This window comes from Balearica regulorum, chromosome 3 (genome assembly GCF_011004875.1).
Source record: "Balearica regulorum gibbericeps isolate bBalReg1 chromosome 3, bBalReg1.pri, whole genome shotgun sequence".
Taxonomy (NCBI): domain Eukaryota; kingdom Metazoa; phylum Chordata; class Aves; order Gruiformes; family Gruidae; genus Balearica; species Balearica regulorum.
The window spans coordinates 56,939,791-57,011,879 of NC_046186.1; the positions used below are offsets into that span (position 1 = coordinate 56,939,791).

At 39.5% G+C, this 72,089-nt stretch overlaps 2 long non-coding RNA genes across 2 annotated transcripts; both read left to right on the forward strand.

The window, feature by feature from the left end:
• The first annotated feature begins 7,668 nt into the window (after positions 1–7,668).
• LOC142601273 (uncharacterized) lies at positions 7,669–13,398 on the forward strand. The gene is made up of 3 exons (XR_012834875.1): positions 7,669–7,761; positions 9,315–9,418; positions 11,231–13,398. It is a non-coding gene; the product is annotated as an uncharacterized LOC142601273 (long non-coding RNA).
• Positions 13,399–16,071: 2,673 nt separating this feature from the next.
• Positions 16,072–32,171, forward strand: LOC142601274 (uncharacterized). The gene is made up of 3 exons (XR_012834876.1): positions 16,072–16,112; positions 25,580–25,862; positions 30,389–32,171. It is a non-coding gene; the product is annotated as an uncharacterized LOC142601274 (long non-coding RNA).
• Positions 32,172–72,089: the final 39,918 nt, after the last annotated feature.

Here is a 72,089-nt window from a genome sequence, read left to right on the forward strand (position 1 = left end):
AGGTAACCAATTGGCACTCTTTGTGCAATCGGATACAAGCTGCAAAAGCAAGACATAACAAACTTCACATTCAACCTTCAAAATTCAGAGCTAATTTTCCCAAGTTGCAACTCGCACCTGCAGATCATCTTCAGTTGCCAGAACATGCCACTGCTTTCATGTTCCTGTATTCTTTATACATATAATTTTCAAATTATGGATATCACTAATCCACAAATACTGCCTCAGACAAAACAGATAGGTGCAGTAACTAACTCAACAGTGGTTGCTCACATACAAAGCAAAGGGATTTTTAAAAAATCCAGATGATTTAACATCCATTAGGAAATGCAGTAAGGGGAATGGCAAAATGGGACTTAACTGCAGAGCAAGATTTCAGGATGAGAAAGGTTCATCATTTGTCTGGCATCTGCAGGGGAACAGCTGTCTGCAAAAGCCCTCTTGTCTCTATGACCAGGAAGGAAGTGCTCCTCAGGGATCTTGGCCAGATGTAGAAAAACAAGGAAGACAAGGGAAGGCAGCTGCTCACCATTCAGCAGCTGAGGTGAGAAACACATGAGCTAAAAATGAGGGTTCTGCTGGGAGAAGGCAGTCAAGTGTCCAGCCAGGACACTCCTGCCTCTCTGCCAGCACACTTACGTCCATGATGCAGGGAAGGAAATGGTGTAACAGGGAGACCCCAGATAGACAAATCTTCATGGAAATAGATCACTAGCTGCTCAGCATGTTTTGCAGGTATGAATTGTGTCAGGAGAGTACTTTTACTCAAGGCTGTAAGTACAGAGGATACCCAGCAGTGCCTGTGTGTGACTGGAGCACCCCAGTTGGGATATATTCCCCTTTGCTGCTCAGTAAATATGCACCTGGCTATACTACCCCGACATCAAAAGTCACTGTAGGAGTATAGCTGTAAGCCTGACAAGACTATTTTGGTGCTTATGTTGGGATGATACTATTGGCATAAAATTGGCCAAAGTAACCTTTTCAGAAAATACTTACCTATAACGTGATATCTCTTACCAGGGACTGTGTTAAAGCTGTTTTTTCATGAGTCTGCAAAGAAACTTCCTTGATAGCTACATGGATTCCAGATTGTTTTTATAAATTGCTGGTGTTATTTGGATATGACAGCCTTTCAAAATATTTACAATGCAACAGGAGGTCTGCTGGATACACACCTGTGGGAACATACTTGGAGGAACCCAGCTGCAAATGGAAATGGAGTTGCAGGAGGCTGTAACTTAGCACAGGTTAAGGTCACAGCTAAGCACACGGTCTCCTGGGGCTGACAGAATGGCTCCCAGTAACCCAGCAAGGTACTGGGAGTACTGTAAAGGTAACTCAAGTACGTCTGCATGTGATGCAATCATAGCTCTGCCTGCAACGTAGACATGCCTTTGTAGTGACTGCTTCCTACTCTTAACGCTAAAAAGCTGAAGAGTGGCGTCTACAAGTCTGTCTGTGGGAAGGAGAGAGAGAGAGACACTCATTAAGTGTTATTATCTTGTGAATAGACTTGGTCAGACAAAACAATAGGATAGCTGAAGCTTAGGGGAAAGCTCCTCAGTGACGCATTGGGGTCTACATCATTAGTATTTCTTCAGAGACAGAGACAAAGAAAAAAGTTCTGGTAGAGCATTTTGAAAACAGAAAGGCCAAAGAGGTGAATGCAAGTATATATGGATACAGGAAATATGGACATGAGGTAGGAAAGGGAAGTGCCACTCTTCCAGCAGGGAAATGCTTCTGTCAAATTATTTGTGACTGAAGAACCAGAGGAGGAATCAGGTATTCGGACATCTGCAATAAAGACAGAAAAGGAGCAATGTGGAAGATGAAGGATGTCCCCAGCTGCTCAAAAATGTAAGAAAGTCAGGATAGATAGAGAAATACGTATAATTTCACTTTCACCAGTGCATTTCCCATGCTAACTAAAATAAAAGAATCCTTAGGAATTCCCTCTGCCTGCATGTCTTCAAATACTCAGTGGACTGACAAAGTGAATGGAAAATGTAAGATGCAGAAAAAAATGGAGTTGTGGGGTGAGTTGCAGCCAAGAGTCAAGACATGTGGGCCTATGGGTGGTACTCAGCTGAGGTTAACCTCTGCTTTAATTTGCAGGATGAGTGAGAGAGAGGGAAAACTGTCTGATAAAGAGCTCAACGATAACATTTGCTGCTTAGACCACAGGGTGCTGAAGATCATCACACTGATACATGGAGTTCTTTGGGATACAAAATATGCTGTTTTGTCAGAGTGTAGTCATGGGAACTTGATGAAAGTACATTAAAAATTGAATAATAATACTATTGAAGCCTGCTCATACATGCAACAAAACCAAAACACTATTTACAACAAATTGAAAAAAAAAAAAATTCCACTCCCTGAAACAACAATATTCACAACAAATTTCAAAATAAGAAACTAGAATATAGGAAATAACCTATTGTTATCAGTTAATCTGTATTTGTTGTTTTTGACACACTAAGAGTTTCTGAAGGACGAAATAGGAAAGATATTAAAATGCACTGCCTAATTTCAGAAGTAAAGGCATGTTAAGAAGACAAAGGCCACTGACAGTGTATTAGTTTATCGCATTCAGGTTGTCCTCTTGCGTCTCATTTATGTCACTGTCTTGTGACAGCTGAGAGACTGAGGCTATCTGGAGACAAAATCTTCACTGCTGTCATCCTCCTCATCAGATCTTCCAATTCTCAAGGTATCTCCCTACAAGTACTGCTGGAGGACATTGCACCACCACAGGCAAAAATAAAGGCTTTGTAATGAAATGGCAGAAGACTGGGAAAATCAGATGGCCATCTAGCATAATAAAGAGGAAGGAGGAAGGGAAAACAGAAAGCAAGCTGGTGAAGAGGACAGTTGAGGGACATGGCTCTTCAGTTCCAGGTGGGGAGAGGTCTCCTATGCTGCCAGCAAACTGTCCGTGCAGCCTTTGGAGAACAGGACTCTGCCTTCAGCCAAATGAAGTGGGCAGAGGGACCCTATTCACTTCATTGCTGTTGAGGATGACGTGTGCAATGCATTACAGCAGAGCAGGGAAAATGGCACGTATTAAGTATTTGGGTTGGTTATCAGCAAGACTGTAGTGCCATGGTTCAACAGGTGATTTTACTACATGAAGCAGTGGAATAGCTCTAGCTCTTCTACTTTGACAATAGAGCAAGGCCTCCTAAAATAGCAATAGTTTCAGGCACTTTGTACAAACATGCCATTTGTCAAAACCCTGTTTCCTTCACAGAGATGATTGATGAGTGTGCTATTTTGTGCTAAATATGACAACTTTCTGGAACATTCCTTGTTGGTGACCTTGAACTTCACTCCTTGCAGGGCCAGCTGAGGCTGCAGAAGTGTAAAGAGCATGTTCTTAGGCTGTCTTCAACACCTGCTTCTAGATAAACTTCTGCTTCTAGATAAACACTTGCTTTTTGCAAATGGGCAAAAAGGCCATCAATGTGCTTAGACCAGTTTGGAAAATCAATTGTCTGAAAGCCAACTCTTGTTTCAGTTAATTCTAGTTTACATGCAGGAGATCTTTAGCTGTGTCTGAGCCATTTGGTTATACATTTTGAAGGATAGGAAGAGTCACCTGAATACTTGTTGCTGTATCACAGATCCTTTATCAGTATCCTGAAATACTAATACAATGTTTGAAAGAAAAGCTTTTCGCCTGCTGCTGTATCCACAGCTTGGCTGGGAATGTCTGACAACAGCAGCGTGTACAAACCCAGAGGACCTTCTGTTAGATATATTTGGTGGACTAAGGAAAGTATTTTGGGTGGAGAGAGAGAAAGAGAGAGAAGGAGAAAAATATTTCTAACCTCTTTTGGCACCTCTTTTTTTTTTCCACTCTACAATGCTCTACAGCATGGTGTGTTGTAACAGCAAAGTACCAGTGAAGCGACACCGGTCCTTGGTTATTCCCAGTGGGAGAAGCAGGAGAAGGTCCATGAAGCAGAACGAATGCACTCATTTTGCTGGCTCCGGTTCTTGCTTGTTTAACATATTTTCATATAAATAATTTATCATCTGCCATTTCCTCACAAGCCTTCGCAGGCTTAAAACCTTTGAATGGGCTGAAACATTACATGTCCCATTGGTACCAAGCACACAGTTCACAAGGCCTCCTGTGTCTGTTTTTCAACACAACTGCAAGGATACACTTAGGTCTTTATTATGGGTTGCGATATAATTAGAATGATGCAGTGACTTTAATGTCAATGGAAAATAAATGAGATGGGTGCTGTTTGTAATATCATTACTGGTAATCTTAAGGCTTCTTGGTACGAAGATCATTAAAATTAAAAAAAAAAAAAATTTACAAAACAGATGGAAAGTCAACACACCTCACAAGGTCAGCTTCTCTAGTTGACATTAATGGCATGTACTGTGGCAATCTACATTATTGTGCTATTCAGAATGGATTAAATTATCAGTTTCTGCTATAGCAAGAGTGTTATGTCTAATTTGCTACACATAGCACTGAAAAATGACCCACATGTGCCATGACTTTGAATCTTTGATTAAGTCAGATTCTGCTTGTTTCTAATGAACAAATGAAACCAAAATAGAATCACAGGAAATAATGCTTCAGTTAGTCCAATTTTCATTCAGGCCTGAAAATCTCTTCAGACATTGAATGAAGCTCTTGTAACCATGTCCTTTTTATCTGCTATCCTGAAATATATACAGTTTTCTCATTCCTTCTAAAGGAGCATGTGGTTAAACCTGACTCTTGCATACTTTTAAGAGGCAATTGTCTGGGCAAATATTTCCTAAAATGAAGGAAGTAAGCAAAAAACCATCTCCTCTCAAGACTTTACTTATGGATCACAAAGAGAAAATCTGCTTCACCACAAGTAGAAAAAACATTCAATGCTAAATTTTCAGCCTAAACAAAGTAATGTTCCAAACATAGAACTGGACAGTAATGTGAGAGAAACTGAACCATTCCAACAACAGAACGATTGGCCAGGTACCATCTGCCTGTTGTATATCCGTCCAACATTATGTTACACCTGGGCTATTAAAAAATGACCACACCAACACGAGAGATTTAGCAGTGACTACTCTGGCTGTGTTCCCACATTTCTTTATAGTCTCTCTGGATCATATTTTTCTTCCTAGAATGGAAATGATGGAGAAGAAAATGTTGCAGTGACTTAGTTTGCGTAGAGCCTGGATTTACTCCCATGCACCACAGCTCAAGGGATCAGAGAACCTTTCTGCCCATTGTTGGCCAACAGAAGTTGTTAGTGATTTGCTCAAAGTAAGCTTTGTGCTCTTATTTGGCCGTGTCTAGAGAGCCGAATACTTTGCTGCTATCCAAGGAATGTGCAGCTAATGTCAGTGATGTATTCACAGGAAAGCATTGGTTCTGGAGCATAGAATTAACACAACCAGTGCAAAGTGTAGAAGAAATGAGGCAGGGGATCTTCCCTGAGCAGGATATTTACTATGGAGCCTACTTCATTTCCACCAAGAGAATAAAAAAAAGGAGCAAAGTTATTTAAAATCTCACTAATTAAAAAGATAGCCAATATTCATTTTGAAAGCCACAGGAGAGGTGCATTTTAGGCATATAAACACATATGAAACTTTTGTACAATCCAACAATTACAAGCAGAAGAACCAGAGGTCCCTCCTGTTCTCCACTAGCAAATGGAACTGTTTTCAGATAGATTTATGAATTGTCTGGAGTAACTGTATTAGCAGTGGACAGGTGTTTAGAATAAGCAAAAATGGCAAACCAAGAGGTCAATATGAAAAAAATGAAAATCGCATTAGTATATTTTGGAAAGGAAAAGATTATCCGGACAAAAGTTCAGTTGCTGTGTATCCCAATGGAGTTATGTTTACTTACAGCAATGACCCGTCATTTAGTGACACATCTTTGATGGCATCTGAGGGAGAAAACTCAGTTATTAGTATTGTAAACCACAACCAATCATGTGAAAGACCAGGCAACTTTCTCACAAAGAAATGAACAGATGCAAATAACTTGAGCCAGATAATGAACATTGCTCCTATTTATCAGTTGTGCAAGCAAAAACACAGAAAAGATAATTGAGTTGCCCACAGTCATGCGAGGAGGGTTAAATATGGCAGTTCTTTTCTAGGTGAAGGGTGGAAGCAACAGACCAGAAAGTGAGGTACTTGATGTTAGATGCAATCCTAAAGTTGCAGTAGCTTTGCTTTTAACTCAGCAATGCATTTGGCATATTGTCTCTCCTATACATCAAGTGCAGGAAGACAATATGAACAGTTTCTAACTCTACCTCATAAACTTCCCTGAACAGGCGCTGGAGTTACAATAACATCTTTGTTGGCAAACATTTCCAGGCACTGTAAATCTGTCTGACTCTACAGGAGAGATGGCTGATGTGCAAATCTCTAAGTCACTGTTGTTAAAAAACAGAGCCCCTGTTCATCCATCTTGGGCCTTATTTTATAGCACACCATATAAATGAGAACTTAAAATAGTTTTTTATCCTTCCAAAGTGCACAGTCACTGGAAAGGATAACACAACAAGTTTAGCCTTGGGAACCTGAATCAGCTGAGAAAAGAGCAACTGAGGGACACATCTATGTTTGCCTTCCCCCGTCCAGAGGTAGCCTCTGCAGTCCGTGCCTGTGTCAGTGTGCTTTCGCTTACTTTAGAAATTGAATCTGCTCACACAAACGTTCACCAGACTGAGTCAAGGAGTTACAATCCTTATCACTTAGCACCGGGGAAGCAGTGCAGTATTCTGCAGGAATGTTCCCGAGGAATGCAATAACATGAGCTGGAATGATCTGGCTTCTTACCGCATGAGGCCGTGGGGAGAAAAATAGCTATCCTTCCCTGCCTATAAGCATGCAGGAGGGCATGCGTTCATCCTTTGTTGGCCGTGCTGTAAGTACACATTTATTAGTAATAGTACAAAGACTTTTTTATTCATGGTTTTGACAGCATCTTTGACACCAGGGCTAGATTGAGAAGACTTCCACTTTATGAAGAGGTTTAAGGTTTTAAAAGATCTTGCTGAATACAAACAAGCACAGTTTGTTTTAACTAGTGACCTGGAAATGGAAAGAAAACTATCACAGAGTTAGGGCCATCAGCTACTATAAAGCCTTTTGACTCCCCGCTCTCCAGTAACATTGTGGCCCTGAAAAACTTTCCAGGTGAGACATTCATCACAATCTAGGTATTTCCATAAAGCTGGATGGATTGAAAAAAAATGCCATTTTTTCAGGCAAAGAAAAATTTTCATCTTCTTTTTTTTTTTTTCCTGCTCCAGCAGCTCTACTGCAGAGCCATATTTAGAAATGCTTGATCGTAAGGTGTTTGGATTTGGCAGGGAATGGCTATGATGCACTTTCCCCAGGGCCTGGGAAAGAGAAGCAGGCTGCAAAGACAGCTTTCTCAAGTTGCTTTGAAAGGCGGCGTATAATTATAGAGGCTGGCAATGAAAGGCAGAGCAGCCTCCAGGGATACCCCTTTCCCACTCTGCCGCTTACAGGGATTCTTGTCTTTACAGTCAAGTTCTGTCGTGTCCCAAGTAAGAAGCTCGGTCAGCAGTGGGTGAAACAGCTTGCATCATCTTTCTCCAACTTCAGCTAAACTATTAAAAGGAGGCAGGTCTAAGCTTTTCTTTTCTTGACAGACCTGTGACTCATGAATATCACAGAAAGGAGAAACCAATAAAAAGCTATTTCTACACTTCAGCTTTTGAGCTTCCCTTTCAAGGATCACGTAAGGTAGAGCATTCACAGCTTTTGTTAATAGTGCTATTATAATTTATTGTTATTATTATTATTATTATGACAACCTTGTATTTAGGGCACCTTATTCCATCCTAAGAACAGGCTTAAGTATACAACAGATCTGTGTGATGATGCCTAAAAGCTTTCTGCTTTTAAAAGCTCAGCGCTAGGGCCACCTGCAGAGCTTCCTGAGAAACGTAGGCTGCTTCCAAAGATTGTTTTCAAAACCAGTATTGGCTTCCCACAGCCAGGGCCTGTTCTGCTGAATGCAAGAAGCTGCTTGTACCAGCGACTCGTGTCCCCTTGTGCTGCGCACCCCTGCAGTACTTCTGGTTGCAGAGCAGGGAGGGAAGAGCTATGGAACTTTCATAAACTGCATTTTTGCTTGTCAGCAACACCCTCCTCCCTAAAGTTTATATCAAATCCAGTGTCAGGTCTGTGGCTTAATCCCATCACTGCACTAAACTTGCAAAAACACTACCAAAAAAATTTCATCATCCCCAACTTCCCTCTGTTCCATGCTAACTATTTCAGAGACGTATAATATATATTACATGCTCTTTAAAACAATTTCTAAAATGGCATATCTATCGAATGGAAGTAGCATGAGGAATGAAGAAAGAAATGGGCCAGGAAATGGCAAAGCAAAGGAGAATGCACTGCAGTTTAAAAAGACTTTTCTATTTGTTATTTTTATTGCCATTTCCAAATTAAACTTGAAACTGTTCAGCTGAAATGTATGTCGATATGTGGCCATCAATTTTGTATATGTTATTAGTTCTGATCTCTGTAAGGGCCATTTACATTAGTGGTATAATAGCACTAGCTGGAAATACAGAGTCCTCCCAAATCCAGTCCTCCCAGTTCTTCTTTCTGGAGCGCAGGATGCTGCAACAGACCCTTCAGAATTTAACTGTGCTGCACATGGAAATAAATACAGCTGAATGGAAGTGGAGTTTCTGTCACATTTATTCATTTTAGCACCTGTTTACTTTCCAAACTGGGACAAAAGGTCAAAGCACAATGTAGAAGAGAAATTATAAAGCATTCTGATTCAGGAATACTAAGCTAATTCCTTTCACCGTTTTTCAAATGAGAAGCAGCATTTTGATATTCTGCTAACTAGTTCAATTTACCTAAGTCAAATTATTATTTCAGTTTTCCAAAAAGCTTTTTCTTCCCCCCGCTGCCCCAATTTAAACTCTTTTCATGAAAATCCAGATCTCTGGAAACTTGCTTACCCATTCTGAAAAGAATTTCTGATCAGCTCAAGAAAAAACTCATACCATAATATAGTATTCTGTCAAATTCTTCTTACATTGTGCTGTACCATGTATATCCTTCATGTGTCTGTGATGGATTCTTACTAATATTTCTTCCACATACCATCACCCCACCCCCCCCCACCCCACCCCCGGTCAATATTAGAAGTTCATTATTGCTCTTAGTGAATGTTTTGGAATTCTGTACAGCTGTGAGCAGAAGATCCTGACGTCATGAGCAACTTGGAAAGGACTTTTCAATGTCACTATTGCTTTCTATTGCAGAAAGAATGGGAGGAATGGAAGGTGCTCAGTGGGTTCTCCTTCTGGTAAACAAAGTGGAATAGAAATTATCAAGTACCAGCTTTTTCTCCAGCTAGTAGCTCAAGGTACAGTTTTCCCTTCAAATAATATCAAATCACAAAATTTGATTATAAGTACCAAAATGCTGATAGGGATTTTTTTTTTTTTTTAAGAACTTATGTGAAAAAGTAGACTCAATGGTTAAAAAGTTGAAAAGATAAATCTGAATGTGATTTAATCTCTCAGTGTCTTTCCTCCACTGACCTTAATATCAGCCTCCTTTAGACCAGTGCCAACTGAGGAAAAAAACCCCAGTTTTCTAGAAAAGATTCCTAAGACCAAGCACAGATACTTCACATCACCTTTACCTATTCTGCAATACTCCAAGAAATTCCTTAAATAAATGTGTGGGATTTTAGATACCTTCAGATACCTAGGCTTTAGTTTACTAGAGTACATTAGTGGTAATCAGCAAATAAGCTACACAATCTTGGGTTACGTATCAGTCAGCATTACCAATAGAAGGATATATCTACATTTTCAGAGAGGAGCTGGAAATGCTGCAAAGAGGGCTTACACCATACACAAGAGAAAATTCTTAATGTTTTTTTTTTTCTTCACCTCTCCCCCTAAAACCCAGAGAGTGACTTGGATGAATAGCTCAATAACCAACCATAATCGATGTATTAATTATACATCAATCATTGCTAAAATATAATAGGCACTTTTAATTCTGTAAGTATTCTAGCATTTGTACACAAAATACATTAAATGCGGGCCAAACAATGCTATATCCTTTTAAGACGCCACCCAGTTTTCATACCTGCAGCTTGTCACGTTCAGGAGCTGTAAACCTGTACATTAGTCAACATGTCTGCTGCAAATTATCCCACTACTGTGATGTTGAAATAAGTAGTTCAGCATAAAGCAAAGGAGTCCTGATGTTTGTCTTTTATCATCATAGGAGAGGTGTCTCTACACACACAGTGAAAAAAAGACAATTAAGTTCAAATAACTATCAGAACAAAAGCTGGTTGTTAAAAGGATAGGAATTTTTCCTTCACTTTGGTGCTATACCTCTATAAATGACTCATGCAGTTTGAATGGTGGAATAAATATACTCCGTCATGTGAGTGAGAGCTAATACTATGCCATTTTTGATTAGTTTAATTCACTGTGTTCTGGTGTACCTGAAATAATTGCAAATGTTTCTCTGGAAACAACTGCTTAATGTGTAAAGCAAGGTGGCACTTTTTGCCTTGTCAAATGATACCAAAAAAATAAGTCTTACAGATGTATTTTAAACACTTTTGAAGGTGCTTGCAAGCTATAATAGTATATCAATATTCAATAGCCTGTCTTAGTAGAAAAACAGCGATTTTATTTGGAAGAAAGGCAAAGTTGTAAGAATAGCTACATGGTTAGCCTAGATGAAAATAGAACCGATATGGGTGGAGGATTAAAATAAGGGTAGGATAACTAGTAGTGACATAAAATACCAGACATCTAAATTTAGGATAGTTTGAATGCTCCACACTTTATTTTCATTGGCTTTTATGTGGTGTTTCATAAAGATATTTGGATGGAGGTAAAAGCCTATAGCAAGGACAGTCAGTCTTTGCACAGGATTATTCTGGAAACCATCTTAATTTTTTTTTTCCCCTAAAAGCTGTTAACAGAATAAGAATAAAGATTCCTATAACTTCCATTTCACTTGGGCATGGCTGTCACAACAGTCTAGGTTGTGAGAGTGGCATGGGAGTTTACAACTAGCTATTTAATCCAAAAGGAAAATTCTTCTCACACAATTTGACCCTTTTCTGTTTTGTGAACTGAGCACTTAATGCCGAGCTGATCTGTCCTGCAGAATTGTCTGATGATCATTTCTCTTCCTGCAGCCTGTTCCTTAAAAGTTAACTGTGGAAAGTTAGTGCCAGAACGTTATGGCACTTTGATTAAACAAAGGAGGCAGCGTGCATCTCTCTCCCTCACTGAAATATGCCCCGATTCCCAAAACATGCAGAAGGGACTCGTCCCTCAGAGGGAGTACGATGAGAGCAGGTTAGCGTGGGAAGAATGGATAAAGCTGTATTCTGCTCTGCCTTTCCTTGTCTGGGGTAACATTCTGCAAGCTGAGGCTGGCCTGACGTTAGCCACATGAAGGTTAGTCATCTCGTCTGAACCAATCACCTAATTTCCTTCTGGAGTCAATGGAGGAAGATGGGCATGTCTGGAGGACTCCCCATGCTGCCCCAAAACATGTATCTGGCTTATTGGAGGGGCCTCTTTCTTACTACGATCCATAACACAACCCTCAAGGAGTAGCTCAGACTAGAGGCCTGTGTTTCAGATGGTTAAGGCTAGGTGAAAGGAATTCTACCTTCCATGAAAAAACACCACATGAGTACAACAAAGCATTGTTTAGATTCATACCAGGAAAAAAGCTGAAGATCCCAAACCAGCTTTCCTCATGGGCCTTCTGTTTCTGTACACTAAGTGGAGCTCCTATGTGGGAAGTGTTTTCCCCTACTGTTCTCTACAGAAAGTTTTTTGTACTTCCCCACCCCCTTCAACTACTTGCTGAAGTCTCCTTGCAAAGCTAGTTCAGGAAGAGATGGAAGACAAATCCACAAATCTACCTCACAAGCAGCATTTGAGAGAAGAATAGTCACATTTGTTTCTTGGCACAGTGTTCTGCCTTGCTCCTTATAAAAATCTCAGTCCAGCTCTAGCATTTGATACTAATTAAGAGCGATTCCTTTCTAAAGAGTAGGGATAGGTGTGAGTTACCTGACATAATCCTCTTTTTCAGTGATCAACTTTTTTCAACATCCTGGTGCCTGATATGTGTTCACCAAAGAGAGAACTGGAGACTAGAGATGGAGATCAGTCTACTGCAATGGAGATTTCTTGCTCAAAGGACCTGAATAGATTTAGCTCTCAGTATCTTCATATTATGAAAGAGAACACACCTATTTGCGTTTATGATGACAACCCAAGAGATGGCAGAGTGCTTCCTAAGGTGAAACTGGAAGGGAGAACATCACCTTGGAAGGATCTTCTGGCAGCTCTTTTCTGGAAAGATGGTCAGCATTACGCACTGAAAGGTCATAAGACAGGTAAATGAAATGTGAAAAAAAAGTAGGAGAAGACGACATAAAAGGTTGCAGGTGAACTGGGCATTTATACAAACAAAATAAGTCACCACTTTCAAGTTTTATTTGTCTCTAATTTGAGCACCTGAGTTGTAGCAAAGAGATGGAATCGTATGCAATTTAAAAAGTATATTTGCACAATTGCCTAGTGGCTATAAAGGACTCCAGAACTGATTCTTCTTTGCTCTGTGCAAATATTTTTATTGACTTTATTATTCATTTTACAGAAGTAACAAAAATATTTCTCCAAATGGTTCTATTTTATACTCTATACTTTCATGTACACATGCATATTTGTATGGCTATATCTTTACTGATGCTGGTGGGTGGTCTGAGAATTTATGAAAAAATGTTGACATTATCTATCTGGTCCACAGTGTATTAAAAAAAGAGAGATTTTTGGATTATGAAAGATTTACATTTTCCCTTGGTACCTGCTCCTGCAATTTGAAAATATCTTTGTTTTGACTCTTTGACAATGATGGCAGAATGTGTGGTTTAAAGAGGCAGATAAAATCCTGAAGTCTTAAAAGAAAACATTTTTTACATTTCATGATCACTGAAGAAATGAACGTTCCTACTCAGGAGGGAATGAAAACTTGGCAGGGAGGTAAAGATTAAAAACATTTCATTTTCTATTTTCTAATATTTTTTAAATGAAAAATTCTTTCCTACTACAAAGCATGGATCTATGTGAAATTAAAGGCTTACACTTGTTTATAATATTTTAATTTTATGTACAAAATATGAACCCATGAAAGGCAATGTTTGTATAGAACAATGCTATTCATGAAAATAACTTGCTCCTACATTAATGCTAGACAAAGACGGCCAGTAAGTCATAGTAAAGACCTAACCATCAACAATTTATCTTTTTTTTTGTTTGTTTTACCTGAAAGTATTAATTTTCTTCACTGTGACATTAAAAATCTTTGTTTAAGAGATTTTATGAATTGTGTGACCAGCTGATATATACATATTTCCAAATTCTTGAAACTTGATCTGAAAAGGTAGCACGTTTGCAAGCATCCAATGTGATCTCAACTAAGAAAGTTTTTACTCCATGAAGGCCATGAGAACTATTGGGTTTAGTAGCTCTGATGCTCCCAGTAGTAGCTCTTTTTATTCAATTTATTCAATAAAAGTTAACAATTAGTTTCTGTCCTGGTTGTCTCCTTCCAGAGTGATTCTTGCTGATTCCTCAGCCTCTCTTTTTTTTTTTTTTTCTCGGCTGATCTGAAGAACTGTGGCATTAGCAGGGTCCCTTGCTCCCTGGTTCCCTGTTGTTCCCAGTGCTCCACAGTTTCAGAGTCTCTCTGCAGCCAGTGGAGCCCCAGCAGTTCCCTATCTCCCTCTCTCCCTCTCTGCGGTAAGACCATACGCAGCTGCATAGTGGATAGGGAGCTATATAGTTCCCAATAATCATTCATCTCTAGAAAAGCTGTAATTTCCATTTTCTTAAGTCTACTGCAATCAGGTTTTAAAATACTTTATCCACTAGATGTTGAAGATGTTTCATATTAATAGCACATTGGATCTCACTTTCCATTTTTAAGCTAAAAGGGCTCAGAAATCTCATATACTCTTTCCTAAAATATTCCATTTTCAACACAAGGAAAACTGTATTTACATTGACTTCTAGCTTACAAATAACAACAGACAAAACTTCTGGCATTGAGTCATTCATTGAATAGATTGCAGCAATAGTCCTCAGGGCACTGCTTGGTTGCACCGACCCATAGGGAAATGAAAGAATTCATACCAAATCCTCCCTACTACCCCTTGCTTGGTGGCCTGTGACTACCTCCCCCTGATTTCTGTGGGATGGAAGACATGTTTCTGACATGTCTATTGGGAACAGGCTTACACTCAAAATAAGGAGAACCTCAGTGAGTTTGAGCGAAATTCTGGCCCCATCAGTGTCCAGTGTGTGTGAGCATGTTCCTGCAGCAAAGTGGTGAGTGCTGTAACATTTGAAAGTATCTAGACAAATTTGATAGAATAGAATTATTTTGTCTGGATGATTTCTAACTCCCTTCTATTTTCTTTTTGGGGCTCACTTTGAGGTTTATAACAATAACTGAGGGCAGTGTCTAACCTGCCTGCACTGGATTATCCCCTCCCAGACAAAGAAGAAATGTTCAATTGTAAGATAACATGAACAAAAGAAAGGATAGAGCTTTTGGAGATAATTACTGTCCTGCAGCTATCAGACTTAATTCTCTGTGTTACAGCCCACTGTACTGTGAATCAGAGCTCTGTTCAGCAACTTCTCCAATTTTTTTTCTGATATTCCTGTTTGAATGTTGCTTCTTAAATTCAGGAGAGTAAGACAGTGACTGTCCCCCACCTGGTTACTACATCAATTCTACAGTTGCAGTGACAGGCAAGATTTATAAGCACAAAGCCTTTGCACTAACACAAAATGATTTACACACTTTATTGCCAAATCGAAAACACAGCAATTATGTCAAGGTTTACCCTTTGCCCAACAAGGCTTGAGGTAAGTGGGCAGGATAAGCAATCCAGCCAGTTTCAAAGCTGACAGCAGCTTTTCCAGTTTTTAAGGATCCTACAGCAGATGCTATGAATGAATACCAAGCAGAAGGCTTAGCCTTGCAGTTCTCATTAATTTAATTGCAGTTTTGTAGCCTAGATAGCTCTAAATAGCTCAACCTCCATTACCAAAAGGCATAGATTAAAATCATTGCCCTCTTGACTTCAGGAGACTGATATTTTCTTTATGTAAAATAAATGAAACTTGCACTAAAGACCATAATAGTAGGCAACTCCTTCTTTACTTTGAAATATCCTTTTATTCTGTTACAAGAGGCAAACTCATCTGTTTCTGAGTGTGGTTATGCAATATCATTGTCTTATGGTGCAATTAATTATATTTTAAAATGCTTAGTTAAAAGACAATAACATATAGTAAAAAATGAATAAAAAATAACATCATGCCTTTAAGAGGAGACATAAAAGGAATGGCTTACTGTTTCCCTAAAGGTGATAGCTCTATTGAAGAGAAAAACCTTGTATATTTTCGGTCGATGTAGCATTTTGAGCAGTTGAACATGCCTCCATGCTTTAGAATTTAAGTAATTTACAGCAGAATGCCACAGAACAAAATAATTGCACTGAGAAATTGGTGTCAAACTTCTGAAAGACTACATAGTTGAGCCACAGAGAGGCCTATAATTTCAGGGAGAAGACAGTAGCAATTGCAGACATGTTTAAGGATTGGCTAGAAATCAATTACCATAAGTAGCTAAAACATTTTTATAGTATTGAGTCTCTCAAGACATGTTGTCACATGTGGGCTTTATTTATTTAAATGATTTTGTTCTCAGAAGTGTGCATCGGAGTGGAAAATGTAGTGTCAGAGATCTGTAATGAAAGTACTTCAAACTCTTAAATGTTTGAAACCTAGCTGCAGAGGGAGAACTTTAATGGTAGCATTAAAAAAGCTTAAGGTCTTTGGCAAAAGGCTGTGAAGTCATCTGGGTATAATCAGCCACATAAACTTCATGTGACAGCGTGATCCCGTGATCTGAACACTCAGCAAGAACTATTCCTGCTTCTGAAAGGACTCAGATGAGTTGTAGTGTTCTTCTATTTTTAAAATGTAAGTTATTATATTTTGAACATGTGTGTATATGCGTGTGAAAGTAGGTGTATGTGGAGGTGTGGGAGGAATATCACCTTGTCAAATACTGCAGATATCCTAGTCTGTGTTTTGTGCTGAGAAGATACAAAATAGAGAGTCTTCTGCCTTTACCTGATTCAATATAAATGATAAAAAAGGTGTAAAGTAAAAGGAAGAAGTAATCAGAAAGTTCTAATGAGCTATAAATTTCAGTGCACTCTCACACACACATATGCACACAGCATATGAAGTTTATATGTTACATATGTATTTATACCACATGCACACAAATGTATATGTAGATACATTTATATATAAAGTGGATTCTCAGCTAACTGAAACAATGATAAAAGAAAATGTGAATCACAGATTTTTTTTTGTAAGTCTTTGTAAGTGGGCATCATTTCCCCACTTTCAAGCAACTCTCTTCCTCTTGCTTAAATACCTATTCATATATTAGCAACTGACATGTCAGCAAATGCCTTTGGGAAGAAAGAGGACTTTGATCATTAATTATCCAGGATGGAGTAGGGAGTTTCTCTCTCCTCACAATGCAAAAAGTGCATTCTTTGCAGGACCACCTCCCAAGAAGTTCAATAAGGCAAGATGTGACTGAGTGACTCTTGCAGATATAGATGTAGGAAAAGCCTGAAGACATTTTGGTCCTTTGGACACAAGGACTCATTACTCAGCGCATTCTGATCCATAACTCCCTGGTTCAACATCAGCAAAACCACAATATTTTTGTTAATATTCTCTTCTCTCAGAAAGTTTGGACTCTTATTTTCTTTCTTCTTTTTTCCTCTTTTCATCTTTTTGCTTTTATTCTTTATTTTTTGTCTTCTTTCTTTTAATTGTGTTTAGTAGATTGTGAGAAAAACAAACGTAGGAAGGACATAAAGGTGCGATACCAGAGCAGCTGAATTACTGTCAGGAGCACAGGAGCTTTGATCATCCCCTTTCTCAGGAACTCAGAGTTCAAGAGAGGGTGCAAGCATGGTTGCTGCTAGCCTTGTCCTTTGCGTCTGCTCAGGATGTGCAGTTTATTTGGTTTCCAGGAGGACCAATACCTTACCCTTATTTTAACTTGATGTAAGCCTACGAATCAAGGCAGCCATCAGTCTTCTCTCATAATGAATGATGTTTAAGTAGTTCACTTGTACTTATAACCCAGACAGCTTTTAGCTGCAGTCATTAGGCAACTCTGCCTCTAAACATCATAAAATAGAAAGAATGACTCCTCCAAAGAACAATATCTTTCAAAGTAAATGGTAGATTAAACTGCAGTGCTTCCAAGCCCTGCCACTTGATTTCTATTCATTTGAACTCTGGACTTAACAGTTTTAAGCTTGCTTTGGACCAAGAAATATGTCAGGAATATAATCACATCAATTATGCTTTCCTTCCAAATTCTGAATGTGCTTTCATGAGCCCACTTAATTAGTTACTGTACCCCTAGCATGGAAAGGATAATTGCCATCATGAGTCAAGCATTAAGTGGGATCTGGAAATATCCCAGAAAGCATCAAGATTTCTCAGATTTTCAATATTTGATGCTGCATGACTGTTGTGGGGTTTGTAAGGATTTGTAATTTCCTCTAGAAGTGAAATGAGGCAGAATATATCGCAGCTACTCATAACAAACTAAAGGCTTGGGAGACCTGGTGCCAGCTCCCCAGAGATGCATCTTAGTTTTCTTCTCTCTTCCCTCCACAATTTTTCCAATTACGTTAATTTCTTTCTACTTGCTCTGCTGCAGAGGACATTTTTATGCTGATGGTACAGAGTAAGTTCTTCCTCATTTCACACATACCCATGAAGTTTTAGCCCCTTTCATTTGAGTGAATGGTTATGAGTCAATGTGTGTTGGGTGTAGACAGACCCTGCTGCCTCCTGCTGTCACTTCTTGCCTTTTCCATAGATTGCTATTAAAGCCTGCTGATGCTTTCTGTATAATATGCTCAGATTGATACAATTTCTGTAAGTCTTCATTCTACTCCAGGTCTTGTATGTCTTGTTGAAGACCTCTGTTGCAAGGACTCATCTTCACCTCTAGACCAAGTAGTGTACAATGGTTCAGATTCACATTGCTCAGAGGTAGTGGCATCTGCAGTGGATTGAAGACATCCACAGGACAAGACATTCAAAGTGTCCTCTGGACTCCAAGTGCAAATATATAGCTAGAGTTCCCATGCCATGTTTGTTGCATGTCTTGAAATATGTTGTGGTGACTTGAGTGGGTACTAGAGGGTGCAGTGTCCATAGGAACAGTGGTGGAAAATGAAACTAGAGAGGAGGCAGCAAACCTGAATGAAATATTATCCATCATTCATATAAGCAGAGGTCCCTTGACAAACTACACCAAGATTTTGCTTTGAGAAGAACTAGCTTAAAAAAAAAAAAAAAAAAATCCATGGGCAAACTAGCCTGCATGCAGTATGGATAATCACAGGGTGGAAATGGGGGAGGTAACTAAGGAATTAATTTTTTTTTCTTCTGCAATCTCATGGACACTTAATTCTCTGAAACCATCCAAATCTGAATTTCAAGAATGATCTTTTTTTCTTGCACACTGTCATGTAGGTTCTTGATCCTCCCCTCAATGAAAGATTTCAGCAGGCATCAAACGGGGTCTTGCCCCACTCTCTGGTTCCTTCCTGCCATCAGCACCGACCTGCACCTACCCAGTGCCTAGTCAGTTGGAGTAACCCAGTCTGATATCATCTCCTCTTCTTACAGTCACCACTGCACAGCTCACTCTCATCCCTGGAGCATCATTCATCCTCTGAATGGAAGGAAGTTTTATTAAAGAAAAGTGTTAATTGATCATACATGTAAAGCTTTACTATGAAGTACATATGCAGAAAGGGTGAATTTACATTGCAAGGGTGACCTTAGCATGATTAGTTTCTAACTTTTCAGGGCTTGATCTCGTTTCAGTAAATTTAAATAAATAAATGTTCGATGCATTGACTAAGCTATCTCAGTGTCTGCAAAAGCTTATAATTCTTTTTCTTTTTCCTTTCTTTATTTTTTCCCACTATGCAAGTACTCTTTATTACTGACCATTTGCCTGATAGACACTATGTCCTTAAACCACAAAAAATGCTGGACACTGCAAATTGATGTTGCAACAAGGGTGGAGTGCCACATAGTTTGTACATTTGACAAAACTTAAACGTGCAGATGACTAATGTTAACAGATATTAAGATATATGAACTACCATCAGGCAAATTCTTGTGATGTTTGCTTGGGTTTGAATATAGGCGTGCGTGCTGGGATATAATTTCCTACAATACTTATTGTAAGTACCTACATGCTTTGGAAAAGCTAGGTGATTATTTTTGAAAAAGTACTAAGGACATTTTTTTTTTTCAGAACAGACCTTCTATGAATTTACATAAACATAGGAATTGAGTCACATTTTGGCATGTGCTATTTGGATACATCTAAAAAAATCAATAGAAGAAAAAACACTGAAACAATGTCTTTTCCAGGCCCAGATATCTTTTGTTATGATATGGGGAGAGGCAGCGATTTAACAGCCTGAAACACCAATCCTGCTGAAAAAACACATGCGCTTAATGTACTGTCCTGCTCTTTATATGTTCTGTAGTGCCCTAGTGCTTCATTCCTTCGTTTTGGCTCAATCCAAAAGCTATTGAATTCAGTGGAAAACCACCCACTGACTTCAGTGGGGAGTAGATCAATCTCAAAAAATATGTAATTGGACAGGGTAACAACAGATTTTGTTGCCATGTGTTGTAAATCTCTCTTCCACAGCAGAACTTGCAGCTCTGTCTCAATAGCACTAAACTGGAGTAAGAAAGGAAGAGGCAACTTAGCCTTCAGCTGGGGTGATCTTGGGTTCCTAACTCTCGTCACAGAAGTAACATTTTTTTGCATTGAGTACGGCACCCACACCGTGGAGTCATGACCAGAGGGGCTGAGCCTGAGAGGCATAAACAAGTCATACTACAGTAGCTGTGCAAAAACAAGCAGGTTAAAAGGCAGAGGATTGAAATCCTGATAAAATTGCTTGCTGGGCTTTGGGGGGAAAAAATCACTGCTGGATGGGTTTATGCTGCCTTTGCAGAGCTGAGTCATACGTGTTTGGGATATTGTTCTGAAATTGGTGTAGCTTGATTTACCAGCCTCTGAGGTGCCATTTCCTAAGTCAGATCTTTCAAATGGGGGGTGAAATGTTAAAGAAACAAGGTCGAATTTCAAATGTCTCTCTGTATTATAGAGTTGATAACGAATTGGAGGAGAAAGAATAATATAAGCATATGCTGGAAGTGTTCCCTAAGCAACCGGACCATGTCTTGCAACAAAAATATCTGTCACAGGTTATGAATGGAAGAAGAAAATAATTAAGAATTGAGAATTAAGACTTGAGAATTTACATTTTAAATATTGTCAATAATGTGAGGGATTGGAAGAGCTTTGTTCTTACTGTTGTTAGATGAAAATAAATCTAGTAATTCATAGATTCAAAGGAAAATGGCCCATAAAACAACAAAACCTCAATGCAGACTTTGCATTTCTAGGATGCCTTTTTCTCCACAGTTTCAGCAGACACTAAGAAAGTAACATAATCATCCACCTCCGGCTTATCTACCTTATTCTTTCAGCACTTTCTGGTTACTCAGGAGGAACAGGTGACTGGGAAGGAAAGCTTGAAAGGTATATCATTCTTTGGTCAAGGTTAGGCTTCTGCTCACATTGCTCTAAGGAAGGAAGAAACCAGATTACCCAAGAGTGACTGTGTTATACTAGAGTCTGGAGCCCTGATGGATGGTGTTCTTCATGGGTTGAGACCTTCATGGATGACTATGCTTTGCATAAGCAAACTCACACTACAGATGACATAGATAAATTGTGTGCACTCATCCTACCTGAGTGTTCTCACTCCTTGGCTTCTCACTTCTATTCCCTGTTCTTAAATACACTAAATCAAGATCTCTTTCTGGTAGCTTCAGAGTGCTTCCCATTGACCTCAATTACAAAGGAAATTAATGAGGAAACTAATCTGGATGAATTCCTCTCCTCTGCTAGGCTGTTGCAGAGCACCAGTACAGCTGCCGTTTGCTCCTCCTGCTGCTCCTGATCATCCTCCAGATCAGCCTGGCTGATGTTTGCTTGCATGGCAGGAAAAGGTCAGGGCAAGGTTTTTAATTCATCTGCTATCTCACTGGGGGCATTTTTTTGTCTCCATAGACACAGTCTCTTGTCTTCAGGCAGTCTGTATGACAAATGCGCCACCAAGACTCCTTCACCTTGGGAAGTCCTGTAAAGGAATTTTTATGAGACATCTAGCACAGTCCTCAGCTAAACTTGCCTCGGGTACAGAAAGAGAGAGAATGAAGAAATTACCAGAGTCCATTGGAAAGTAGCAGGGACAATAGGCTGTCAGTAGGATGTAACTTACCCCAGCAAAACACAAGGCATAAATACTGCATATATTTGGAGAGGAACTGAGGAGCTTCTGGATATCACAAAAAACTCCAGATCCTAGCCTGCATTGCCTAGCGAGTCTGCAGTAAAGAGGTCTTAAATGCAGAGACTAAATACTTAAAAAAAATGTTTGTGGACATTTATATTTTATGTGCAGGTCCCACTGTTATCTATGGAGAAAAAGATTTAATAAAAAACCACAATGTAGATGGAAGCAGTGTTTCTACTGTCAGAAAAGCAGAAATAGTTTCGGAAAATGATTTGCCACTACCTGTGATGTGGTCTGGGAGAAAGGAGTGTGCTAGAAGACACAAACCCATATTCAGATAACTTCATAAGAATCAATGGGGTTACCTACAGTAGAGGCAATGTTGCCTATTTAATCACTTAGCTCTCAAATAGCATGGATGTTGTGTCTTGGATGTACAGAACTTTCAACAAAACATGGTGTTAAATACTGTAAAGTAGCATATTACTGTGGAAAATGTAGCAGTCAGAAAGCTCACAAATACAGTCTTAAACAGAAGAAACTGCTTAGCAGAGATAGAGGAAATGTTAACCAGGATGTTGGCATTTATTTCCATATTCTCTAAATAAAAGTGACACATAGACAAATACCAGAGATGTGCAGACATGACCTTAGTCTAACAGCCATTCCCCAAGGACAGCACCTCTTCCAGAGACAGTGCTTAATTAGCGTTGCAGAGCAAAGTTAGCACTGGATATACGCCTGCTTCCTGGTATGGAGCTTGAACTGTCAGACGAAAGGGAAAAGGATGGGGAGAGACCTCTGTAACTTCATTTCTACATCTTTTTCATTTGTTTGTTAAAGGGTCTTCTTTAACATAATATTTGTTACTGAAAACCACAGAACTCATTGTTCCATTTCAAGACAGTTGTTTTCTCTGCATAGTGAATACAGTGAACAGTGTGTGACCTGTGCTAGTGGACCCCCCCAAAGTCCTTGTATAATTCAAACCCAAATAATTTTTTAGTTTTATAGCTGATGTCATATTTACCTGTTGAATTGTTTGCAGCATCAGTGAAGGAGTCAGGCAATTGGTACTGATGCGATTTAGGAAGAACAGTGACTGTGGTGCAGTGTAGTCATACTAGAGCATGACTAAATACAGCTAAGTTTATTTAGAGCCCTAACCTCAGGCTGAGCTGGTAAAATTACCATGGTTCTTATGAACTTTTCATTTGGGATTGCAAATACTTCCTTTTGTCTTCACTGAAAAATAAAGTGGTGGCTGAAACCTGAAAATAATTGCTGTCTAAGGTAATGGTTAACGCTTTGAAGTGACCTGACGGCTCACAAGACAAGAGAGGATCACAGAAATGGGCAGACCAGCAGTTAGAGCAGGTAAGCTGCCTTTTATACTTCAGAGGACAGTGAGATCTGGAGTGACAAATATAAAGTGATCTGCCCTAACCTAGAGGCTGACCTATGCCATTAAGCATGAAGCTGTAAGTCTCTTTCAAGCTTTTGTTTCTGAGATGTGGCAAGCCCTGCACCACTTTGTAGTCCTGCAGGTAGCTGTGACGTCCTTTCTAGAGCCACGACATGGTAAGAACTCTCTGAGAGCTTGTGGTAGCAAGTTCCACAGAGTAAGTAAAATTTTGGATCAAGAAATATAGTAATGAGATTTAGAAAGGGAAAGGAAGGTCACAGTGGCTCACAAAGCATCTGTGCTACCACAGAGTGAAATTAGCATGCGTTGAAATAGAAGGAAGGAAGAAAAAAGTGTGAAGGTTATTGAGACTGATAAGTTTATCTTGGCCCCGTGTAAATTCACTCAGGGTCAGACCCTTTTGTTGACTCAATGTCGATCACACAATAGTCGTGGGATGCGGTTGGGCTGGACTTTTCCTGAATTACATAGGGGACTCTGTCACAGCAAAATTCACAGGGAACTTGAGTCACCTTTGCCGTTACTGTGATCTAGCAACAAGATAATACCACCAAATTAAAGGAAATCACATAGGAGTCCCACAGATCACAGCCACACAGTTTGTCAAATATACCCCTGTGAGACAGAACACTCAGCTGGTGTCTAAATTTCCCTCCAAGCAAAAGGAAAGTTTCCGATCCAAGATCACTCCAGCAAACTGAGCCCTACCTTGCTGATGGCAATATCAAAAGACCCAATGTCAACAAAGCAACATAACACTAAATCTATTGCCTGATAGTGTTCCAGCACTCCGGCAATCAGCTAAGTAAGGTTTTTAACAACAAAGTTTATATTTCTATCCCTACAAAGGTACTGCATAGGTACACAAAGACAAGAAAGATGCATTAAAATTCCCAGGCATGTGCCAGGTTGTTGCATTGTACCTTTGGGTTTCTTTTTGTTTGACATTATGTGCGTGTGTGTAAATAATTTTTCAATGAGAAAGATGGCGTGTATGTGTATTCCAGACAGATGGGGAAAAAATTAAGAAGTTGGTAGAGTTAATGAATTTTGGCAGCAGCTCATTGCTTTTCCCAAAGCGCTATTTCACACAAATTCTATGTACATTGATTATTTTTGAGGATATGTGTAGGACGGAAGATTTGTTTACTATTTGATTTCATTACTGATTTTACTTGAGGAATAAGAAAAGTAGGTTTTCCCCTAATTTGCAGTTAATTTTATATTGCACTAATTTAAACTGTAAATTGAAGAATTTGCTCTCTTTCAGCAGTGTATTTGGGATTTATTCAATCTTTTTTTTAAGCATTTTACCTTTCTTCAGTTTTTTTAATATTTGAAAATATTTTTTTCTTCATTAGGGAGAGACTTTGAGGCTTATAGCAACTTTTTTTGGTGTTAAATTCTACCTTCTATTGAATCATTTCATATGTTGGAAAGAATTTCTAAAGTATACATTTTACTTAGTGGCCTGCAATTATAGTCTTTAGTTTAAATTAGTCCTTTTCTTTTAATAATATGGTGTACATGGTTGCAGCTGCTGCTATTTTGACTGCAAGAACAATGGAAATGTTGTGAGTGATCTATAATCCCAAATACATTTGGAAAGGCTTAATTGGACCTTTAAACAACAGCAATATGAATTCCAAACTTCACGCAATCATAATACTACAGGGCAAATCTAGATTTGCACACTGAGGCCAAATCCTAACCTTTATTTACATGATCTGCATGACACACACACAGAGGCACCGACATCCCAGCATTCTGTCACGGCCAGGACCGGGGGAAGGACCAGAGCAGCTCCCTGCCCGTCCCCAGGGAGGGGGATGCTGTGGGAGGTGGTTCAGCCCACTTCTCATGACACCAGGTTTCTTCTTACTAAAAGTGGACACAAGGCTGAGGTCAGGTTTGGGTTACACAGTCTGAAGCTACCTTACTTCTGAAAAAAAAAAAGAAAAAAAAAAGAGCATGCTCAGCATTAATTAATTGTTTACCATGACCCAAAGTATGCCTGTGTAGGCAGCCCTCAGCAGACAAAGGTTATTACATGTAGCACTATTGAACTCAATTATTCTTTTTCCACACTAGGGAGGATTTCACTCTTTATATTCCAATTTATCATTGCTGCTCATTCTCTCTTGAACATTGTTAAGTAACTGCTGAAGACAATAGGCGTACATTGTAGGGCAGAGGGCAGAGGAAGAAATGAGAGGAACAAAGTCTTAATCTGGGCTCCTCTTCAGAAGTAGCTGGACATTGGACGTTTTTCTCCTCGAGGAGGCTAGGTTGCTGGCAGGACCAAGACGGCGAACGTACCTCAGCCTCGGCCGTAACCGCAAGGAGACAAATGGAGAAGATAAGCTGTGCAGCTGCCAGGACCATTTGGTACTGAGCTACGTTTCTGTCCCGGTTCAGTCTGTGCACTTTAAGCGATATAACATTCAGCCTCAAATCAAAAGGCAGTGGGGTTTCTTCGGGTAGGAAGTGCGCTGTCCCCTGTGATACACAGTGAACTCAATATACGGTGGGAACAAAGGGCAAATGTTTTGTTGATATTGTTTCCTTGTCAGTGAAGCCTGATGGCCCAGAGTACTTGACGGTCTGACACATCCAGAAGGTGATGACCAATTGTTAACAATCCTGTGAGCGACTTCTCCCGGCAGTTCTCAGAAAAAGCAGTGCTGCGATGACGGAAAGGCACAGGATGTTACGGGATCCGTCTATGGCTTCTGAGATGTGGGAAGCAGAAAGCATTCTGACTTTGGAGGATGCACGGCTGTAAACAGGAAGCTTTGCAGGGCACAGCCGAGTCCCTGGGCTCTGTGCGGGACGGGGAGAAATCTGCTGAAACAGGTACCTGCAACCAGCATGGGATTGTTGAGGCACAGACAGCATACTCGGGTTTCCTAAAAAGACATCATTTGTCCTTGTCATTGCTAGTCCATCGGGCCAGCTTACGCACTGTTGTGTTTTTAAACCACTGGGAAAAAAAAAATGAGATGTTCTGAAATCCAGAGCATTTTGGAAGCACCTTAATGGCAAACACAGGCTCCCTTAAGACTTTCCACTTAGGAAAGCACCTAAGTTAACGGTGAGTTGTTAAATCAGTATTATGCAGAACTACTGCCAGTATTTCATTGAATTAATTTACTATTAGTTGAGTTAATTAGAGACCAAATCATTTCAGCCGATTTCCAACATAAAAAAATTTGACCAGCTGCAGGAAAACTGCACAGGGAAGGGGAATGAATGGGGTCCCTAGAGTGCTTTAGCAGACCTGCTGTGAAGCTCCCAGCAGTCCAAAAAAACCAAACAAAAATCACTTGTCAAAAGAACCTTGTATTTTGGCTGTGCAGGGAACAAGGACCAGTGCACCCACATAGGGCAGATTCAATTTTCTCAGCCCTGCACCTCCATCTTCCCCAAAAATCATGTTGCAAAATCTATTCCTCAGATTATTCCAGTTCTGCTGGCATTAAGATGTATGAGTTTAATAGCTTAACAAAGGATCATGGGAACAGATAAGTGCTCCAGCACGTCCGCTATTGTGTTTTGTGTTTTTGGCACTCACTGTTGCCAAATGACCACTGAACAAAACAGCGCCTCTGACAACAATGCTTATGCCACAACATTAATGAGTAGAGAAAAACACATCAATTTAGGAGTTTGCATTTTGATCATTTTTACCACAAAGACAATGCACATGTACAATCCCCTAAGACTTAGCTATCAGAACCCAGAAAGGAACTGTAAGGCTACGTCTTATCATTTAAGTTGAATGCATTCACCACGGTGCTGTGCATTTTAACCCTCTAAGGCAAAGTCAGGAGGCTGAAAGGACCCTCATCCTCACCTGGTCACTTCTTTCCACGTCTTCAGTGACAAAGGCTGACTCGGGGAAGATGATCCTGAACACCTGCAAGTTAAAGCAAGGCATATAGAAACGATCTGTCCTTTCACCTGCAGCTCTGGTACTACCTCCTGCCAGGGGACGCTGGGCAGAAGCTGGCACCCAGGACCATTTTTGCTACTCAGATTTCACATGCTTGTTCTCCTGCAGTAAGACCTTTGAGAAATAACTCAGCAGTCTTATTTCACCACTGTGTTACAAATAAAACCATACGTTATCTGGGAGGGGAAATAACAACCAAATTGCAAAGTCATTTTATGTCTAGGAGTTAGTTATCCACTGTCATTTATACATTTCTCATAATAGATTTTGAATTGGGAAATAGGAAGGCAGACAGCAGGAGCAGCAGACAACCTAGCAATTGAGAATTAAGGTTAATAATACCCAGCTTGCTCTAATAGAAACTGAGAAATATACTGTCTTTTTCAGGCAAGACATATTTTGCAAAAGGAAAAGTGTTTGTTCGTGAGTAGTCTGTTTCGCCAGCTCTGTCTCCTAAAAATTACCAGACCACTTGGCAGACAGTGGTATTCCTTAGATTCTTTTAGAGGTAAAACCCTTAAAAGGTTAACAACAAGCAGGAACAGGGGCATGAGTCAAGTCCTGGAACACCAGTAACTCTGTCCAGTGAAAATTAACCCAGGATCCTTGCTTGAGTCTTAAGCAAATATCCAGTCACATTCATGCTAACTATTCTGCTATCTTCTCTACATCAGCATTTAGTTGGTTTAGGCCCTCCAGTATCTCATTACCTACAGATGGAAGAAGAAAGTAGCGTTTTGTCTACTGAGGAAGCCTATAAATCTCGCCTCTCTCCATGGCTTCAAACACCTGGCTCGGCTTACTACCCCTATGACTAGCCCAACGCTGCCTCTTGCTCATTCTCTCCTACACAATAAAACTTTCCTACTTTATCTCTCACCCGTCTCTCATAACTACTCCTTAATGGGTACCAGGTGGCTCCACCGACAGTTGAGGCTGACTCTTCCTATCACAGATATTAACTCCTTCCTTGCTTTGCTTGACATTAGCGTTCTATGGATTTGGATAGGTCATCCCATGATGAGAACTAAAACAGGGTGGAGGAACTGGGAAGAGTCTTATGACCCCACAAACAAGATGGTACCATCCTGTTTCTTTCCACTTCAGACTGGAAGAGCTTCTGTGCAGGTAATGCAGAGTAGCAGACAGAGGAGTGGATCGAAAGCACCGTGTTCTCTTTTCTGCCACTGAACTTTATGCAACCTGTCATTAAGCAAGGCAAAAACAGATATTCAAGTATTTCCTACTGGCCAAGGGTTTTACCAGAAAAGCAAAGCAATAAAAGCTGAAGAACTTTTTGCTATTGTGCTGCTTATTAATTGCAGTAGCAGTCTGGGAGCTCATCACTACCAAGATCTGTGCTAGGAAAGTTGCTCCTACTTTCGGAAACTTGTAATACAAAGAGACAGAACAAAAACCCTGAAGGGGAACAGAGATGTGATGGTGCTGGGCCTAGCTGATTCCTTATATCACTCCATAAGAGAGTCAAGCCCTCAACTCAGGAGCCTTGCACCCTGTCCACGGCCAGTGCAACTATTGAGAGGCAACACCAAACACCCAGGAGGTAGTTGGTGTTTGAAAGTAGAAAGATCTGCAAGGAAACAGAGCTGGAGAAGGAGATAAAATGAAGATTTTTAGTGAAGCTTATTCTTTTAGAGTTAGTCTGATTGCATGGTAGCAAAAAGTATCTTTGGAAAAAAATAATTTTCTAATGGAAGGATTATCATTCAACTGTCCAGTTTAAAAAAAAAACCAACCAAAACCTCTAAGAGATTTGCATCGTGTTACTGGGCTTCTAACTGCAGACACCAGTGGTAGAATTAATCTCAGCAAACATAGGTGCCTGTGACCTGACCTAATCACATACGTTCCCCTTTTTTTTTAGACAATAATTCTAGAGCACAATTCAGCTCACTTGCAGCTGATGTCTAAAACTGGTGAGATGAGTCTTCTATAGCCAAGTGAACTGCTTCCCGTCCCATCTGCCTCCTGATGCTCTCCTCTTCAGTAGTTTATTTTTCATATTTGAATCAAATGAAATGTGACTTTTGGCTGTGCCCTCTATAGCTCACACCTCATACAGTATCTTGGAGGAGCAGAACAAAGTCATAAAGAATTGGTTTGTGTCTCAGAAATCTGCCTATTGCTTTCTGTTATTGTTGACACCAATGTGGACATGAAGGATTCCTCACCAAAGGGAGTATGTAACACATTCTCTTCTCGGCTTTTTGCCTCTATTTAACTGCTTCTTCTGTGAAAAAAAAAGGGGAAGCTTTGATCAACTAAAACTCTTATAAATAAAACAATATTTACACATAAACAAAATAAATGGCAATAAAATCAGTGACATGGGAACCACAAAATATTCTGAACAAAAATTTCTTCATGAACAGCAGCAAAACACCCTAAGTCAAAAGGAAAAAGCATTACTTGGATTACAAAAACACAAAGGATTTATTTTGCATCGTTAATGGGATCCAAATGAAATGGAGCTAGAGTTTCTCATTTTAAAAAAATATTTTTTTCAAATTCCAGCTATACTTAAATCTATTTGTAGGTGCCAAAGCTTTTTAGCAAAACCCTCTGGACTCCAGACTTGCAGGTAATTGTATACAGTCACATACTGCATTCCTCACTCTCAGCTTCCCTTTCCTTGTGAATTAAGAGTCAAATTAATTTTTAATTGTGATTCACAGCTGACATACCCAGGACATATGTGATTTCAGCCACACCTGTACTCACCTTTGTCGCATTCAACCAAATCACGAGTCCATGGCATCCTTTTCCTGCTATGTTCCACCCTGATTTGTGTTTACGATGTCACAGCTAATTTTGTTCCTCTGCAATCAAAATGCTTCTCTCATTGTGGTATCTTTAAAGTTGTTTAATAGCTATGAGGATGAACTCTTGGATGCAAGACACATAAGAGATCTAGAAGACAAACATTCTTATAGAATATTTAAATTGATGTATATTTAAAAGTTTCCAAAATAAATGATAAGAAAGAACACTCCTTAACAGTAAAACAAATAAACAGTAACTTGACTTCAAAACTTGGCTAAGCCACAAAAGATGGTAAATCACAAATAAGCTACAGTGAGCACTTACTCAAAGTGGGTGAAGTACAAAAAGTAGACACCCACTTGCTGAGGGCGAATCTTTCTGCGAGCATGCAGAAGGAGGAGTTGCAATGACATTGCTGCTGGCCCATCAGCCGAGCAGGCTGTGAGCTGTGGACAGCATCGTGCTTTCCTCTCCATACCAGACTCTCATTTCCTCCAGATGTGAACAGGGCTATAGAGTTACAGCGTCCTTCAACCCTGAGATTAAAAGTCACTGGTCTGCTGGTTTGTGGAGGAGTATTTTTTTGGCTTTGGCTTAGTGACATGGAACCATCTGCTCAAACGACCACCTCTTTCTTTTCCAGTGTGAATCTGTCATCGTGGCAATTAGATGAGGCTCACAGGCTGGAACCTGCTTAGCTTAGAAAGTATCAGATGCTGGCAAGCCACCGGCTAGGATGGACACTCGTCTGGAATGTGTTTTGTCTTTGGTCTGAAGGCAACCACATCTATTATCTCTCTCAAGAAAATTGCAAAACTCTAATGTTTCCCCTTGGTTTTAGGAGGAAGAGGGTGGGAGATGTGTGGTGAGGCAAGGGTAATTTTTAGCCTTTTTTTTTTTTTAATTTGTTTGATTGTATTTTGCAACAACTTGTCGAAATTCAGTGGTTGGATTTTTTTAAGTAATGTTTTCAAATAGTTGGGTAGGTCTCCTGGAACACTGTTATTTCATATAAAATCAAATAAAGACAGAAATAATACACAGGTTCCCCTTTCATGATGTTTGCCAGGACAGGAAACATACCCATGTAAAAAAAATGGGAGAGTTTTAAGGGAGGAGAAAAGAGAACTGAAAAAACAGAAATAGTGTAGTTAAAACATATAACCTGATACAAGGGGGAGGGAGAGCGCAGAAATGTTCTTCAGGTATGGGTTCATGTTTTTTGGCAAGATTATTTCTTTACGTCTTTATGTCTTTCTATATATTTAGACAACACTCTTAGCTAGAATTTCATTTGGTGGCCTTGATGGAGAATCACTGAGGGTCACTGAGTATTTTAAGCTACTTTTTTTTTTTGCTCTGGGCAGGAGAATTTCACTGTTTCAGCTCAGTGTAGTACCTTGCATATGCTTTAGTTTTCTGTCTGATTGTGTTAAGAGAGATAAAGCCAAGATTCCCCTCGCTGTCTGCCAGGCCACCTCCTACATCTATTATTTACTGTCACATGCTGTGCTCCAGGTATCCAGGTATCTCGCGTGGCAATGAAAATGGAGAGATGGAGGGGATGGGACTCTCCTGGCCAGTTGGCTTGCAGGGTTGTATGCTTCAAGTCACACATTACTTTAGAGGTGGCTAAAGAAGTCTAGTGGTTTCTATTAAACCATGAGGTTAGAACTACAGCCGGTCTTCAGCTTTAATTGATTCCATAGAAAGCACGGGGCCTCCTCATTGATCAGAGACCAAATGGCACAACATGAAAAAAAATGACATAATGCATCTGAAATCATAATTCATTCTGAAATGACAATTGCTATTTAACAAAACCATTTGCCTCTGTGTGTGGTTAAAGGAAGCTGGATTTATGTGTTCTTGTACAATCTTTATTAATGAGTCCCAGATATTTCTACCAAAAAAGCCCAGTGTTCCAAAAAGAGGTAAAATATATGGAGAATTTGCCTCATCAGTGAGAGCAGCTACACACCTAGACTACAATGCAAGGATTGCCTAGTATTTAAGCATGTAAATAAGGTTTAGTACGTAGTAAAGTTTCATTATACCCAAGTACAATGCAACTATATTGGACTTGATGATCCTTATGGGTCCCTTCCCACTGGAGATATTCTATGATTCTACATGTTTTGCATTCAGTTCCAAAGATGTCCAGTGTCACACATGTTTACTATGTCATTAATAAACAAATAAATATGACCCAGAAGACATTATGATTTCGGGGGGGGGGGGGGGGGAGGAAGGATATTAGCATTTGGTTTTATATGTTGAAATATTCTGTATTTTCACTAAAAAGCAAATCCTTAAAATGGAATTTTATGGCTCATTATTTACTGTGTATTTAAATGTGAACAACTGTTCAAGAATAGTTAGAAGCAGCACATTTTTCAATTCATAATTAAAAAGCCAAACATTGGGCTTTTCCCAGGTGCTTGTCACAGACGTTGGGGAAAACCATCCCACTTACTTACACCAGCAAGCAATGGGTGGAGAAGGCATCACTCTCCAGACAGCTTTCACAGTAACCCATGCTTGTCTGTGCTGCTTAGAGTTAAAAGATCTACGTAGATGTGGAAGTAGTTGCTCCACTGTATCCTAAAATGTAACCAGCTGTAAGACTGTGCTGTTCTACAGACAGAACAATCTCTGCTGTTTTGGGGTCTTTTCTTATATGCGCACAAAAGAGAATTTTATCCTTAAAAGCACACAACTTAAAAGCTATATTTGTTTTCCTTAAATACAGAAAAGCTTTACTCTTTAGAGTAACAGATATAATGTGAAGTATTAAAATAACAGTCTACAGCATCATAAATAATAGTCTGTTTTCTTTGTAAAATAAAGGAAACAGACTATTATTTATGATGCTGTTTTAAAAGGTAGTCACCTGTTTTACCCAGTAAAACTAAAATCAATATACAAGAGCACCTGAATCTTATCTACTTTGTGCTACTACTGAGAATTAAGGGTAAAAGAAAAATCATTTTCCACAATAAGGGAGCTGGGCAAGCAAAAACTGAAGGCACACGCTTCTAACCTCAGATGAACTGGTAACACATAAAATGTGCAGTCTTATGAAATGCTGAACACTTCTCAGACCCATCAAAACCCTGCGTTTTGTTATTTTATGCATGTGACTGGCTCCTGTCAATGAAGGACAAGCTATATTAACCCCTCTCTGTATTTACCTATTCAGGAAGCATACGGCTCCCCACACTGCAGTGCATTTCTTATTTGTTTAGCTGAGCAGCTGCTTCTTTCCTAGATCCCCTGCTGCAGCTGTGGGACAATGTGAAAGATCTTGCTGCCTTTTGTCCTGGTCATTCGTGCCTTTCGAGGAGTGAGTTCCAGGGTCATGGGCTATCCTTCGGGAAGCTTTGTTTCCTGCATTCGCTATATTTACTCGAAGCTGACAAGTCCATCCTTCTAGCAGGACGTAAGTGATGTGGGAGTCACGCAGTATGAAGTGCAGTCCGTAATTGAAGCCAGTCCTCCTTAGGGCTTTTGAAAAGAAGCGTAAAGCCTTGCGTTCAACCGAGTTGTCAATGGGGCACCAGTGAAGAGAAAGAAGAGAGACTTGCGTGCTCTCTGTGGTCTGTGTCACTGGGTAGACAGGCTGCTGTGATTTGAAACAGCTGTAAATGTGATCTTAATACTGCAGAAGACTTTGATTGGAGTGTTTCAGTCTCTGGCTGGCTTCTCTCTGCAATTCTACATCAAGGCGAGATGGTGCGAAGCAGAGAAGGAATCCCTGGACAAAAATGAACATAGAAAAAGGGGTCCAAATCTCAGCTGGCAATCCTAACATGTATTGTGAGATATTTTGTCCCCTGTTTTTAGACCTCTCATGCAGACAGTCTGTAAAAATTTACAGAGAGAAAATAGATATTCTTCTAGTGAAAATTCTTTCGTGAGAAAAAGTGATGTTGATATTTAGTGCTACATGTACATATCCTGTGTATCACCTACATGATGTTTATTGTCCCAGTAACTGCCTTGCTGAAAGCATTAGCTACTCGGAGTAATTCAGCATTAAAGTAAAACTTTAATTGCAACCTTACACTTCTGAGAAGACACTAAATGGACAGAGGACAGATTATTTTCATTCTTCACTCTGACTTGTCTTAACTCATCCATTGAAATTAGTAGCCCAATAGGCTTGCTGTCAGGGCCTGACCTCCCAACTCGTTGAAGTCACTGTCCTTCGTATCCGTATCACAGTCTATGGACACTTTCAGAAAACATGTCTGTGTAAACGTGCCCAGTAGAACTGTCTCTCACAAAGGGATTTTGCAAGACTTGAAGTACATGCTGAGTTATAAGTAGTCCCATGGACCATTTAGCTATTAAAAGTAAGCCTGAACTGAAGAGCTTTCCTGGATCGGGTGCTGCCTGGGGTAAAGAAAAGAAGTCAGCCAAACTCATGCTGGCTTTGTGGCATCTCTAGCATAGTGGCTCTGTCAAATGAGGCAGAGGGGCTGGGAAACATCAGGCAGGTTTCCATCCACTCCTTAGCTCGCTCTGTCTTTTGTAGCACATGTGCAATCCTCCAGATCTACACTGCAGATCCAGGAAGTTCCAGGACAGTCATCAAGTGTGAGAGATCTGTATTTCCCTTCCCTGGTGAGTGACGTGATCTACGTCTTAATGCTTATAACAAAGGGATTCAGACAAACTGATCTGAAGTGATAATAAAAATAGAAGCTACATCTGCAGAGCAAATGTGTGGAGCTTCTCAGAAAGCGTGTTGCTTGCTATGATGAATATAGTCTCAGAGAAACTTATGGAAAGGCAATAGAAAAGCAAATATCCTTCCCTCTGCCTACCTACCCCTTTGTTGTAATAGTGTCTCAATAAAATGTGCATCTAAAAGCTGTCATTTTTCTGTGTTTTCTGTCCTGTCTTTCTCAGTGAAGAGTTCAACTGTGACTTAAGTTCATCTGCAGTTATTTCTTTTCTCTCAGACTTTATTGGTTTTAGCCAAATGGAAACCCACGCTCTGGCTGGTTTGCTGAGGCAGCTGCTCCCTTGTGATTGATGGCATTCGAATTTCATGTTTGCATACCTGTGGCTGATGCCTCCCATATTGCATGACATCACAGGGAGGCAGCGTTGACTGGCATTTTAATTCAAGGCTGGTGTTCTCTGTGCTTGGCTGGGCCGGGAGTGCTGCACTTGCTGAATTTTCTTCCTGTCGTGGTGTGTGTGCCGAGCCGGTGACCCCATCATGCCAGTCACATCCTCCCACATGGAGAAGGTTGCCTAATGTTGGGTGCGTACTTCTGCTTTCATCTGCTGATGTCCACAAGATAAAGCCTGGCACATGACAGTTTGTTATTTTCACTAAGCCTTTAATGGTGTGTAACATGTTTCTTAGAGGTGGGCTAATGTGGAGGCGAAGACCTGAGGTCTGTTCAAAGATGCAGGTCACACTGCAGTAACTGAGCTTGTCAAGACGTGTACAAATCAGGCTGTGTGCTGTGATATAAAGTGAATTGTGCATTACTTGTGCACCCAGATGCTGAGGAGAGGTTTCCAGGAAATGTCAGGATCATCTTTTTATTTACACTACAGTAATGCCTCAGGCACCAGCCATGACTGAAGCCTCATGCCAGAAATGATGCAAACATGCAAAGAGTGTCTGCTGTAAAAAACCCTAGAAACTAAGTAAGGACCACAAAGAAGGTATGGAAGAAAGGAAATCCTGCTCCTATGCTCACATGCTATTCTAGGAACATAAGACTGGAAGGGACCAATTCATTCACTAAACTCAGTGCACCACAGACATGGGCAACAAGATGTCTAGGTGTCCACAGACCACATACTTCAGAGAACTAAAACACTGTGGTTCAGCACACGACATATTGAGTGCGCCTAAGCGTCCTTAGTGTGACACTACAGATCCAGCAAAGAGATTTAGGATAACCTTGCTTAAAATTTCAGGGAAGAAAAATCTCTGATGTCTTGCCTACTGAATGGACCAGTAACACCTTTCTCTTTTCTAGGCCAACTATCTACATGACTACCTCCACTCAAAGATGGTAGGGGTCATGATGGTATCTAATGAATGGAGAGCACCTCCAGCACCTTGTAACCCTGGGGTCTGCATGCTCCTCAGCATCTGGAGGCTTGAGTCCTAAGAGAAACTAAGAGAGTGACCATGCTAAAAGGCTATGAGATTTTCTGTGTGAAAATACTGCTCATATCTCCAGGGCCAGTCAGACCAAAGTGAAATCAGAAAAGCAGTATTTCTGGGCCCTGGACATGTGGATAGAAAAGGGACATTCTGCTCTGTAGAATACATTTGATTTTTCTAGCAGTGATCTGATGCAGAATTCACAAACAGTTCTGACAGAAAACCGTAGTTGAGATAGATAGACAAACTGAAGCCATTTCAGAGTGAGAAGGCCAAATCCTTATTAATCTTGCTTAGCTATGGCATTGAATCATGTACTCATCTCAATCTGGAGGGGAAATTTCAAATTTGCATTTCTTTTGGCACTTTCTACTGGCTCTCTGAAGCATCCCAGCTCCTGGCCGTGGCTGCTGAGTGTCCCAGTGCAGAAGCCTAACTCCTTCTGTAAGAGATGTGTTATATAGCCACCTATAAAAGTGAGGTATCTCAGCATAATTAATTCTACTCCTGGAGCCTGGAGACTGCCTTACAGGTTTTGCTATACTGTTGCAGTGCCCTAACTCCCTTTAGTGAAGGTTTGCCTCTGCAATTAAATGACTTCAAAAAAGTACCATTAGAAGAAACTGAAAATTTGGTGTGAGAATACCAGTCCATTGCTTTAATCACAGTATCCCTTTTCCTTGAAAAAACCCCCAAAGTTTTGATCAAATTCAGACCCACTGAATTTTTACATCTACAGAAGCTCTTTTAGCATACCATTTAAAAAGACAATTTTAAAAAATGTTATGTTTCCCTACAAAATATTTAAAGTATATGTGTGATATGCAGTTGATAATATATTCACAGCCAAAGAGGCTTGGATAGTATTGTTGGTGTCTCATAATCTAGGATACTGAGCACAAAATTAGGAAATCAGTGGTTTGTGGATAAATATATGACCTTCCTGTTTTCTCTGCTGCTAGAGTCTTACGGTTTGTGTCTCACAGCATCAGGTTTTGGATAGGAAATCAATGAGGTTTGCCTAGTTGTAAGTGGGAAGATTTTGGCTTAGATTTTTTTTTGTGTGTAATCTGATTTTTTTTGGTTGAAACCTTCAGGATGCAAAAAATACGTGGAAAGGAAGCCTCTCTACTCTTGGTTATATCTACAAATATGGTGCAGACTACTACTGATTAAAAATCTTTTCTATCTTCTGATAGCTCTTGCAATTTATGAGAGAAATACAGATAGAGTGGGCTGAATTCCAGGTGGAGAAAGCTCTTGAAGCTGCACCTCGCTGGTGAAACACCTCAAGGTTGACCACTGCAAAAATCAGAACGGCTCACTCTCTCAGGAGTGTGGATCCTTCAGGGTTACTCTCAGAACAATGTTCACTTGCCCTCTTGGTGCCCTTACTGGACTTCTTCTGAGATAAATATTTCTGGTTTCCAAGACTCTGTTCATAAACATAAACTTCACTTTACATTTTGTGAAAATACAGGAAAAAAAAACATATTCTGAGAAACCACAAAGAGAAAGCCAGAGAGCATGATACCAGAAGAGAAAACATAGCATCTCCACATGAATATTGGTCTTGGCAGTGCAATGCAGTATCACTGATCTTGTTAAAATATCTAAAATTACTACTCTATCAGTATTATTACCTGCAGGGGAGGAGAGAGACAGAAGGAGCAGTTCTTGATACGGTTCAGAAAGACAGACTGTCAGAATTGTAATGGACAAGGGCAGAAGTTTTAAAATTGGGATCATCTGATCCATTTTCTCTCTTATAAGTTAGGAGTGAAGTCCAAGCAAATCACATCATCTGCCTTCACATACAATGGAGGAAAATCAGGCATTTGCAAATTGTGATTTATCCTGTTTGTCCTAAACATGAATCACTGTTAGGAATGGCTTGTTTCTTTCTCTTGAGCCTAGGTGGTTAATGCAGCCTGGATGGCCACTTTTTAATTAGGTTAAATTTGGCAAGATGAATTCTACCCTGAATGATCTTGGAGAGTTCACATTTCTTCATATCAATGGCACTTAGCAATCAAACTAACTTGATAAAGTAGGTTCAGTTGTACGATAAGCTGTTCAGCTCAGCAAAATGCACGGTCGTTCATCTAGGTGTAGAGCCATATTTAAAAGAGGGCTTATATCCTGCAAAGCAGTGGTGCCGACATGGATATCGTGTTCCTTGGTAGGTAACACATTAAACATGAGCTCCTACAGAGACAGCAACACTTAGAAGGTAAACATCAGTTTTAGATGTATAAACAAATGAATACATTGAAAAAGTAGCAGATAATATTATCTCTTAATAGCATATTACTGAGGCAATTAACGCTATCTGTTGCCAGCTCTGTTACACTTACTTCAAAAAGGATAAACAAAACCAACAAAAGAAGGATAGCAATGCTTATGTTACTGAGAAACAAATGGCATACTGTAAGACTCAGAGGGTTGTTGGGTTTTTTTGTTGATCTGCAATATGATTAAAAGATTACTTCCTCAGCTTCACTGAGAAATAAGGAAGAAGATTAAACAGTGGGAGAAGGGCAAAATGAAACTCAGTAACAGCACATTTCTATCAGGTTAATTAGCCACTGCTTCTTTCAAGCCAGCTTATTTGAGATGTGGCAGATTCCCCTTTGCCAGTTTTCCTTAAGGGAGTGCTGGTAGTGTGACAGAGATATGAAAGACACGGATCAGATCACTTTAAAAAGAGTGGGGATATTGTTTTCCAGTCTAGCACTGATATGTATTCATGTGTCCAGAAGAATAAGACTAATATCAAGCTGGTCCTAAACTTCTGAAAAGTGTTGGTAGTTAGAGGCTCAATTCAGTCCCAGACTGCCCAAAGTCTTCTCACTTCTCTGTGCTGAGCTCTCAAATTCCAGCGGAAACTTCCTCATTGTGGACTTTTACTATTTCCGAAATGTGCTACAGTGTCACGGTGTTGAGAAATCCTGTTGTTCAACTGTTCAGAAAGCAGGTGCCAGACAGCATTCCTCCCATCCCCACTCTGCACCATCATCTAGACTTCTGTCTTGAAAAGTGTGCACATCTGGAGGAAATGTCCTTTTCTAGGGGATTAAAACATCTTCTTTTAACATCAAAGAACAAATAATTGCACGCATGCGTATATATATACACACACGTGTGTGTATATATATGTATATATATACATATGTATATATATGTGTACATATATATACACACACACACACTCATACACACATACATACACGTATATGCGTGTGTGTCTGTGTATCAGTAGTTCCTTGCAGGAAACAGAAGACAGTAAGCATTTCTTTCAGTCCTCGCATGTTCGTCAGTTAACTAAGGTAATAGCACTGTGAGGCATATATAGTTTCATCCTTGTAGTCTATCCACAATGACTTGGGGTAAAATTTAAAGGCAGCGAAAGGGAACAAGGGATTACTTCAATTCTTAGCGTCCTTTTTCAGCCAACTTTTCTGAGATGTTTTTCAATGAGATACATCTATCTTTGTTTTTCCTGTTATAAAACTAGTCTGGCATTGATCATCTTAATTCATTTATCTAGCATACCATATCATATTATATTTTGCTCAGTATTACTTAATTCTTTGAAGTTGAAAAAACAATCATTAGATTTTTACCTTTTCTACCAAAGCCTATCACCTAACTAAAATGCTGTCTCCTAAATAAAACACAAACCTGCCCATACCCTTGAACTAATTAAGGAGGGAGTAAGAAGAAGAAATTTAGAGAAACCCAATTTACTTGCAAGAGAAGAGGAAAAAAGAGAGAAGGACAAAAGAAAAAGAGGAGATTGTTTGCTGTAAATTTTAAATGTTGCTTTTAAGGGCCTGGTTCAATTTTCATGCGTATAAGTCAGATTCATTTTTATGACTTCGAGGTATGGACCACAGATAAAACTTCCACAAAGGTTATACTATATTTTTCCTCCTTCATGGTAACAAGTTCCTTTCCGGTTTATATCCTAAATTAACCCCACCAACAAAAACAGCCCAGCATGAGATCGCGAAGGTCACCGACAGAAGTTCCCTCTGTAGGGAAGGCTTGCGAGGCCGCCGGCACGCGGTAGACATCCTGAGCAGGCACAAGGGCAGTGAACATGTAGCGCAGCTTCCCATGCGCTGCATCAGCTATTGTTATAAACACAATTAGCTGACAAAATGATTTCTCCAGTAAAACAAGTAGAACATGCTGAATGATTGGAGAGACACGAAAGGGGAAAAGTGCCTTTTCTCACTTCTTCTCCTGCTAATAGTAATTTCAGGTGCAAGATGCTTTTTTTATTATTCTTTTCCCTTATTTGACAAAAGGAAAGTTGCAGCTGCTTTTTTTTCTTTTTCTTTTTTTTTTTTTTCTTTCTCTCTCTCTCCATAACAACTATTCTGCTTGCTAGAATAGTTGTCTGTTCCTTTATTATCAGCCAAGGACAGATAAGACAAACACGTCACACCCACAGTGTTACTGGTACTCGCTGGGACTAACTGTATATTTGAAGCACAATGCAGAGTTCCTTGTATTAATCTGAACAAACATCCATCGCATCCTGAAGTAAAATCCTGAGCGTTTACAAATGAGGAGGTTAATTTGCTGGAGAATTCTTTGCAGCTTCAGGACAATGGCAAACATTATGATTCATGTAGTTATATGTTGAAGAAATGGTTAGACAAGGACCTCTCAGCCAAATTCTCCAACTGTGGAGAACTGATAGAAATCCTTTGCTGCTAAAGGATTGTCACAGATGGGAATGTAGTCTTTGATTTCTAAAAAGCCCTTCTGCTGAAAACACCTTTGAATTTACAGGTATTCTTGATCAGGAAAGCACAAGATGAGGATTTATCTGAATTACTAAGAATCTCCCAGTCGCTATGCCAGAAACTTGAACTCGTTTGCAAGGTTTTAGAAAGCTTAAGAACTTAAACAGAGTTACTATTATGATTCTTACTGCTTCCTGTTTAAGAGCAAGACAAGAAGTGGAAATTGCTCAAAAATAGCTTCTTGGAAGTTGTTTCCATACCAGACTGAGTGTGTTTTTACAGTATTTCCAGCCTCATTTTCCATATCAACAAGTTCTCATAAATAGTACTTGAAAAGTATGTTGCTGGATAGAATCACACCAAACTTGTAAAACTTAGATCTACCCACAAATGCGAAGTTAGTGTTGAACCTCAAGGTGATACTGCCAAATTAAAAGTAAGTGATGAGTATGAGTTCTAATAGGTATCAGGTTGGAAGATAAACACAAGGAATGTTCCTCACTTAGTCCTAGCCCTAAACGTACACGCTGACATGTATTTCCTGAGTGCTCAACTGGTTGCTACAGAATGCTTTCTCCTGAATAATTGTATTATGTTTGCAGAGAATTGTTTTAAAATATTTGCTTTTCAATTACAAAACTTTGTAATGTGATCCTATTTCACAGACCTATAAAAGTAAGTGATGAGATTTATACAAATCACCAGTAACATCAGGCAAGATAATGTAGGGAAAGGTCTATGCAGAGATGTAGGAAATCAATTGTCCTTCATGGACTGGTTGTATGTTTCTGCAGTCACAATCATCAAGTAGACAGTATAGCTCACACACACCTTCAATCAAATCTCATCACACCTCTGGTGATCAAAAAAGACTGACTCAAAGATCTGTCCACCCCATGGTATGATTTTCCTCATAGGGACAAAATTTCCACTGTCTGTTTTTAAAGCATTTTCCTCTCTGTACATCTCTTCAGGACACTAAGGCAAACTTAGTTCAAAGTAGATGGTAAACCAAAAAGAAATAGAAAGAAACACACCAACATGATTCTAGTGACTACTGCATGTAACTAGTGGCAACTAATGTTACCCATGCACCAGGCTTATGCTAAAACTTGCTGCCTGTGAAGATGCGCCGTACTTTAGTGGACCTGACCAAGGCCACCTTTATCAGTTTTCTCTGTTCTCAAAAGCTTTTGCTTCCTTCTCTTTGTTCTCGTTCATTTTCCTGCCTCCCCCACCACAGTGAGATGTTTGGGGGTTGAGTTCCATGGCTGCTCTTTCATGGTATTTGTGGTAAAAACCAAGTCTGGCAGCAGTCTTAATATTCAATCAGCTTGTTTTCTTTTTCTTCAGAGATCCCGAGGTGTGGGGGAACCCCAACAAAACCTAAATGTCTGAAATGAAATCTTTTGGCAGGCTGACTTTATTCAGCATTTGTTTGTTCAGTTCTGATGGTCAGCCAGGCATAATAATGACTAGGGTGACTTTGGAGGATTAAAGTCTTAAGGCCCGGTGGATTAGTATGTTCAAACCTATATCTCTCAGCTGTCAGATGGAAGAAGGGTTGCTTCAGGAGTAGAAATTTTTTTGTTAAGTACTTGCATGCAGAGAGCCCAATTTGTCAAAGTACTGAGGAGGTCCCAAGAATTAACGAATTTAACTTCCAAGCTGCCTGGAGAAGTGGAGAAGGATTATCTCCAGTTTACAGATGTGGAAGCAAAGCACAGACAGATTAAATGACTTGTTTCAGGTCACGTACAGGGCAATCCAGGCTGCAGGGGCACTTGCTGATTTGGGACAGGAACAAAAGAAAGTGGTCTATGAACTTTTTCGCTGGTTTTTCCCAGGTGGGGAAAACACCTTCTTTGGGCCTTTGCCTACTGAAAGTTTTGGGAAAGTTTTGGTGAACTCCAGAGCCTCTGATCTCTCCAGCAATGTGTCTCAGTAATGGTGTTGATGTTAGCCGTTAAAAACAGCAGAGAAAGACCTCGGCCTGATGCCTTGGATGTAAAGGAGTACATCTTGGCTGAGTGAGGTGAACTGGGCAGTCCACCAAAAAGATTTTGATTACTACCCTGGCCCACAAGTTTTCTTCAGCTAGACCTGTTAAGAGAAGGAATTCTATGTAATTTGCATAGACCAAAGCCTCAGGGAAAATTGAGTCTGAGGAGTCTGTCTCAGGTCTTTTGTGTGCGATATGTGGATCACACCAATTATTTTAATGGTGGGAATAAAGAAGCTGTGCTGAAGTGCTGATTTAAAATTCTTTTTGTTCTTCCAACTGTTCTTATTATCAAAGACAGTTAAAATTATCTCCTTCCCACTTCTGAGATAGCTGACAGTACTGCCAATCATTCTGAAAGTGTCTTCAGGTTTAGGCAACTGTTTTCCATACTGTCATTTGTTTGCTGTTCTTGGAGGTGGCTGAGATTATTCCCCTAAATATCTGGAAGATTTGGAATCATCTTCTAGATAAGAAGTGTGGGAGATGTACCAAATGTACCTGCTGCAGGTAGCTGCAAATGGTTTCTTTCAAATCTAAAATCTGGAAGTGTTTCCAGGGCATCCTGCTATAAAAAATGTATTCAAAGTCCACCATAAATGACATAGTATGTATTATGGAAAAAAAAAAAAAAAAAAAAAAAAAGAGAAAGAATAAAAGAAGGAAATCCTCAGTTTGGGTATTCCATGACCTTTTGTCACCAGAGACTCCTGTGGAGATGGACCTATACAGCCCAGCTGACATTGTAGTACTTCCTCTCCTGTCTTTCTGTGAGACTGCCAAAAAGGAAGCAAAATCATCTGAATTATCTGGAAGACAAAGACCTTGGAAGTTCTCTCTGTAATATTATGTTAAAGCTTGCAAACACACTGGTAACACCTTGCTAATATTCTCCTTTTCCAAGAGCGTCCTGGTAGGAACAGCAGAACTCACAAATACTTCATTTCAGTTCCTACAAGTAATGCAGACATAGCTGAAAACATCCGTCATCATTTGAATCTGAGAAATGAGTCCCACATCGTTTTTCCCCATTCCTTCAGTTCCTTTCTTTAGTTCTAACTTCATTTGGCCTCACAAGCATGAAGTCTTGTATCTGGATGTGTAGTTTTCCTAATAAACAAACTCAGGCTTATCTTCTCCTGATTGCCACAATAGTAGAGTGAAGCAAAAAAGCCATGATCTTTCCTTCTAGTGTTATGATTGTCTATTCCCCTTTAGAAATATCACTAATCTGTGTAAAAGGTATGTAAAGCAACCTATCTCACGACACATAAGACACACTCAGAGAAAAGTATAATCTTAGGAAGGTAATATATGTCTTCTGATATGCTAATCACAGGGAAAGTGAAAAACACACGTCCGCATCCACACTGGTCTGGGTCAGAACAACTGTTAGGGTTACGGAGATTGCTTTTGAGGCTCCTTTCAGGAGTCAGAGCTCAACTGGATGCATGTAGCAGTGCTGCACCAGTTTTCTTTCACATGTGCAGGTAAAAGGTACTTCTTAAGAAGATGGGCAATGGGAAACAATTCTTGTAGCAATGTGCCAGCCAGTGGAGTGGAGATTTCCTGCATGGATTAAAGAGGTTCCCAGTAGTACAGCACTGGCTTGCTTTTAAGGATTTCCTTTTGCTTTGGCTAACCTACCTCTCTGCCTTTTACATAAAGCTGCTTTTGGAAAGTATTTGTAAAGTTTTTCACAGAAGCTGGAGAGAAAATGAGCTATGCAGCTCCTCACACGTCCAGGCTGCCTGCTTTTGTCCTTACAGATGCCCTCAAAGGCAAATTTCCCTGCATGCATGCAGATAGTTATCCTGCATGGGCAGTCTGGATAGTACCCCTTACAGCAGATGGGACTCAATGCATTTATGCACACCCTACTACGCTGTCTTTTGGCTGTCTGTGAAACAACTGTGCAGTATGAGGGCAGGCAGGTAACGGAGCCCCGTGCCTCTCTCTCCACTCTCCATCAGTTGCTGCTCAGATGTAGCCAGAATTTTATCCCACAAATTGCAAATGTCTTTGAGCAGTGCTGGGAAATGGGGTGTATCTCTCAAAAACAACTTAACAGCAAATGCATCAGAGTTTCATTTTTTATTTCAATATAAATCTACAAGTATGGAAGGAAAAACAGGAAGAAAGCAAGTTTCCTCCTCCCCCATATTCATTCATCACGAAGATGACACCAGGAGGGTAGTCTGGTATATATTATATATTATTCTGTGGTACATAGATCATTTTTCAAACAGAAAAGCAATCCACATAGCCATTTATTCACATCTGGATATAACTTTTTGGTCTGACTAAAAATCACCTAAGCATCTTTATGCACTTAGGAATGATTCCAATGCATATGTAAAGGGATGCTGCTTCACTTTGGTGTTTTTTTCAAAAGACTCTGGAATACCATGCATTTTTTCCATTAGAAGAGTGAAATCAATTTACCTCTGAATGTGCCCCCTTGGCAATACTGTACTTTTGCCAATATTAAGAATATGTGAGCATGTCTGGAACTTACTGGTGTGTTTCCCAGGCAAACAGAAATACATTTGTAAGAAAAAGAAGTGGCTGAAAACAGTTGCTTCCTCTTTGTTCTTTTGGAATAACCTGTTGCTCCAAATAATTATATATGCATTGTATATATAAAAAGTGTCCTCCCTTTCTCCAGATTTTAAATTTGTTTCAAGTTTTCATTGGAAATTGCATATGCAATGATGTTGCCTCAACCTGCTGCAACAGTATGGCAGGATCTGTGGAGTAAATGCAACTGTCAAGTGAATCACAAAATGCCAGATTTTAAATGATGTACATTTCCACAGTGAGATTCCAGGGTGAACTGCACCATATATCACTTAAACATAAATTCTAATTCATGATTTTTTATCAGACTCTGGCTATTAGGCAGTGTTATAGCCACAATTCTTTCTGTCAGTCCACAGAAATTACATCATCATACATAGATCAGATTTTTTTTTACTTATGTAAGGAAGCAATAATATTTTCATACTCACTGAAGAACTGTTTGGAAATGTGTATTTATATTACTATATTTTGGATTGTATCCTACTGTGTCCTTCAAAGAGTCTCCAGAAAGATTAAGACCAACATCTAGGGGTGGTGGAAAACAAACAGCTAGATCCTTGTGCAGAGATTTCATGGACTGTAGAGGGCTGAAAGGTAGGGTAGCATGAAAGCAAAATATGCTTTCTTTCCCCTCTGTTTTTCTGCAGATCTTACCTGTCTCACCACTCTAATTCACAATGTGACAATGCAAATGTCCAACCACTAAGAACAATGAGAACAATTCCTTTTCAAAGCACCTAAAAGGAAATACAAACATAAACTGTCAACTATTTCTAAAGAGCTCAGACCCTCTAGAGACCTTTTCAGTAGTTACCAGCCTCCCTGAGGGAAAGGTTTCAGAGCGGATCTCAGATTCAAGCTTTTCAGGTTGGACAGGAGTCTGCAGAGGAAGTTTTGGTCTGGACATGCTTATAGGATGATGAATTATTGAATTAATTTCATCACTTCTGTCTCTATTTTTCACCAACTGCAGATATCCATGTATCATGAGGGATCCCGGTTGGGTGCGAACAGAATTGATTAGCATAATTTGCCATGCTATGTAATTAAACAAACATTGTAATTGTCTGGAATAATGAAAGTACGAGGAGATGGAGCCTAGCAAGTAGAGACATAGACTTTCACTGCTGCTGAGCTGAAGTGTTAAAGAATGACAAACAGCAACAGAGAACTGAAGGGAAAATTTTGAGAGATGGATCCCATTTCTGTCATACTGTCTGAAATTTCGTATCTTGCGAAAAGCTGAGGGAAAAGAAACTCAGTAGTGTAGCATTCGGCTGACTGCTACAGTGCATTACGTGTTAACAGATTACCATATATATATATACACACTATACAACATTTTATTCCAGACTATGTTTGATCTTCCTATGGCTAAATTATGTCTAGGAACAAAAATACACAGCAAACCACAAATTAACAAATTATCCATCAGAAACTTGCAGATCTCTGCCCCAAAGAGTTTACAATATAGCAAGAAAACATTATTCCCCTCATTCTTATAGTCTGGTGCTTGAGACCAGAGTTGGATAGAGTGTCAAGGAAGAAGTAGAGGAAAGAGGGAAGGGGAGGAAGGGTTGTACAGAGAACTGGAACATCTCTGCCATGTGGCCTGAAGTGCTTTCTGCCTCAGGTGATGTTAACAGGGACATACAGTCTCTGCAGTGTCACATCTGTGTGGTGAATGAGAAATTAAACAAATAACCTCCTCCTATTTATGTAGACTGTGACTGATCTGGTAATTTTATCCTGAAGTTTTGAGCGCCTGAATGGCAAAAGCAGTATTTTTTCATTAATCTCATTGCTTCATCATTTTTCTTGTGCTTTTCTCCATTTCCTCCTCAGTCTCTGTGTCTCTGCCTAGATTTCCTTGTACTGCCTTTTGATGCCTATGGCTATAACACTGAAGTTATAGAACTGTCATTTTGTGCAACAGAGCACCTGAGCTGGTTCCCTATTAAGGTCTGTAGGAAAAAATTGTGTTTCTTATACAGATCTGGCTTTCATGAAGGCATTCATTCTTTTACCCATATAACTTGCAAACAGAACTTGTATTAGAAACTACACAAGATGAGGGCTAAGTAAGAAAAATATATGTATATTGTATGCTGTTTTACATGTAGCAGTCTTCCTGCAGTGTTTGTGTGGGCAATGGCAGGATGTACAGTGCAGAAGCTGCTCCACCATGTGATGAGGCATATATATCCTGCCCTGTGTCTGTGATTTGAACAATCAGAATGGGATCAAACTTTTTAAACTTTATGTGTGGGTGAATCCATTCATGGTCAAGCAGGCATAGGAGTAAAACATAAAAGAAGGGGATAAAGAGGTGCAAAAACACAGCATAAGAAAGATTACAGAATACGTAAGAAAAACAGGAATAAAAAATTTAAATCTTGGAGAAGGACAAGGAGATCTATTATTTGGAAAGGAGATCTATCTTTTTGAGAAGGACATCCAGCATTGAGGCAAGACTAGGAAAGAAGAGAAAAAGGAATTTCATGAATGAGGAGAGAGGTGGAAGATACAAAACAGAGGTAGAAAAAAAAAGGACTGGGGAAATTTCATTAATTTGTATGTTGCAGGAGAAAAGGAAGATAGAATTGTTCAGATATCTGACAAAATGGTTTGTTACACAGGAACAATTGTAAGCATGTGTTGAATGCAAATTAAACAATTTGAAAAGGTATGATGTCTAAAAAACATGCCATAGTTGGTTTTTTTCACATATATTTTCACTTACTAATTGAAGACAGAACTAGAAGTGAAGGCTTAGAAATACAGTGCGAAAGAGGATTCTCACAATATTTTCCAGGCAGCTACCAGGAAGGAAAGGAAGGTCTCTAGGAAAGCTTGTACTTACAGGAATTCAGATCAAAGAGATGAGGATGTATAGAGACCAGCTTTGAACTTTCACATGCTTTTCTGAGCCCAATTTGCCAGCTTTTGGAGGGCCAAGCAACATGCTTGAGAATAGCAATACAGAAGAAGAAAGACAATTCAAAGAGGGAAAAGTGCACAGATGCTGAACAGAGAATACTGGAGGGTGGAAAAGAAAAGAATAGTAAAATGAAGTTACTCCACTTATATTTGGTTCTTTCATGCATGTCTCAACACTATGTGTACATATTCCAACCCTTGCATTACGGTTCTTTGCTTTCACTTGCTGTTGATTTTCTGAAGCAGGTATAAATGAAGTAATAACTGTATATGGTAATATAAAGGTGGCTGTAAGAACAGAGTTATAAATCTGAAATCAGACTGTTTGGTTACTAAACCATTTAAAGCAACAGAAAACAAAATTTGAATGTTGAACTGAACTTCTATTGGAGGATCACAAATGGAAAAGGAAGAGTTTGGCAGATTAAAGCTGGATGACCTAAGTACTTGGGGGAAAAATGTAGGAAAAATATATGATGTGTGTGTGAGAGTATCCAGAATATTCTCTGTTAAACTGCTGTCAAATTTTAAATTTAGAAAGAGAAGGAATTTCTTTGGATGAATACTTAAAAATATAACTTTGTATTACAGACTTACTATCTGGGAAGCTGCTGATTAACAACTATGACAGTGCCTTCCTTCCAAAGATAACCTGAGCCAAAGAAATGTAACTTGTTCTTTAAAAGCCAAGGAGAAAGTTAATAAGTCTTTCATAGCCTTGAAAACATAAATCTTAAGATGCCAGGATCAAATGATGTGACTCGTAATTGAGCAAATTTCCCATGTATATGCCTTATGATCAATCATGAACCCAACACATGAGCAATCATCACTTAATAATGTAAAATCTGTCTCTGGACAAGTTTGAGTTCTGGGGCGGGGGGGGGGGGGGGGGGAGCTGGTATGGATACGTCCACATTCCTCCCAAGAAGGTGTTTTAGACAAACTCGAGCTTGGCAGGTTTTACGCAACACTTGCTATCTATCTGATGAATACAATAATCACAAAATGACCACACTTTACACAAGAACATTAATAGTCCATGTGTAAGCCTTGATGGGTAAGAAAAAGTTTATCCACACGAGCAGTGTCATAAAGAGAGACACAGAACAAGGCTTTCCATATAAACAGTCAATGAAAACAATAGGTTGCAGTGATTTTTTTCTTCTAGTCCAACTGCTTATTGAGTGCAGTAGTCTCCATGCAAGCCTTCACAAAAATAACTAAATCAAGTTAACTCATTACTTATTAATATTGCTATTCTGCATAATAGCTGCAGCATTTAGCATAATCCTATGTTTTATTCAGATAAACAACTTCGCAGAGTCATTGATCTATGATTTGCAGTAAACTATTTTGCTATAGGATAAGTTGAAACATGCAAATCTACAGGTGGAAATGACAGAATTAAACTGTAAAAATAAGGATGACTTTTTTTTGTCTGTAAAATTCTTTTTTTCTGGGCTTTTTTCTCTTCATGAGTGACTACACAGCTACATGATGACTCACAGTGTGCCTGATATACAAGTGTAAGCGGTTCTGGAACCTGTTAGTCATCTGCATGATGCATTTCCTGCAAAGATGAAGGCGTCCTCTGGCAAGGACTGCACACTGACACAAGCTGGTGAAACGCTGAAGAGAAAAGCAGTATGCTGTTTCAAATAACACTTGATAAAAAAGCTTGATAGAAACGTATGTGTATAATGGTCTGCCCATCCTAATCCCATATCCATCAATAATTAAACTTTTTCTGAGAAGTTATGCCTCTGTCCAACATCCTGTACTCTCAGTAATGAATAGTTTCCTTTCGGCTTTTTACCAAAAATAATAACTAATATAGAAACTGAATGAAAACTATTCTAAGTTAATTGCCCCACACCAAAAATGGTAATTAATATCATTTCTCACAAAGATTTCAGGAACTTCACATCCCATTTTTGAACTTTCAGGAAGGCAGAAGCATTTTTCACCAAGTATTTTCCCATAATTGTTCAGAAAACAGTACATTGAAATTCCAGACACCTTTTCTTGCTGAAGTCAACAATATTTCATATGTCTTGCAAGTCTCACTGGAAATTAAAAAGAAAGATTGTGGTTGCTATTGTCAGAGGTTAGCACACTATGTGAGATGTTATATGAGAAAAACTTCCTTCTCCAAACAGCGTCACGAGTCTGGTTTGTAGAAGATGAGATATGACATTAACTTAGAAGTGGCACGGATTTTCAAGATAGAAGAGCAAAGAACCACTCTATCCTCTATGAGCCCATTTTTCCTTTTGGTCAAATAAACTCACTCCGAATTCTGCGCATGATGTTGAGTTGTGTCCCCTCCTTTCCTATGGAGGACTTCAATCACCCCAATATCTGTTGAAGGGCAACACAGGAGAGCACAAGCAATCCAGGAGGTTCCTGGAAGGCATTGATGATGACTTCCTCCTCCAAGTGATAGAGGAGCCAACGAGGAGAGGTGCCACGCTGGACCTTGTTCTCACCACCAAGGAGGGGCTGGTGGGGAACATGAAGCTCAACGGCAGCCTTGGCTGCAGTGACCATGAAACAGTGGAGTTTAAGATCCTTAGGGCAGTGAGGAGGGCGCACAGCATATTCATTACCCTCAACTTCAGGAGAGCAGACTTTGGCCTCTTCAGGGATCTGCTTGGTAGAATACCATGGGACAAAGCCCTGGAGGGAAGAGGTGCCAAGAAAGCTGGCTAGCATTCAAGGGTCACCTCCTCCAAGCCTAGGAGCAATACATCCGAGCAAAGAGGAAGTCAGGCAAGAACACCAGGAAGCCTGCATGGATGAACACAGAGCTCCTGGGCAAAGTCAAACACAAAAAGGAAGCCTACAGAGGGTAGAAGCACAGGAAGGTAGCCTGGGAGGAATACAGAGAAATTGTCCAAACAGCCAGGGATCAGGTTAGGAAAGCTGAAGCCCTGATAGAATTTAATCTGGCCAGGGATGTCAAGGGCAACAAGAAAAGCTTCTATAGGTATGTCAATGATAAAAGGAAGAATAGGGAAAATGTGGGCCCTCTCTGGAAGGAAACGGGAGACCTGGTTACCCAGGATATGGAGAAGGTTGAAGTACTCAATGACTTTTTTACCTCAGTCTTTACCGGCAAGTGCTCTCGCCACAATGCCCGAGTCGCAGAAGGCAAGGGCAGGGAATGGCAGAATGAAGAACTGCCCACTGTAGAAGAAGATCTGGTTCGAGAATATCTAAGGAACCTGAAGGTGCACAAGTCCATGGGACCTGATGAGATGCATCCACGTGTCTTGAGGGAACTGGCAGATGAAGCCAGGCCACTCTCCATCATATTTGAGAAGTCCTGGCAGTCCAGTGAAGTTCCCACTGACTGGAAGAGGGGAAACATAACCCCCATTTTTAAGAAGGGTAAAAAGGAACTACAGGCCAGTCAGTCTCACCTCCATGCCTGGCAAGATCATAGAGAAGATCCTCCTGGAAGCACATGGAAAATAAGGAGGTGATTGGTGACAGCCAACACAGCTTCACTAGGGGCAAATCGTGCCTAACAAATTTGGTGGCCTTCTATGATGGCATTACAGTGTTGGTGGACAAGGGAAGAGTGGCAGATTTCATCTACTTGGATTTGTGCAAAGCATTTGACACAAGACATCCTTGTCTCAAAATTGGAGAGACATGGATTTGATGGATGGACCACTTGGTGGATAAGGAACTGGCTGGATGGTCACAGTCAAAGAGTTGTGGTCAACAGCTCGATGTCCAGGTGGAGATCAGTGGTGAGTGGTGTTCCTCAGGGGTCAGTACTGGGACCAGCACTGTTTAACATCTTTGTCGGCGACATGGACAGTGGGATCAAGTGCACCCTCAGCAAGTTTGCCGATGACACCGAGCTGTGTGGTGTGGTCGACACGCTGGAGGAAAGGGATGCCATCCAGAGGGACCTTGACAGGCTGGAGACGTGGGCCCCTGTGAACCACATGAAGGTCAACAAGGCCAAGTGCAAGGTCCTGCACATGGGTCAGCACAATCCCAAGCACAACTACAGGCTGGGAAGAGAATGGATTGAAATCAGCCCTGAGGAGAAGGACTTGGGGGTATTGACTGATGAAAAGCTTAACATGAGCCAGCAGTGTGTGTTAGCAGCCCAGAAAGCCAACCATGTCCTGGGCTGCATCAAAAGAAGTGTGACCAGCAGGTTGGGGAAGGTGATTCTGCCCCTCTACTCCGCTCTTGTGAGACCCCACCTGGAGTACTGCAGCGTTGCTCAGCCCAGAGAAGAGAAGGCTCCAGGGAGACCTAATTGCGGCCTTCCAGTACCTGAAGAGGGCCTCCAGGAAAGATGGTGAGGGACTGTTTATCAGGGAGTGTAGTGACAGGACAAGGGGCAATGGGATTAAGCTGAAGGAGGGTCCATTTAGATTAGATGTTAGAAAGAAATTCTTCCCTGTGAGGGTGGTGAGGCACTGGAACAGGTTGCCCAGAGACGTTGTGGAGGCCCCATCCCTGGAAGTGTTCAAGGCCAGGTTGGATGGGGCTTTGGGCAACGTGGTCTAGTGAAGGGTGTCCCTGCCCTTGGCAGGGGGGTTGGAACTAGGTGATCTTTGAGGTCCCTTCCAACCCAAATCATTCTATGGTTCTATGATTCTATGATTCTTTCCTTGACATTTAGAGTCAGCGAGTAAGAAAATTCACTGGTGCTGTATATACTGAGAACACATTAACTTTGAATGATTTTATAATGTTTACTGAAGACAAAGACCCAAAGCATCCAAATTGATACTGTATCAGAGGGCCTTTGTTCATTCCCAAAGGTGGTTTCAAAAGGGTGGACATAAGACCCACAGCAAGCACCAGAGTCTTCAATAGATAGTATACCATAGATACACATCAAGAAGCACACTCCTGCTGTAATTTAGAACTCAGCTTTGCTGGCTAGTAATGAAAGAATTTATCTTACTGGTTAATCTGCAACTCGAGCCAGTCTCAAAGCCCAATTTTTGCATCAGGAGAATAATCTAGGAAATCTATATAATGGAGAAAGACCTGGGTGTTTTAAAGTTCTCCCTTAAACCAGCTTACTATCATCATTTACAATATCTCATCCTATTCTCCAGCATTGCTTTTCTTACTTTTGAAACAACAGAAATACATTTCTATTTGATATCAGATTTCCATCTCTTGGGATTATGCTGTCACAAAAGATGAACCATCTCTTTTTCTTACTGTGAATGGCTGAAGTACCACAAACATTACTTTGAAATCATTAAATTAATGTCAGTCATTTATAAACTGGATCCGACTTCTTATGAGAATCTAGAAGTCTGAGCTAGCATTTTGGGGAGCATCTGGCAATGACTAAAATAAATTTAAATAAATAAGAAGCTTCCTGCAAAAAAATAGTAGTGACTCTGATTTCTGTATGTTTCATTGTAAATGCTATAATATAAAATATTACTCCAGTAAGTCTTACAGCAGGATTTCAACTTTATAAAAACTGTTTTTCAGTTTTTCTTATGAAACAACTGTTTTAAGTCAGCGTTGCTTCCCAGAATGAATGGACTTTTGACAAATAGACATTTCTGGTGGAAAAAATCTTCTCCTGGAAACCATGCAAACAATTCTATACGCAATCTTGTAGCATGCTTCCTAAGTCCTAGTCCTCTCCCATATCAGTCAACAGTTTTTTATCACCATGGCAGAACTGGTAGAGTTGCACTTCATGCACAAAGTAAAAGCTTGTTGAAAACTGCCTAAAGTGTATGAACACTACTTTTCTGATCTCAAGATGAGATGACATGAGCCCCTCGTTTCACAGGTAGTGTTATTTCTACTGCTGGCATCCCATCAACCACAGGAATGTGTGGCAAACAAAGTAAATAAGTTACAAGCATATCTAAACACCACCTTCTGTCTCCCCTCATTGTTATGAGAATGAATTGTATTATACTCTGCTCTCCTTTGATGAGACAGATTTTGCTTCTCATGCTAGAAAGCTTGTTTTGTACAGAAAATAGAAATAAAAGCACATTTTTAATAAAAGCAAGATTCTGCATGTTGGTGTTGGAAGTTACAGTAAAACAAAAAGCTCTAGGATAACAAGTTAGTGCTAGATTGGTAGAGGTGGAGAAGAGGGCCCAAACTGCAGTGGTGGGGGGGCTGGAGCCATCCTGTGATGCAGTACCCAGAACACCAGCATGAACCTCTGCTGGGACAACCCAGGCCAGGCACATCATCTTTTGCAGGACTCTCAGCCTCTCCTAACAAGGCTGCTATTTTTTGGCACTTTGTCCTGAAAGAAAATTTGCATTCTGATCTCCCCTAGAGCAAGTGTATAAGGAAGATGATGAAGCAAGACCCCAGCAAGAGGCTAGCCCCCAGCCCTAATTTAACAAATGCCTGTGTGAAGCTGACTCTATCCAACTAGATGATGTGTTTACCTTGAAGCATCCCTCTGACATGTGTTACACAATCTCCACTGGAGCCAGCTCAAACACTTGGCTTAAGACAAGCACCCCACATAGAAATACTGCTTTCTTACACTCCTACTGGGCAGAAAGAGAAATGGAAATATGACCAGAACCTTTTGTATATTTACTTTTAAAGGGAGAGATGAAAAACCTCCATCATCCAAGCACTATGTGTATAATACCTTCAGGCAATAACATCCTCTTTCCAGGAAAGCTTGATAGATTATCAAGTCCTTTCCTTTATATCCCATAGAGAGATACTTTATTTAGCAGATGTTAGCTGCTGGTTAAGAAGGTTAGCAAAAGAGCAGTTGTAAAGATGAAAAAAAAAATGTTTGCAACATTTGAGTACATGAGCAAAGCTGTGTCAGCTACCATACCTGTTGTTTCATAAACTATACAATGTTAAAAGGTATAATGATATAAAGAAGAAAATGAAAGCCTGTCTCTAGAACCAGCTTTGCTATCTATAGGGCCTTAGTCCTCTACCAAGAGACACAAGTCAGGAATATACTCTAGTATCTTCTTATCAACACTCCAGCTAACACAAAGTTGACTAATTCTGTCCTGATTTTCACTGCCTAAGACTGGCCTGCTGGGATTTCAGAAGCCTATCTGAAAGACAAATCAACCTGACAATAGTACTGTGTAAACTTCTTGTATCAGTGACATCTGTCAGAGCTTTCCTTAGCAGTCGAGTATGTAATGCAAAGATTGTTGAGATGCATGGTGACAACAGAATAGAATTTTCCATGTGACAAAAATTATTTAATTTAATTATTTTATTTTATTTTATTTTATTTTATTTTATTTTATTTTATTTTATTTTATTTTATTATTTAACCCAGGTAGAAACAAGGAAGATGCATCTGTGTTTAAATAGCTGAAGCTTACAGTATTAAGGTATATTTGGAGCAGAAGTTCTTTCCCAATGCAGTTATGAAGGACCAAATATATCTGGAAATGTCCATCAATAATTCTCCTTAACTATATTATTCATTTGCTCTAATTCATAGCACCCATCAGATGATGTTATCACCCCACTCTTTTCCATTAATATGAGACCCTGTTGCATCTTGCCAGGAAGGTTAAAGAGTGGGAGAGGTAAAAGTGTAAGGAAGTAGGGTGTATCTCTTTCCTGCAATCAGACACTAACTACTTTTGGAGCTACTTTGTCATAGCTTGGCTTACAGTTTCGGTTGATTGTGGAGTGGTACCTACTGCCAAATTCTTTTCTCCACTAAGCATCTGCTAGAATGTGACAAAATTAATTCAGCAGCTGAGTTCACATGCTTCTGGGAGAAGATGAAATATTCTGCTAGTCCCTCCTCCCCCATGTATGCTCCAAACTCTAAAACTTGGTTTCAGTGATGCCCATATTATGGCCTTCATACTTGGTCCTTCCCTAGTGGAAAAATGAGGGGAAATTGTCTTTTTCGCATAGAAGGTTATCTTCAGACTGGAAGAAAGTCTTGGATACAGGGGAAGCCAATAAAATATCTTGTCCAGCCAATTAGATTTCTCTTCAAGGTGAAAAAAGGCTGATGGGTATCACGTTAAGCAAGTTACTATTGTGAAGTGGGTTAATGGTTTGCCTTTCACTGCTTGTCTAAGCAGACTTCATATAGAAAAGTCCAGACTTGTGAGACTGCCAGATTCATTTCACAGACTTGTGAGTTTTAAGAAATGCTTGAGAAACTTTTTTCAACCAAGATATCAACCTTCTGATAAGTTTCTTAAAAACATGTTTAAGAATAGATTTTCAAAGTAGAACACACTGGAATTTTGAGTGCACATGCCAGTTATGGTGTGCACAGAAGCCTCATTTGCTTAAGTATATGACAAATGTCAAAGTATTTCTTTTTAGAGCATTTTTATATGCTCTGTTTTTAATTGACTCTTATGTTTGCTCATGCAGTTCAGCTATTTGAATGCACAGATCAAACTGTGGGACTTGAGCAAAGAACTAGTTTACCTGTCCTATGGAAATTCTCAAGAGTCAAAAAAATCACATTTTTTCTCAGGACAAATGCAAGATTTTCCTTTTTTTTTTTTTTTTTTTTTTTTTTTTTTACGTTCATTAAATAATGCCCAATTGTCCTAACCTAAATATCCTTACGGCACTTAGCTGAAATACCAGGGACCTGGTTCAGCCTGGTTCAGCAAAAGAACTGGAAAACCAACATCTCAGGTAGGTATTTCAGAACAGGGGAGAGGAGATGACTATAAAGCACAACTACAGGCTAGGAGGACAATGGATTGAAAGCAGCCCTGAGGAGAAGGACTTGGGGGTGTTGGTGGATGAGAAGCTCATGAGCCGGCAGTGTGCGCTTGCAGCCCAGAAAGCCAACTGTGTCCTGGGCTGCATCAAAAGAAGCATGATGAGCAGGTTGAAGGAAGAGATTCTCCCCCTCTACTCTGCTCTTGTGAGACCCCACCTGGAGTACTGCGTCCAGCTCTGGGGGCCCCAGTACAAGCAAGACATGGACCTGTTGGAGAGAGTCCAGAGGAGGGCCACGAAGATCATGAGAGGGCTGGAGCCCCTGAAAAGCAGAACAGCCACAGTAGGAGATTCATGAAAGAGCCCGCCCATCACAGCCACCCAGAAACATTCAATATGAGTGACGGAGAGTCAAATCCTTGCTCCAAATCCACCACAACAAAAACTTTGACTGCTGTTTGCTGTATCTTAGTGAACATCTTAATAGTTGTGTATCAGAGCTTCTCAGGCATCTCTCTCTGAACAGAAACCCCTTCTTTGTCAAAACTATATGTGTGTCTCCACAGAAAATTGCATTAATCTTGACAAGATATTTTGTCAGAAAATTGCTGGCCATCTTTACCTCAATTGACAAAAGTCCAGCTATTTATTGTATCATTTTTTCAGTCCCACTTTCCTGGCCTTAACAATTCCTCTGTGACACCAGGGTCTTCCATTTCATTTTGTCTTTCTACTGCTACCTAATTCTGCAGGCTTCCTCCCTTTAACTCTGTAAGCAGTAAAGAACAATAATTTCTCCATTATTAACTGATTTTGTTTCAAGATATTTCTAATGTTGCTTTTTCTGAAACAAAGCAATTAAAAATAAAATGTAAAAATAAACATTCATTCTTTTATTCACAGGTCTTGGATAATTAATCAGTTGCAAATTCAAGTGTGACAGGAATCTTACTCTCTTGTACCCAAACTTTCTCAAAAGTTCAAACCCCCCTAATGATACTGACCTGTTTCTAGGAACTTACTCAAGGATTTTCAATAGATTTGAGATTTTATCCATGCTAAGTCCTATCATGTGGTCTTGAGATTGTTTTCACTACCAGATTATGTCATGCAAGGGATCAGATGACTTAGGGCCCACACTCTCAACGCAGTCCTAATTCTTCAAGGAAGACCTCCAAGAAAATCTTCCCTCCCATTTCCTCAACTGTAGATTTTACTTTGTAGAGTGTTTTACTTTCCATGGGATATTTCTGGAAACTGTTGATTTTCAGTTTAGCCCATTTCTGGATTTGCTTAAGGCTCATTTCTTAATGATACATACATACCTTTAATGAAAATATAATTTAAGAATCTAATAACATGAGAGTAGGCAATGAAGAAAGGTTCACTTTACTGCCTTTGTTCACATTAAGTAGATGTGCCGGTCCTCTGATTCCTCAGGAAGTCTTATATAAATCTTTCAGCCCTTTATACTTTATTCCCTTAGACAACTGCCCAAATTTAGTAATGCAAAGAATTGGTTGGACAAAAGCACACTATATCCTGCCCATTTCACTTTATCTCCTGAGTGTTCTTCGGCTCCTCCTGCAGCTGCCCATGCGCTCAGCTGGCAAAAGCCGTTGTTCTGCCCTCTGCAAATCAATTGCTGCCCTCTTGAACAGCAGAACTGATGTTTTTCTCATATCTACTTAGCAGAAAGACCTTTCAGTGAAAGAACATCTTCTTAAACCACTCAAAAAATAAACTGAAAGCAAAATCCAACTTTTGCTGATGTCAATGTGAAAAAAAAAAAAAAATTTACCTTAAAATATACTTTTCTCACATCCCCCTAACATCTTATTGTGACTAACCGTTTACAAAACATCTCTAAGAAGGTCAAAACCAATTCCTTACCTATGCAACCAGCAGGTATACACATCCCCATACACACACTCATATACGCTCACACACAAACTTATGTTATGCATAAAGGTAACATACAAAAACTTTGGGACATTGGAAGATTCAGCAGGCTCCAGAAGTTCACCTGGCCTGCCATTTGAACACTGAGTTTCTAAACATAAATAGATACTTTTAGTGGGTCAGACATGGACAAAAAATATTTATTATGTCTATTTTAGACACAATTTCTGTTGTTCTAAATCATCTTTTCCTGTTTTCTATGTTGAAAAAACAATCCAGCTTCTGCCCTTGCAGATATGTATGCAGTTTCACAAAAAGCCAATACAAATTGTGGTTTGTGTATTTCAGAACAGGTTTTGAGCCTTAAACTGGGCTTTGGAGGAGTTTCAGGTGGGGAGATATTTTTATGGTGATACAATTGTTTGTGATTCTTTTTTGTGTGTTCCTGCTACGAAAACTTCATGGGTGTCTAATTTTAGACTCCTGAAAACAATCATTTAAAAAAAAAAAAGAATTTAAAGTACCGTCTTTATTTGAGTGTGTAGGAAATATGAAGCACCAGAAACACACAGAATAATTCAAATTCCTGTTAGGCTTTTGAAAGTGCAAGGATGGAACAATCCATTCCAGATATCTGATAGCTTATCATAATTGTTTGGACACATAGTGCAGAAATGGTGCCTGGAAAATTATATAAGGTCTGTAGAGTTTGGAGTTAGGCATGTGATCTACCCAGCATTCATGTAACAGAAAAAATCCTACAGGGTTTAGCAGTATTTAGGTCATGTCCCTGCTCACTCTAAGAGACCATGGAAGTCTTAATTAGTCTTTCTGAGGCTCTTATGATGGATTCTGTTTTCTCAGTTAGGTTCATGACATGATCCCATGAGCTCCCCAGTGGGAAAATCTTAACCAACATTTTTAAAATAGAATACAGGTAAAGTTTTTGCCAGTCAAAGATGCCGTATCATTCTATGTAGTTTTTCTTTTGCTTTGGTTAAGGAGTTGTACTGGATGTAATCTGATTTCAATAAACATTCCTTTATGGGGAAGACATATTCCACAGTGCCAGTTAGTTGGGGTTAAACAAGGTGGAAAGGGAAGAATTTGCCTGCTGTGTTTAAGGTAAACAGAATGCGTCGATTTTTTTTTATTATTATTTATTTATTTATTTTTAAATAAAAGGTACTTCAAAGTTTAAGTTAGGATAATGTTTTGGAACTTTAAAAACTCTCATACCACCAGCAAGTGGTATGAGAGTTTTAAAAGTTCTAAAAGATCTGGGGTTTTGTGGGTGTGTTTTTGCCAAGGACATAACAAGGACAAAGTGGGAGGAGTGACTTCTCACAGTTCAAAGATAACAGATAATCATATTTTGGTATGTAAAGCAATAAATATAATTACCAGCTTGCTATTGGCAATGTTAACTTTTCAGAGACAGAAATAATATTCAGAATTTCATCAGGACGTAAATAGTAATATAGAAGAGTTTCCTTTAAGTTTTGCAGAGCAAATGAAGAATCAGTAGAGCAAAAAATACTACTAATAAACACTAACTCTGCTAATAACCTTGTATACATCTCAAAGTCATTGCGAAATCTTAATGTCAAGAACTAAGAACACAGGCTCTCATCCAACAATTCTGTTTTCATGGACAAGTCTTTATCATCATACAAAAATCCTTGTTGACCTCAAATTGTAATCATTTGCAGAGCTGAAAACGGGATTTTTCTTCCATGAACAGCACACTTCCTTCTACCTACTGTATTCAGGATATCATCTGGTCCTACCATGACATCAAGGTCACAGAAGATGTGAAAAACTATTTAAAAGGATGAGACTTGGGACCTTAAGTGAAATTAGAAGTTTATCATGCATTTGGTAAGGGAATTGAATACTTGGGAAATAATTTCTTCTTCAAAGTTTCTGGAATAATCAATAAACTTATATCCATTGCATTTCCTACTGCACCCATGATCCTCAAACCTGTTTGGTTGCATGTTTTGTCTGCTTGTTTTAATGTAAAGCTCAGACTGTGGTCTGACCTTCTCATTCTTTTTGCACTTAAGCTATTTCTGCCCGCAGAAGTTATTCCTGAGGTTGATATTTAATATAATTCTGCTTATATAAAGATATACATTTTTGTGGCATAAATTTTAATTTTTCCACAGTGAAATTATGGTGTTAAGATATGTTTTAAATGCTTTGTGAGGTACTCAAATTACTTAGAATTGCTTGATTTGTGAAATTGTAGGGGCTTTGCTCTCAGTAAGAATGAATGCATTTCCAGCCACTGCAGATTTTAAATAATGAAGTGTTTTGATATCTTATGACATATAGAATGATTATTGATATATGCAATGAAACACCATAGTTTGGTTTGTTCTGTATTTCTAGAGTTTGGCAAATTGAAAAATTAGATGTGATACTATGACTATGTATTTAAATACATAAAAATGAAATCATGGGCTGTGTATCTACATGTGTTGTAGATTGTTCCTCCTGTACATAGATATGGATACAATTAAGTCATATAAATCACTACATATGTACATTGGTTCCATGGCTTTAAAATTAACATTTTGTTCTTACATTCTCAGTCACATTAGTAGTGTTACAGAGGGACTCTTAAATTCATTTTCCATTAACTATTAAACACTCATAAATAGGCTATTTGCTATGATAACTTTCCTGACAAGGTTTATTTAAATAAAATGGGAAAAGAACATTGCTTTTTTTTATTATATACCTGCTGAAAGTGACTTTATTCTCAAGACAGTAAGGTCAGAACATGTTAATTTCCATGAACTCAAAAGTGGACAGCCCTTATCCTGAAATATAAATATGATGGAGTAACATGAACTTCATTGCAAAAACACTTCCCAGGGCATCTGTTTAATCCACAGCCAAATGATAAACAGTCCTTTCAGGGAGACCTGTCCCTTTGCCCAGTGGAGTACATTAGCCACTCAGTTTTGACACCTTCCAAAACTCCTTGTTTGTTCTTTAGTAGGGGCTCAAGTATACGTTCAGTTGACAATGGGAATGTTACCTTTACAATGAGAAAACTCTCAGATGCTTAGTTCAAGGGGTATTCTTAAAGATAAATTCCATTAGAACAATCAAAAAGGAGTTTGCTTGACTTCAAAATTATTAATTTAGACTGCATTCAAGTAAAATAGTCTGAAATTTTAAATCATGCAAATCTACAACTCTATACAATAACTATATGAAAATCAGTGCTTTGGTATTAACAGCCATTTATTTTTCTGCTGACTTGCTGTGAAGATAGCAGAACATGCAGAACTCTTCCCAGTGCTGGGCAGTTTCACTCCTGCAAAGGTTATTGCAAACATTTTCCTTGGTTTCATTCTTTGTGGATTTACACCCTTCCCTCTAAAAGTTTTGTTTTTGTGATGTTCAATTTGACAGGAATGTTAAACTGACCTTGATTTGATCTAAAGACCACTAAAAGATTATTCATGACCAGGGTTGACCTCAAAACTCAAGACCAAGGCATAACTGCTGAGTCTCACTGTTTTTCCATTGAAAACACAAATGTTTAATGCTCTCAGCAGTAAAATTTCCATTTACTATAATCTTCTCTTAGAATGTTTTCTCATAACTAAGTTATGATCTCTGAAGACTCATATAGAAAATTGAAATGTAGGATGTATCTTTTTATCATTCTTAAAAGATCCATTTTTACAGATAGATAGTGGACTTGAACATGTGAAATGAGGGACACACTGATAATAATTCAGCAGAGCACTTAAACAGATGCTTAAAATCAAGCTTAATCATCAATCTGTAAGCCAGAGACTTATAGGTTTGTGACCTTCTGTGCTTATAATCAAGTGAGTGCTTAAGTGCTCTGCCAGAGAGGGGACTGAATGCCCTTGCAGTGCCAAACCTATGTATGGCCAGTTCATGACAAGAGCAGATTTACACTGGAATGAGGTGTGGTTTCTTTGATGCCTACCCCAGATGACATTTAGTTTAAGAATAGGGATACTCACTCACCTAACCCAATAATGTGCCTCCGACAACAAAAGAGACGTACCGCCACCTAAGTGTAGATGACAAATGACCTTCTAGCACCTGAGGATGTCCTGCTTAGTCTCTAACAGCTGTTCCAAAAAGATACAGTTCTCCCATAAGATCATGTGTCATACCTGTGCCACATAACATAAGGTCTCAAAAAAATGTCACTAGATGCATGTGTTCAGGCATCTGAATTTCTCCCTATTTGCCAGAGTGTTGTGGCTTGTGATGAACTGCTAGCAGTTATTTTGTTACATGTCCTCTGGACGTAAGTATCTGATCAGTCTCATTCAGAAGAGCAGCATGGAGTTTTCTTGGTTTCTTTGGTTGGAAATTATTGTTCATTCTAAATCACTCTTGAAAGTGGTACGTCAAGTAGTCAACACCATTGCAGTGGAAGATGAAAACTGCACTCCTCCAGACTGACTGACGGGGTAAGCAAGATTTCTACTATGCTCCTGTATATCGACCTTTGCTACTTACTAGATTTGTAAAGCAGCTGTTCTCAGGGGAAGAAGAGTCGACTGGAAGAATCACTGGTCTCATCTGCTCTGGCAGTTTCTGCGTTTTTATGTCCCCTTGCTGAACAGATGTAATGTAAGTTTAAATTGTAGTAATAAGATTACCCACAAGCCTATCCTACAATAGTTCCTGGTTAAGCTCAGATATTTATAGATCTATACAAAAAGGGAGTTAAATTTGTATTGCCCAAAATAATGTAAAACTCATCTATCCTTGGCTGCATCACTTCCCACTCAGGTCGGACGGCTGTTTTATGAAATTGATGGCCTTTCCTCCAAATAGCTGACTCTAGTTTCCAAATTAGAATGTAAATCCTGCAGAACTAGCCTGCCTCCCTGCCAGAGAGCTATAGGTGACTTGATAGAGCCAAGGACAAAATAAATATGAAAACTCTATCAGGGGTCAGGAGAAATCAAAAAGCCTATAAAGAACAGCCCTGGAATTGGCTTGAAGGACAGTAAACAAAGGGTATTAGCTGTAAACATATTTTTGTTGTTATTAACTGGCAAAAGCTGCTGTTATTAGGAAAACAAGGTATCCCATCTTTTCTCTCCAAAAATAAAACATTAACGAAGAATGTCTTCTTTCTATCATAGAAACAGACATCTTATCTCGGACTGAAATCTATGTGTCAAATGGCAGTACTGGTCAAGACAAACAGGCTCAGTCCCCAAGCAAACATTCAGAAGACCTAGAGGTCCATGGCACCAATCCCACATGTGGATGTGCAAAAAGCTGTGATAATTTAGTGGAGAATGTAAGGCAATGTCCACTGCCTCCAAACTCATAGTCTACATGAAGCTGCAAAGAAATGAATTTGTTTGCTTTTCATAACTCATGCTTTCTTTAGCCTTTTCTTTCTGTCATAGCCAAAGGCTTAATTCATCAAGAATGTGCTGATAGGCCAGACCAAGTAATAAAATGTACAAGCCCACAGATTCTTCCCACTCAATGATCAAGAGGAAATGTAATTAACACACACTAGAGAAGCTGGAGATGCTGTCATGAAGATGATGCTTGCTCCCACTGTGAACAAGGCAAAGCCCCCAGACAGTATGATCTCAGGTCTGTGGCTTCATAAAGCCTCATGGAGGGTGCTAGATGAAGTGTTCAATAACAAACTTATCCACACGAACCTGGTAATGACCTTACCCCATAGGAAATTAAAAGCAATAAATTAAGGCATGGTCCACTTGGTCACAGTTTTAACCCACAATTTGCAAGCTCATTTTTTAGTAATGATAAAATAAAAAGATTTCATCATGCCAGTTGCAGCTATTTTCTCTGTGACTCCTTACAGTTGATAAAATGCAAAAATATGCAGATCATCTTTTGTAATCATGCCATTCTTATGCCTTTTACTTTCAGAGAAATCTTACCTTAAACAGTACACCTGAAATTACCTTATATAAAGCCCTAGATAAATGACAATATTTCACAGTTGACATTTGAGGAAATCCTGATGCTTATTCTTACAATTCCCTGAGTATCTGTTGATGACTAAATTATTTTTCACACTTTAAGTATCCTCTTTTGCTACCCTGGGCAGAATTCCTCACCAGTTTAGTCATACTGATGGTGTGAGTGCAGTCTTGGTAACCTAAGTACTTGAGGCAATTTCAGGTAAGGAGCTGGTGTGCTGGACCATTTTCTGGCTGCACCATTTTAGATCACAGACTGCTTTTTTGCTGTAATATCTTAGGATTAGAGGGTACTAAGATTGCTTAGTACCGTTCTTATAACCTTTTCCAACAGGCTTTGCCTCTTGGTGTCATATCACAAAAAATTCAGGTTATGGAGTGGGAGGTGTGATTTTTACTGAGTTGTCACTATTTTCCTATGTTCAGTAACAGCAGGATGGGTTCAGGACTAAAGATCTCAACCTACTTGCTTTTACTCACCTTTACCTCCAAAAGTAAAAAGCCATGGCCATAAAATATGATATTCTGTGATATCCTTTTATTGAGTCCACTTCATATTTGCTAGCTCATTTAATTTACACTTTCTGCTCACATCTTACATACCTCCTGTCAATTCTGTGGCTTTTACATTGTTTTGACTGTTGCAGAAACATCAAAAAAATTCTCTTAGCAATGTTAGCTGAGCAAATGGTTAGCTTAGAAGACATTTTACTTTTTCTTGTCTTTTTTTTTTTTTTTTAAGAAGAGATGAGGAAAGTATAGAGAAATAAAAAGAACTATTTGAGGGTGAAATACAGTATAAAGCCTAGCAATGTGTAAGACCAAATGACAGTTTTCATTTTTAAAATGTATGTTTCTGAAATTAGAAACAAGCCTTTCTCTTAATTCTTCTGTCATTAATGTGGAAATTACAATCTGCGTAAATGGGCTATCAGCCAATCAAGGGGAGAAAACTGTCCCACTAGGATACATAAAAATATATTTCATTTGGGGGTTGGATGCAAGGAGCCCACTACTGCGTCTCTGACAAAGATCAGCGCTAAATGCTGGAAGAAAGTCTACAATAGACAGGAGAAGCATTGCATGGTACTTCTCCCAGTATGTCCTCCTAGCTTCAGGAAATCTGTGGTGCAAGGACTTCCTGAGTTCACAACAGCATTTTTCTGTAAAATAAGCCTTGATGGGCATAGACCAACTAGATAATTTTTAGTCACTTTTTGAACTTACTTGTGCTTTTTGGCATCTTCAGCAACCTGCAATTATAGACTGTGTAAAAAACTACTTATTTCTCTTGATCTCTCTTAGTTCTTCCACTCTAAAAGTAACGAGTAATGATTACCTACTCACCTTCTTGATGCAACTCGTAATTCAAACACTGCTTTCAAATCCCTACCCTCCTCTTACCAAACTGGGAAGCCCCAGTTTATTCAGCCTACTTCTATGATAGCCATTCTTCACCATTGTTATTCCTGTTGATCTCCTTTGTATCTTTTCTACTTTAGATTTTAAGACAAGGAGACAGAGACTTCACGTCCACTTAATTTACTCAGTAAGTGGACCCATGAGACTTAGGCCATAACACAGGGTAGTTTCCTGGTTTGTTACATATCCTAACAGCTTCTAATGCTCCATTTGTCCTTTTGGTTCATGCTGGGCGTTGATATCCCCCCCCCCCCCCCCGAAAATTATTCACAGCAAAAATTGACCCCAGGTACTTTTTTTGGGGGGGGAGATGGTAATAGCTAATTGAGAACCTGTTACATTGCATATACTATATAGAACATGCATTGTTTACATTTATTGAATTTTGTCTGCCTTTTTAGCTGGCAGTTGTACTTCTTTCAGTTGGAAAAATCTGTCTGCTTACTCCGTGTTCTTTGCTTTCTATCTTTTAAATAGCATCTTATCTCTGCTTATCTTTTAAATTCATAAGAGGACTTACTTACTTTTTTCTTAACCTGTGGTAGCCTAATTTCTCTAATGGTCTTTGGTGAGTGATCATCTGAGAGAATTCTGGAAACCCAAGTCCACTGTGTTAACCTGTTGCATATACCTCTCTGCTTCCTCAGAGAACACAGGCAGCTTTTGAAGGTTTTGAAGCAATAAATTACAAGTAACATGTTGCCTCTTTCCTGGTGTGTTAATTTAACTACATGCCTACTGCATCTACCTTTATGACAGATTTTTTCAATTTAGCAAATATAGAAATTAGGGTTACTGGGCTATAATCTACATGAGTCCCTGTCTAAAAAAAAAACCAAAAAAACAAAACAAAACAAAACAAAACAAAAAAAACCCCAGCAAACATTTTCTATTTTATATGGATGGTAATTTAATTGGTAGACTGTATACAACATTTAATAGCTTGGCAATGTAATATTTCAGTCCTTTCAAAGATCTTGGATGACTGTTATGTTGGTCTTGTGACTCACCAATCTTCATTTAATGAACATTTTTCTAAGCTTCTTTTGCTGCTGCTTCTGCTTGAGATGACTACTCTCACTCATCCCACAGAAATAATGGTTCCAGGATGGGAGCTTTCTCATGTTCCTCATGGTCAGCAGGAATACAACGAAGCTATTTAGCTCTGCTCTTGTGGTCTTACCTTTTCTGAATAAACATTTCACATCTTGATCGTCTATTAACACTGCAGACTCTGTCAGGCTTCTAGTTTCTGGCATGTCTGCTTTCTAATTAATCCCTTTTGATTAATAATATTAGGCCCTTAACAAATTGAATCTAAGAATCTATTTTGTCCTGTATTATAATTGTTTTGCATTTAATTAATCAAAGTTTATATTTTCTATTTTCCTTTTAGTTAATGCAATATTCATTTTTTAAGAATAAATTTTACATAGCTGCCCCTTCTGTGCTCTTTACGAGTTTGTTTCTTCTTTTGTTCTTGTTTTAAAGTCCTTTTTCATATGCATTACACATTCAGTTTGAGCTCCTGATAGAATGTCTTCAAAAGATATTTCCTTGGTTCTGTAAACATTTGGCCGCCTTCCCTGTTTGCTTACATTTTTTAAAAAATCTGTGGTTCCTCATCCCTATGATGTTTTCATTTTTTAAATTAAAAACTACTCTACTGGATTTCTGTGGGTAGTAAAAAGTTGAAGGAAATTTGCTTTCACAGAGAAACTACTGGCAAAATATCTCATTTCAACTGTATTCGTGTGTCTCTATCATTATTAATTATCATCACATAAATCACTTTTAAGAGTCATATCTGACAAACATGTCTTGCAGAAAACATGTCATTTGGCTGAAAAATCTATCTAGATGCTGCTTGTAAAATATCTGCTAGCAAGACACTATCCTGTGAGCAAGTTATTACTTTCTATGCAAATTCCAACCCCAAAGAGTTTCTTAGGGTAGCCTCATAACAAATATATTGCACTAATCCAGTCTTGAGGTGACAAGGTTTCAAAGACCAGTGTCTTTTTCCTCTGTACCTAAGAGGAAAAGTCAGCTTGATAATACCTGGTTGAGCTGCTAGTGTGAATTGTCATCAGATAGCACCCATGTACTGCTCCAAGTTGTGAACAATTTTGGCTATGAAAGGCTTTGCTCTGTCACTAGAGGGGGCTGAGGCTAGTTCTGCCATCTCTGTCATCAGTTTTTCCCAACTTGTCTTCCTACTCTCATCTGAGCTGAATGGCAGTCAGGTTCTCATGTATCACATGCCTCTGAGCCAGATACTTGCTGTAGTGAAATTTTGGCTTGAATGTGTTATCAACATATCACTGTTGTCAGCCTTTGAGCACACATATGTTGCATGTCTGACTAAATTGCTTTTAGGATTAAATTGTATAATAAATTCAAGAAATTAAAGGGAGAAATTAGCTCAGGTTCATTGTCCATAAATTTTTGTGTCTGTTTCTCTTTGCCCAGTGCCTACATAAATCTTTTTTTTTTTTTTTTTGAGACTTTTAGGGTCTAGTGTCTGTGTCAAATTAAAAAATAAGAAAACTATTTGAGGAGCACAGTAGATTAGTTCACTCTGGAAACTTCTATGTTTTGGGAGTAGGGGGTATGAATCTTCACTGGAGTAGAAATATTAAATGATAATAATGAACACAACCATGGAACAGGATAGAAATAGGATAGTGGAAATTTTGCCCATATGACTTCCTAAATTATTTCTTATGAAATATTTGTATCACTTTCTTGTCCTCTTATACAAGTCCCTCACAAAACTGTCAACCCAAGCCATATAGGCCTTTTCACCTTCTTTTCCAGTATCATCAGATACTCTCCTTGTACTCCGGATACAGGTGTACTTCCCTCTGCTCCTAGCTGGACTTGACCAACCTGTTTCTCATTTGGAACTGTCCATCAACACATTTCTTGAAGAGTCTTTCTAGTGACCTCTGTCCATGGCAGTTTTCAGGATCATTCCTATTATCTGTGATGTATCTGGAGTCCTGCCATCCATTGACTTCAGGGTTTCCATTGGCTACTGCTTTTCTCTCTAACCTTTTGATATTTCTGTCTCATTCAGAGACATCTTACTTTTCCTGCTGATGTTGGTCCTAAATTTATAATCCTTGGTCCCTTTCTGTACATTGTCTCTGTCCTGTGAGATAGGTCTGAATTGTAAAGGATCCATGTAGAGGTCTACAGACTCACAGCAAGTGAGAAAATCTATGAAGCTGAAATGTCAGGAATCCCTTTTAAAATTAGTCCTGCTTGTCCAACCCAGTACAGCAGTATGCACCTATAGCAAGCTTCTGAGCTTCTGCACTGTTGCTGGATAAATATTGAGAATATACAGCTCTCTGTGTCCTTTCCTCTTGCCTTCAGGTTTCCTTCTCTTCCTTACATATAAACTATGCTGGGTAACAAAAAGCATTTCTGGTTCAGCTTGTCCACAGAGGACCTTCTTCATGTGTTTTCAATATAATACATAACAGATTATGCTGTTCCGAAAAAGGATAAAAGGTTTTATAAAGTACAATATAATTATATTTATAGAAACATCTAAAATCACTCACATTATACAATTTTTTTCTCCTAAAATGAGGTAAAATATTGTAGGAAAAGAAATATTTGTTCCTCTGAATCCTTCATAACCCCTGTGGGACACTCAGAAATTTATTTGCAAATGGAAAACACACGCATTGTCAAGTAATGCCAGACAAGTTTGCTTACACAGACTTTGGAGCATTTCAAATGTTCATGTTTATAGCAAACATAGTGCTCTTCCAGTAGGGAATCTATCCAGGCATGCAACTGTCATTTACTTTTAAAGCCCACAGGATCTGAAATATGACAGCTCTACAACTTCAGGCTTTTTTTAAAAGCAGGCCTGATAAAACACTCTGTCTTTGAAGATTGTGATGCCTGTGCAGCTGGAAGACTGTGGAGAACCTTACCAGAGAAGTTCTGGAAGGCAGAGTGGGCCAAGGACCATTCCCCAAGGCACAATTTGTATGTCCCCATCCTACTCCTGAGATCTGACAGAGTTTAACAGTATGGAAGTGGCCAGACTCTGCCCAGCAGCCTCTGAGTCAGTTTACTGCCTGAGATGTAGTCAGTGCTCCTGCACCGATGGTCAGGGTGCTGCAGGTGCCAGCGGCTCCCTCAGGGACATGAGATGGGCCCAGGGGATCCCATGCCAGCAGGGCGGGCCTGGTCCCATCAACCCAGCCAGGAGCAGGGCATCCAGGGGACACCGGGGCAGGCCAGGACAGAACATGGGCCAGGGCCCATGGCTGCAGCAGGGCTGGGGGGAGCTGGAGACCGGCCCTGCTGCAGCATTGCTGGGGCAGGGGCTGACGGCGCCATGGAGCTGACACGGGGTCCTGGGTCCTGGGCAGGACTGGTGGAGGCCTGGGGAGCTGAAATGGGGTCCTGGGAGTGGGCAGATGGGGGGAGGCCCAAAAGGGGTGGGCAGGGACGGCCAGGGCTGTGGGTACCCTCATGGTCATGATATTAAGGCTTTGCTCCCCTTCTTTTAACAACTTAATTCTCTTGTACTCTCCTCTGTAAAATAGTGACCTTTATTAGTATAGGTGAGTGGTTACTTAAAAAAAAATGAGTATGTGCCAGTAAACGCCAAAAATAGAGCTAGGACAAATGCCCTCATGCTACAGCACCCAGCCCTTTCGCCCTTCTCCTGCCCAGCAGCAGGTGGGTGCCATCCTGCCGTTCCCACCTCCTCCCACCGGCACTGCAGGGCTATGGGGACAACCAGGCACAGCACTAATAACGCAGAGCAGACTTCTGTTTTTTTCTGAATAGTTACTGAACAGAGGGCAAATACTATCAGACTGAACCATACAGACAGTCTCAAACCCCAGAAAACTGCTTCTGCCTGTTGGGAAGAATTGTATTAGGTGAATGCTCTATTATTTTTCCCTGCTACCTAGAATATCTGAAATTTGAACCTGAGGACACTCTGTACCTGTTTTCATAGCCCTGAGTGCCTCACAGGGAAGTATTTCATAAGCGTGAGCTCTATTCTTTTGAACTTCAAACATCTGCCTTAAGCATCTGCTTTTAATCAAAGTGAAACCAATGGCCTCCTTCAGTGGACAATGTGGTACAGATAAAAAAGGCCGATGGTGTATTGACTGCAAAGCCCTCGCTTTCTAATTCCCACTTCAGATCCTTTGCCAAAGAACCTTGCTTGTCATTTCAGTTTTCCAGCAACAACCCAAATTTAATGGTCAAAATTTCAAGAAAAGGTTATATATAAATACATTATTTGGAATTAATTTTCATCTTACTCTTCTTTTTCTACAAGCAATGTGCACACGCTTCTTTGAAAGAAAAAAATAAATTTTGTTTCTGCAAGGTTAAAATATATTTTATCATCTCTGAAGGGATTGGAGGAGATTATTTAGTGTGGTATGTACTGAGGGGAGTTAACCACATAATTCCTGTTACCGATGAAAAACGAGCAAGCAGTTCAAAGTACACCAGTTTAAAAACACTGTGAATGTCCCAAATATACATATGCATGGTGTTTCCAAAGGCCACATTACCTGGGGATATAAATCATTGTGTACACATATATGACAGCTTTTAAAATGTTCATTTCTGCTTCAAGAAGCACTTTTTGCAGTAAAACTAGGTTTCTTCCAACCCTGTTTAGCATAAATTGCATATGCTGTTTGCATCACACAATAAGTTATGTGAAAATATCAGATTTAAGTCAACAAAAATGAGAGCTCAGCCTGAATATTTGCAGAGAAATTTTTACAGCATTGTCCATTGAAGAAGATAAAACGTTTTTTATTTGTCAGCAAAGAAATCATAGACAGTCTAGATGCAGAAAACTGCCCGCCCCCCCCCCCCAACCTTTGCATTGGTATATGAAATGCCAGCTGCTCTCCATAACTCTC